We start from the raw sequence: 72,089 nt of genomic DNA, 5'->3' as shown, positions 1-72,089 counted from the left end.
AGAGTTTTTATTTTATAAATGTGGTACAGAGGTGGTTATTATTTAATAATAACTGAATGGAATAGTAATTCCAATACTATTCCACCTACAGGAGAGGCTCTGTACAATTTACGGAAGTGCTTTGACAAAAGTGGAACTGCAGTGAATTGCCACACTCAGATAGGCCACCAATAGGTGATGACACTAAGTTTAAGGTTTCCCAGAGTCGTCATAGGTTATTTCTCAAACAGGATATTTCTAGAACTTCTGTGTGGAGAATTTTACGTAAGGCCAAAGCGAAACATTACACATCTTGTCCCATTCATGGGCTATCGGAAGATGATCCTGATCGTAGACTTCAGTTTTGAGAGACAATGTTAAATGAATTAAGAGAAGGTGATAATGAATTGTCGTCTATGATAAACAATCCTGTAGCTTCAATAAAGTGTTCAGTTATTTCGGAATTCCAATTGTTTGTTTCGTATTCAGTTAGGTTCTGATGAGTAGTTACTTTTCGCCCATCCTTTATAGTTTTAAAAGCATTTATCCGAAAATTTGTGAAGTTTTTGTGCCATGCAATTGTTTTAAGAACTTTGAAAACAGCATAATGCTAGTGTACGCTCGCCACTATTAGTATTTCGTTTTTCAGTGCAGCTGTGAACATATGTTTCCAGACAATTAGAGTGTGTAAAGGGGGGGGGGGGGGGGAGGAGAGGCTTTTACTTTTAGTCGTATCCACTTCCGTCCGAAAAAGGCTTTTCCTTTTTGCAGTGTATATACGTTTCTAATCTGCTTCACGCTGGTTCCTGTCTTTTGCCAGTTCTACCCGTTGACTCACGAGCCAACCTCCAAGTTTTGATTTGCGTTGGCCTGTAAGCTTCAGTAATTCTTTCTTCTCTCCTATTTCCTGTAGAACCATCTCATTCATTTTTCTGTCAGTCCATCTAGTTTGTGTAATTATCGTCCAGAACCACATTTCCAAAGGTTCGAGGAGAGCTTTCTCCTGCTTTGTTAACGTCCAGGTTTCACTTGTGTATCTCAGGATACACTATATATGAAGGTCCTTACAAATCTTTTTTGGGGTGATATGCTTGTTCAGTAGAAGGTTCTTCTTATTTTGGAAGGAGCTCTTGGCCAGTGTTACTTGATTTCGTTGAGGCATCTGTTGTTTTCCTCCACAACGCTACCGAAATGGTGCTACTCGGTTACTTCCTCGAGTTGCTCACTTATCTAGGAGCTAAACTTGTAGAATATACTCTGAAACAATGAATACACACAATGCGCCCCATAATCAATGGCCATCTTTTAAGTAGTTTCTTTCGGTATTAGTAACAAATTCAGCCAAATAAACTGGCCTGGCGCCATCAATAGCAGTCAACATAGTATTGTACCACGAAGCGTCAAGGCGAGGCATGCGTTGGTCTTATTCGTGTCATTTGTACTCAATGTGTACGTAATAGTGCCTCGACTTTATGATTTGCTTTTATCTAAAAATTTTACTTATTATAGATATTCGTTATTATTTTCTTGTATCCGTCCATATGATCAGAATTTTATAAAAGTTATTGTCTTACAGCACATTGTATAGACCACATGTGACAGAGTGGTGTAAGCACTGTATGATGTAACAACCAGTGACCGGTTTTATGGATGTGTAATTTTTGTCATTGAGCTGTTGTTTACGCTCTACTACATTTTTTATGACTGTAAGCCTGTAAACTCGACAAATTTTCTTTTTATAGATCCGAAGATGGCAATATATACTGATGAAACTAATAATCCAGTAGCTGTGTTAACATTGCGATCTTGGGAAGTAGATTGGTTTTCAAAAGAAACTGACAGTACAAAATTATAGATCACCTCCTGCACTGAATGATCATGTCAAATTACTATAGCAATAGAAATACGTCAGTATAGAAAGAATAAAATGGTTTAACTGACGCTTTACAATATTTTCAATTTCTTCATTAATCTGCCCATGGTCTCCGGGCGCTCTTTGCTGGTCGGCCAATTGTCACATTGCCGTTATGCCCTCGACGCTCTCGACCAGGTAATATTCGCGCAAACAAAGTTTACATTCGGCGGGGTGGCTGATGGGAGCGACAGTAAATGGGAAATGCCTTTATTGTCGCTCCCATCAGCCACCGCGCCGAATGCAAACTTCGTTTGCGGGGTAACTACTCTGTTCCCAAGCGGATTGAAGTACTGCGTGGCGACCTGTAGCTTAGTATAACAACTTTTCAAACAAATTAATACGAAGATTATTTCCCACTTGCAGCTTTAATTTCATCACTCACCGAATATTGTTCCAACATCCCTTAGCATTACCAGTTTTCAGGAGGAAATAATAAGGCGCATGTATGGCCTATATCAGGGGTCTCCAAACTTTTTAGTCCGCGGGCCACATTGACTTCTCCATGAAGTCATAAGGGCCAAGATCTACCTAGTGGGATTAAAGCACCCTAGCACTCCTTGATCACCGTAATATAAGGCTAAGGGAAAGAAGAAATCGCAAAAATCTAAGGTTGTGGGAAACGAACTACGATTTTTATTTAATTACATAATTTTGATTGGTGGACGTACCTGACCGAAATTCTGGCGTATTTCATTCTGGAGAATTTCACCGACAAAAAAGTTTGTCACTGCACATTCTTCACGAAAGCGTCCTGCAAAGTTAACGAAATCTCAAAATCATTGTTAGCAACACTATTACTGCAAGACGTAACAGAGGCAGAGTATGTCAACGCATTGTTATTTCAAGCGGCGCAACAATAAGTTTACATATGTAATCTTGTAGCGAGTAGCAGAGCCAGAACATATATTTCATAGTTCTGTTGCGTGATTGTGTCTATGTTGCGAGTCTCTCACGAGTTTTTTATTGTTTTATGCGCTGTACTAGTAGGTGAGACGACGAAGTGTGGGACAATTCAAAGTTTGAATTCGAAGAGACAAGGAAAATCTGAAAATCGAAATACGTATAACACAACTTGAGTATTTTTTCACTGTATTTTTTAGTGGAACTACAGTGTAATTGTGAGTATTTAATTTAGTAATTAAAGTACCTTGAAATTCATTGCATTTTGTTTAGGCAGACTACTCCCTAGTTTTGTTAGTATTAAATAGCACAAATTTATTTTCAGGTTACAATCTTTTGTGAAGTTCTGTACAAATATGGAAAAGAAACGAAAGGCTGACAGTGAATGTAGAATTTTTAAAGACCAGTGGGGATGTCAATATTTCGTGGTGGAGTCAAGCAACAAACTAATGTGTATTATTTGCAATGAAGCAATATCAGTCTTCAAAGAATCCAATATAAAACGTCATTATGAGACTAAGCACTCTCAGAATTACTCCAAGTTTACAAGATGCGAACGATTAGAAATGTATGAGTCTTTGAAACGCCAGCTAAAATCCCAGCAGTCGCTGTTTGAGAAAGTAAATGCTGAACAACATGCAGCAACTCGCGCTAGTTTTCGTGTGGCTCATTTAGTAGCGAAACAGTGTAAGCCATTTACCGACGGTGAATTAATTAAGAACTGCACTATTGCAACAGCAGAAGAAATGTGTCCAGATAAAGTTTGGTATTTAAAGACATAAGTTTGTCGGCAAACACTGTGGCTCGAAGAATAGATGACAGTGCACAAAATATATCAGCAGAACTCCGTGACAAAAATCAAGACTTAGACTTGTTCTCTTTGGCCGTGAGTGTGTCAATAGATGTATCAGATACTGCTCAAGTACTACTTTTTATCCGAGGGATTGACAGAAATTATGAAGCGTATGAAGAGCTCCTTGATGTTCACAGTATTTGCGGGACGACCACTGGCGAAGATATTTTTAAAGGAGTTGAAAGGGCAGTTCAGAAAAACAATCTTCAGTGGAAGAAATGAAAATGTATTGATAGAGGAGATAGAGAAGATCCAACGGAGAGCAGCGCGCTTCGTTACAGGATCATTTAGTAATCGCGAAAGCGTTACGGAGATGATAGATAAACTTCAGTGGAAGACTCTGCAGGAGAGACGCTCAGTAGCTCGGTACGGGCTTTTGTTACAGTTTCGAGAACATACCTTCACCGAGGAGTCAAGCAGTATATTGCTCCCTCCTAACGTATATCTCGCGAAGAGACCATGATGATAAAATCAAAGAGATTAGAGCCCACACAGAAGCATACCGACAATCCTTCTTTCCACGAACAATACGAGACTGGAATGGAAGGGAGAACCGATAGAGGTACTCAGGGTACCCTCCGCCACACACTGTCAGGTGGCTTGCGGAGTATGGATGTAGATGTAGATGTATTACAACCGATGGTGGCAAAAACATGTGTGGGAAAAATAAAGGTGTTGTTGCTCTCCTTTGTAAGACCGTAGAAAATGACGGTGGCTCAAAACCATTAGTAGTGCATTGTATTATTCACCAACAGTCTTTTTGTGGGAAACATTTGGATATGTCAGAAGTTTTAAAGCCAGTTATTTCAGTTGTTAATTATATCAGATCCCATGCACTCAGTCATCGCCAGTTCTGCGAGTTTCTTGGAAATATTGAGGAAAGCGACTTGCCATATTATACTGGCTTCGCTGCGGTAAAGTTCTGGCCCGTTTTTTTGAACTCTGAACAATAATTGAAATTTTTTTGAACGGAAGGTAGCGCCCTCTGGCTGAGTTACGGAACGCTGAGTGGTTATGGAAGCTAACATTTTATACAGACTTAACTAAACATATGAATGACCTTAATTTAAAATTGCAGGGTGAAAACCAGCTTCTGCCTGATTTATACACGCATGTTAAGTACTTTCGACAAGAGATAGCTATGTTTCAATCTCAGCTGAACAAAGTATGCTTCACGCATTTTAATACATGCCAAACATTCAGTCAGCAAACTGAGATTCCGTTTCCTGTAACTTTCGCAATTGAAGCTTTGGGCGCTTTAAAAATTAATTTTGAATCACCTTTTTCAGATATTGGTGCAAATTCAAACGATATCAAGATATTTCGAAATCCCATTGACGTCGATATAGAAGCGTTACCCGCAGAACTTGTTTGAAATTATTGATTTGCAATGTAGCGACTTTTTTAAGGAAAAACATTCAAAGTCAACATTACTGGAAATTTATAAGTGTCTTCCATCCAAACAACTTGCAGATTTACATAAATTTGCCTGTGGCTTTTTTTCCGCTTTTGGCACTACTTATTTGTGTGAAAAACTTTCTCCAAAATGAAACATGCAAAAAGTATTTACAGATCAAAATTAAGTGATGAGCATTTGAAGTCGCTGATGATTATCTCTACCAGCGAACTTGATCCACAACTGGAGGTAATTATGAAAAGAAAGTTACAGCTGTGGTGTCACCGCCAGACACCACACTTGCTAGGTGGTAGCATAAATCGGCCGCGGTCCATTTAGTACATGTCGGACCCGCGTGTCGCCGCTGTGTGATCGCAGACCGAGCACCACCACAAGGCAGGTCTCGAGATACGGAATAGCACTCGCCCAGTTGTACGACGACTTTGCTAGCGACTACACTGACGAAGCCTTTCTCTCATTTGCCGAGAGACAGTTAGAATAGCCTTCAGCTAAGTCAATGGCTATGACCTAGCAAGGCGCCATTAACCATTTTTAAGATAGAGTCTCACTTGTATCATCAAGGAATGCTGTATTCACATGAAGGAATAAAAGTTAAGTATTAAAGCAGCTGCGTACTTTTCTTGCTACCATTCATTACGTATCTTGTTTCAGACCTCTATCTAGCCTACGTGAGATTACGCGTGCCTTTCGGCTACTTCAGTGTGGCGTAGCTGTCTTGTTACGCCACAACAACAGCTACATAAAAGTCACTAATTATCACTAAGATGTTAAACTTCTTTACATGAATACTCTAACACTGTGAGTTTTCAAGATATAAATTACAGTTATTTTTATACATCAGTTACAACTAAAATATCCAATATCATTATGTACACAGGTATTGTATTTTCTTTCAATTGCCTTTAAATAAAAATATTTTATACGATTTACTTGCTATGTGTATTTTACGACGTAATCAAAAGAAAGTGAAACCTCGCTTAAGAAGCATCTTCCATAATGATTGATTACTAAGGCTAGTCGCCGAAGTGGCGTCCATTTGAAAGACTTGCACCAGACTCGTGATCAGAATAAAATGCAAGGAAGATTTTTACTTGAAATGTTTTCACCAAATTAGTCTGTTAACCGTTCTTTTGTTCTTTTTTTTTCACTATCGCACGGAGAATGGTCTGTCTGTTTATTGTGGATAGCTACAAGTTTAACCATGACCTTCCGCTTTTTAAAGATAGAGCTCCGACAACGTCGCGGTGTACTGGTCGCGATAGGACTCGAAACTCAATTGTTGGCAGTATAGGTACCACCTCAAATATTTGGCGGGCCGGATACCGGGCCGCAGTTTGGAGACTCCTGGCCTATACCGTCAGACTGCTAAATATATTTAAGAGAATCCTTGATAGATTCACCAATTTTATACAGAATGCTAGTTGCGCCACACAGAGTACCCGCAGTTAAATTTTATGAAGATGTCGCCCACAACTCCCTCGCTCACTTAGGGAAAATTTTTTTACGCGACCTAGTAGCGAATTACAAATTGTACCGGGAAAGGGAGTAAATAACTTCACGGCTGTTTGTGACATGCCTAGCACGGAAAAGATGATAATTGTTTTGGTGTTTATGGAGAGTCAGATATCTGCCATAATACGTCTCTGTAATCAGCGAACAGATACTTCTTGTTCTCCGCACATATGTAGAGCCTGCTGGCTTTCCGTACACCCAAGCAGCCAACATAAGCAGCCAACATAGAGCAGCTTGTGAGAAAAACATGGTGTGCCCAGTTGAGTAACTGCCATTTTTAACGTTTGTCCTAGACACTTGTTTATAGTGATGCCGATAATATAACAATCCGATACACTTCCAAAGTATTCTTCGTGTGGTGAAATATTTTCATGCACACACGTTACATTGTTACAGAGTTTAGTAATGATTCTATCCAACAGGAACATTTCCACTGCCCCAAATTTACATGTGTATGTATCCCATATTGCAAAAGAGCTAAAAATTAATTTCTGCGATAGGCTTAATGCCTTCATTTAATAGTTAGCTTTCATGGCTGACGCTACCCATCCACAGGAACAGTAATCACGTTGACCATCCCACGGAAACAGTGATTTATTTTCGGAACGAGTGGCAGCCTATGTGTTAATTCAGAATGTAAGCTATCTCCATTCCAAAGTTCATCGAAATCTGTACTGGCTGTACAACGAAAGAAAATAAGCAATTTCTAGCCTAGTGTTTGCAGAGTCTAGTGAAACGCAAATTTTATAACATTTGTACGTGCGACGTCACCTACCGTCGTGTGTGTGCTTGTTACCAGCGGATACGCTCGCTTATCATTAAATAATCCAGCCTCAGTAAAAGTTTACTACGTTCTACATACAAAGGCACGATATCTCGCTCTTGTACAGCGTTTAAGTGACACCGGCGTTGTGAGTCTTCAAGCGTCTCAGAACGTATAAGATATGCCTGGCGCTCAGCGGCTAAAATGCAACGGGCTTGTATGGAAGTAACGATGAAACATTTTGAGGATAGTATAAGCATTATATTCAAAACGTTGAATCGGATTGTTTAGGATATATTAAACTACAAAGGCATTTTCAAAAATACAATTCTAATGTTAAAGAGTAAATAGCTCTTTTAAGAGTAATTATTGTTCCACATTTCGCGTTATGTTCTTCAGATCAATAAATACTTGCACTACACACTTTTAAAAGTATTCTTTGTGTTACTTCAGGGTATAAGCTAATTCCATTCCAAATTTCTTCCAAATCAGTCCAGCTGTTTTAGCGTGATGAAGCAACAAACATACTGAAACTTCCTGGCAGATTAAAACTGTGTGCCCGACCGAGACTCGATCTCAGGACTTTTGCCTTTCCCGGGCAAGTGCTCTACCACTGAGCTACCCAAGCACGACTCACGCCCCGTCCTCACAGCTTTACCTCTGCCAGTACCTCGTCTCCTACTTTCCAAACTTTACAGAAGCTCTCCTGCGAACCTTCCAGAACTAGCACTCCTGAAAGAAAGGATATTACGGAGACATGGCTTAGTCACAGCCCAGAGGATGTTTCCAGAATGTGGAGACAAACATACTGCTACACAAACTTTCGCATTTATAATGTATGTGGGATTCTCTATGTGGATGTAACGCAACCAGACGCGAGTCTCAATACCGGCACTTCCCTTGCGAATATTCGCCTCTGCCTATGCTGCTTCACACGGTTCGCTTCTTCGATCGCAACTGATTATTTACTTGGATGGAAGAACGAATCTGCCGAGAAGCTCTGTATACAACAACGCATGTTGAACGTATTATATCTAAAGGTCTGTGTCTTCACCGCCGTGTGCGGCAGCCTCCAGTGAGAGTAATCACAGGATGCCTCATACTCTGCAAGTGACATATATCCACTGTGCTGGTCGTCTTGGCGAACATCTCCATGTAGGGGGATCTCATCTCTTGGCGGCTGCTTATGGTCCCAGCTCTAAGCGAACGGCCGTTACGACCAAGCCTTTTTCGGGCCACAGCTCACGCCGTTCACGAAGAACTGCAGGACCGCCATCTGACTGCTGCAGAAGGAAATGCTGGAGGATTTTAATGAACACGACAACAAACATGGACCGCGTATCTTGCCGAGCTTTTAGCCCCTGCAACAACTGTTCTTGTTTTTCCTCTCACATTTTAGCGTGATGACCTTGTGGCGCACAAAAACACTTTCCCTTCCGCCCCCCGTCCCCTAGACACCCACCGCGCCTCCATGCCGTTCAGAGCGTTAAGGACATTGGAGGTATCACACTTTAAAACGTGCTCCCCTACATATACGAAGTCACCAACTTGCTGTATTAAAATACCCTTGTATTTTGCAACCATAACTGCCGAGCTATTTCGGCGGTGTAGCCATTTTGAAATGGTGTCCTGAAGTACATACCACGAATACAAAATACAAAAACCGTACATTGGTTGTTCATACGAAATAACGGAATGAAGACTTACGTGCTCGGTATAATACGTGAAATGCAGACACTCGGATTACAATCGAACGTGTGCCCTACGTCTCTATGTGTTTTACCATTATACTACTTGAAGAACACTTCTGCTAAAATCCAAGTATGCGCATCTGATGAGTTATTCCGCGTAAGTACCCCATTTTTTCTTTCGACTGAATAACCAGTAGTTATTTTATATTTTAATTACTTTATACTTGCAAAATATTCCACAATTACTTTAAAAAGTTTAGCTGTATGGTTCGACCCAAAGTAAAACGATATTTAATATATCCGATGGCAACCAGCTATCATTCACAAAAGCCTTCTATCTAACTTCGCATTACAAACGTGACATCTATGCCTTTAAACCTCGCCAACAGGAAGCTAGTAGTTATTGCTGAGAATATGCCACCTTGCTCTCAGTTAGGTCAATTCTTTATTAGCAAAAGTTTCGGAATTTTGGTGGGGTAGTATCGTCCGTGGGTTCCATTAGTGCAAGAGACTCTTCCGTCAAATCGGCGAGACCAGGCTTGATTTGGCGCCAAAATATCGCAGTTCAGAGTGGCGGTTGCTCGTTCAGAGAATCAGCTTCACGACGTCTAAAAACCAACTACCGTGGTTCCCATGAACGCTTATAACCTCAGTACCCCGCTACTCTGCGACGCTCATAACTTTATCAAGCTTAATTATATGACAGTAGTGACAGAAGAAGACCTAACCGCCGGAAAGCTTCTATGTGGCTTTATTTCTTTCGACGACCAGCTTAGATAGCGTTATCATATTTTGACCGCTGTAATCAAGCCGTCGTGGCTTGTTTGAGCGAGCCATTGTCACCACACATCACAAAGCAGTAATCATTGTACAAAGATTTTGTAAACGTAACTGTGTAATTAGCACACTACAAAAACGACGTGAGTAGGGTGAGTTTTACAATAAGCTAGTTTATCATAAAAATCGAGATGGATTTGTATGTCGGAGTCCGAATATGAGTGCATACGGTGTATGGCGCTACGGAGCTAGTGCCTGACGTCTTTTCGGCAGCCATGTATTTATTAGGTACGGTACGTCGAAGTTATGGAACACCGTTTGAACAAAATGTACTGTGGTGATGATTAAATCAACACACAAATAAAGTTCCTCTTTTATAAATAACCACATCAAAAAAAGTTTTGCGTCACCCCGGTTCCCAGAACGCCCGAAGATAGACGTTGACTGTGGATATTGTATCGAAGACACAGTCCCTCCGACTGTACGGAGATGTTACTAAACCAGCCCAAATGATGTAAACAACCATGCATGAGCAGCGCCTATTAGACGAAGGGGGTCCGACAGCTGATCAGTTCCACTCATTTCACCAGGAAGGAGGTACACGGCTCGTGTTGTCTGTGGTTCAACCATGCCTAGACGGTCAATACCGCGGTTGGATAGCGTCCGCATTGTTACTTTGTGCCAGAAAGAGATCTCAACAACGGGAGTGTCCAGGCGTCTCGGAGTGAACCAAAGCGATGTTGTTCGGACATGGAGGAGATACAGAGAGACAGGAACTGTCGACGACGTTCCTCGTTCAGGCCGCCCAAGGGATGAACGCTGCCTACGGATTATGGCTCGGAGGAACCCTGACAGCAACGCCACCATGTTGAATAATGCTTTTCGCGCAGCCACAAGACATAATGTTACGACTCAAACTGTGCGCAATAGGCTGCATGATGCGCAACTTCAGTCTCGACGTCCATGACGAGGTCCACTTTTGCAACCACACCATGCAGCGCGGTGCAGATGGGCCCAACAACATGCCGAATGGATCGCTCAGGATTGGCATCTTGTTCTCTTCACCGATGAGTGTCGCATATGCGTTCGATGCGTGAATGCCATCCTCCGACCGATAGTGTAATCATACCGGCAGCATACTGGCGAGACATTCGTCTTCATGGACGACAATTCGCGCCCCCATGGTGCACATCTTGAGAATGATTCAAGATAACGACATCGCTCGACTAGAGTGGCCAGCACGTTTTCCAGACATGAACCCTATCAAACATGCCTGGCATGGATTGAATAGGGTTGTTTATGGACGACGTGATCCACCACCCACTCTAAGGGATCTACGCCGAATCGCCGTTGAGGAGTGAGGCAATCTGGATCAATAGTGCCTTGATGAACTTGTGGATAGTATGCTACGACGAATACAGGCATGCATCAATGCAAGAGGAAGTGATACTGGGTATTAGAGGTACCGGTATGTACAGCAGTCTGGACCACCATCTCTGAAGGTCTCGCTGTACGGTGGTACAACATGCAATGTGTGGTTTTCATGAGCAATAAAAAGTGCGGGAATGATGTTTATGTTGATCTCTATTAATTCTCTGTACAGGTTCCGGAACTCTCGGAACCGAGGTGATGCAAAACTTTTTTTGGTGTGCGTAAATCAGTACATCGAAAACTATGATACTACATGTGATTTCATAACCTGTTTTGGATCAGGAAAGGATACAATATCTCGTTGCCTTCTACAGTCTTTGCACTTTGCATGCACACTAACAGTAGTACTGTATTACGAGACCATTTTAGAAGCATCGCCTTTCATTGGCAGCGGTTAAGGACCCACCACCCACGATTATTTAGTTACAGTAGCTCAGTCAACAGCTACTATTCTTTGGTATCCCGAAATTATTTCTCCGTAACACCAGCAACATTTGTAAGTGGAGCGCCGAATCCTACGAACAAAATCTGGTGAGTAGTTCTGCAACGTTTTATTACTATTCTGGTATAAGGACCAGCGGAAAGCGAAAAGGTGGCTGAAGCCGGAAGTAAGTTCAGCCGAAATATTAATAAAGGACCTAACCGTATTCAGAAAGGATTGATTAAATACAATTGGTAGTAGAGTGTTTATTGCTGTCAGAAATAGTTTACCTTGTAGTGAAATTGAAGTAGATAGTCCCTGTGAGTTAGTATGGGTAGAGGTTGCACGTGACAACCGGGATAAATTAATAATTGGTTCATTTTACCGATCCCCCGACGCAGATCAGTGGCAAGTACAAAACGTCGTCCGAGACCGTACTGAAAGCCTTCTCAGAAAATTCATTTATTCATTATAATAATTAGTTCAAGAGGCCAATGGTTGTGGAAACATACTTCATGTCTCAACAACAAATAATCCTGAACAAATATTTAACATCGTGACAGATACAGGGTTGCTGTGACTAGGCTGAATGCCGTAATATCCAACCCCACCAAAAATAAACTCAAAATACATCTCTTTAAAAGAGGCAGAGGGCTCCCTTCGTGGGAGTATGTGGGTGGCAACCACACGGACCCTCAGCTAAATCTGGTATTGCTTCCACTTACTTGTGTCAGACTTCTGCTTTTTTCTTTTCTGTCGGCCTCTCTTGGTCAACTCTTGCTGCTTCGACCCCGACGGTATTAGGTTGCGAGGCCCAAGGGTGTCTTTCATTTTCATTTTCTTTTCTAACACACGGCTGTTAACCGAATGGCTCCTGATATAAGGAGACCAACCTTACCTAGTACCAACGACCTGTAAGGGGCGGATGAGCGGGTAAGGAAGGGGCACCCTCTTGTCCCAGGGATGAGAAATTGTCCCTAAAGGCGGAGGAACCATTAACATGATCAGCGAGAGGAGAATGGAGAAGGCAACGGGAAACCACTGCATTAACGATCCCATACAGGATTCCCAAATAGAAATATGGCTAGGTCCAATTCAACATTTTCCGGAGTTTCAGTCCCCCCATTCGGATCTCTGGGGGGGGGGGGGGGAATGTATTGGGAAAGGCTGTAAGGAGTAAAGGAATAAAAGAACAGATGAGAATTGGAACATGGAATGTCAGAACCCTATCAAAAGCTGGAAAACTAGAAGAGGTTAAGATGTTGATGGAAAAGTCACAGCTGGACATATTAGGAATCTATGATACTAGATGGGGCGGTACCGGTGATTTTGTGTCAGGGGATTTCAGGATCATTCACAGTGGTAGTGCTCGAACAGGAAGAAATGGCGTCGCCATAATTTTGAGAAGAAAATGGAAGAACAACGTGTTGAACACATACCACTGCAGTGATAGGATAATGACCATTAAAATTAAAGCACAACCCACGGATTTTTGTGTAACTGCAGTTTACTTACCAACAACAAATAGCAAGGATGAGGAAGCAGAAGTTGTATATGAGCAAATTAATGACTTAATGAAACTGGTTAAAGAAAAGGACAATCTTATCATAATTGGTGATTTCAGTGCATCGATTGGTGAAGATAACAAAGGATTATGGAATGGCAATTCGGACTGGGAAAAATGAATGCTAGAGGAGAAAGGTTGCTAGATTTCTGTGAACAGTGTGAGATGATAGTCACCAACACGTGTTTTGAAATGCCCAAGAGAAGACGATATACATGGAAAAGTCCAGCAGATGGCAAAAGTTATCAGATACATTATATCCTAGTCAAGAAGAAATTTATGAATCAAATAAAGTCTAGCCACTCATACCTGGATATGATATAGACAGTGACCACGTTGTAGTGATAGCAGACTATAGTAGCAGATTTAAGAAATATAAAAGAACTAACCAACACAGACGGTTTGTAGAACAACTTAAGGAAAAGCAAGTAGCTGCGGACATGAAATAATTGACCGATAACTTGATAGGTAACAGGGAAGGATGGGAAGGATTCAAAGAGACCTTAAAAGTAGCTGCTAAAGAACTAGTAGGATTAAGGAAACTAGAACCAAGGAAACCATGGATGACTAAGGAAATTCTACACCTTATTGATGGTGTTGGGACAGCAACCATCCACAAATTTACTTTCAGTTCCTTTATTCAAAGGGTACCGTTACGGGTTACATTCACACTCCATTCTTATTGTTGGACGCATCTGTTGGACGATTGTTATGAAAATAAACACTCCAAACCGACATTTCACGTAAGTCACATCCAATGAAAATCTGTAACTCAACCATCTGTGCGTGGCGTGCTTATAATCATGTATTATTTATATTTTAGACAATTAATCTGTAAAAAAAATGCACCACATGTTGTACTAAAAGCATGTAAACCGCCTGAAGATGAATCATAACGATTCGAAACCGGTAACGGTACCCTTTGAATAAAGGAACTGAAAGTAAATTTGTGGCTGGTTGCTTAACAGCCACGGTCTACAACCATGTCATCATGACAAAATTGTAATACTAGACCTTATTGAAGAACGAAACAGGCTGAGGAAAAAAGATTTCGGTAAGTACAAAAGAGTAAAAAATGCAATTACACAGAAATTTGGATTTGATGCACAACAAACATAAGGAAATTTAACAAGATCTAAGTGGAGGTCAAATTGATAGAGCCTACTCTAAAAGTAATTCAATGCAGATAAAGCCAAAAACAGAAACAAATAGGGTCAAGAATAAAAACGGTGACCTACTTTTCGAACTAGAGGATGTATGCGAAAGATGGAAAGAGTATATTGAGGAACTATATGAAGGAGAAGACATTGCTAATGAGGGAGAGCAGAGTCGATATCGACATGATAGGGCCACCTATATCTAAAGAGGAATTCCACAGTGCATTGAAAGATCTAAGTAATGGCAAAGCGACAGGCACAGATAATGGCCCAGCAGGAATACTGAAGGAAATTGAAGAATAAACAAAAGAGTACTTATACAAACTTATTAAAGAGTACTACGAAGATGTAAAAGAACCACCTACAAATCTGCGTAACAGCAAAGCAGTAATAATCCCAAAAAAGGAAATGCTTTGGACTGTGAGAACTATAGAACTATCTCCTTACTATCCCACACTTCCAAAATTATGTTAAACATAATAAAAAATAGAATAAAAAAGAAAATTGAGGCAAACCTAGGAGAAGACCAATTTGGTTTCAGATCCGGAAAAGGAACTAGTGAGGCGATACTAGCTCTGAGGCTGGTATTAGAAATACAAATTGGAGTTAACAGGAATACCTGCTTGACCTTTATAGATTTCCAAAAAACAGTTGACATGGTTAATTGGAAATTGTTTTTCTGAACAATGAAGGAAATAAAATCCTGATTGGAGGGACAGAAGATTAATCTGGAACCTGTATAAAAGGCAGGAAGCAGAGATAGAAGTGATTGGTATGCAGAAGAAAGCAAAAATAAGGAGGGGGGTAAGGCAAGGATGCCCATTATCGCCATATTTATTCAACTCTTTTATTGAAAAAAAAAACATTGAAAAATTGAAAAGAATAACCAAAGGAATTAAAATTAACGGGGAACGAATACACTGTATCCGTCTTGCAGATGATATAGTAGCACTTGCAGACTCAGTAAAGGAAATGGAGTTTATGTTGCTAAAATTTGCCAAAACCCTAAGAGAATTTAATCTAAAAATAAATAAGAAGAAAACAAAAACTATGGTAGTAGGGAAAATGGTAAAGTTAATATTAAACTAGGAGATAATGTTCTAGAGCAGATTGAGAACTTCTGTTATTTGTTGAGCACAATCACTGACGACAATAAATGTATCACACATATCAAGAGAAGAGTAGCCTTGGCAAAGCAAGCTTTCCAGAATAAAAGGAATTTACTAACAGACAATTATATAAGCCTAGAAAGTAGGAAAAAGTTTGCCAAAACTTTTGTCTGGAGTGTCTTAACATACGGATGTGAAGCGTGGACTCTGGGAAAGGGAGAGAAAAAGAGACTGGAAACAATGGAAATGTGGATATGGAGAAGAATGACGAAAACAAGCTGGGTAGATAGAAAAAGTAATGAACAGGTCTTAACAGAAGTGAGTGAGAGCAGAACGCTGCTAAATTATATAGGAAGAAGGAAATCAGAAATGATAGGGCACATAATGAGACACAACCAGTTCCTAAAGAATGTATTTGAAGGAAACGTTTTAGGGAAAAAACCAAGAGGCCGGCCAAGAGCAACGTACTTTAATAACATCAAAGAAGATATGGGGATAAAATCGTATGAAGAATTGAAGAGGCTCACAATGGAGAGAGGGACGTGGCTAAATCGACAAGGCACAGCCTTTAGTTTGTGATGAGATAAAAATTTGCTTGATACCTTCCTAACAGACAGTACCCGCTCCTTCCAATCTATGTAAGCGTAGACCAGATGCGGTTTAAATTCAAAGAAATAGTGTCGACGGCAACTGAGAAATATTTACCGAAAAATTGATAAGAAATGGTACTGATCCCCCATGGTTCATAAAACAGATCAGAATACTGCAGCAGAAACAACGAAAAAAGTACGCCAAATTTAGAAGAACCTAAAACCCCCAACATTGGCGATGTTTTACAGACGCTCGGAATTTAGTGCGAACTTCAAAGCGAGACGCTTTTAATAGTTTCCACAACGACACTCTACCTCGAACTCTGGGAGTAAACCAAAGATATTCTGGTTGTAACCTCCCCCTCACTTATCGACCTTCGTGACAGTAAAAATTAAACCGCGTGTACCTAATGGAAATCTGGGGAAAGCAATCGTCACCTAAGTTAATCTGTCGGTAAAGAGGGAGGAAAGGGTTACATCTAAATGAAAGGAAAAATGCAAATGAAACTGGTGGAAATTAATTTTGAAAAAGAGTAAAGATAATAAAGAAAGTAAATGTGCGGTCGTTACGTTAACAATTAACTGGCGTTAATTAGATATTTGAGATTTCCGGAAAATTACGGTCGCCAGTCCAATGGACAACTACTATGATAACAGAAAAAGAAAGGTTATTGCACATATAATTAGCACTAAAAGCGTGGCAACTGAAGGTTGACACGTGTTGTGTGAAAACTGAATGTTTGTCAGAAGTAATAAATTTCGCTGCACTCTGACTTAATTTAGCAAAAGGATTAATAAAACCGGAAAACTGAAAGTTAATTTAGTGACTGAAATTAATAGTGAACTTTGTTTCTGAAGCACTACGAAATTCAATAAAATAAGGTTAGTCTTGGGCTACCTCAACAATCATTTCAAGAGCTACTTGAATCTACGCAATTTAGAAATAAGAGATTTAACTTTGAACTTGAATTAAATGATACTGAACAATTAACAATATTAAAATTTAGTACGTACCAAGCTGAGCTGCAGTCACAGGTAAGCTAAAATATGGTAACAAAACTCGCGCTTTTAATTTGTGCGTGTGTAATCTAAATATTCTAGCCAGCTATGAATACCTTAACTGAACTTTGAAATTAAAGCAGTGAAATCGAATGATATTACTTTAATGCCGGCGTTTGAATTTCAACGACACTTGAGTTCATTTCGGAAAAGGAAGGGACCCTGCTTGGTAATGCAATTGGGACAATGAGCAACAAAGGTTCATGTTAAGTTGCTGTATTTTAGTGATGCTAATGGAATAGTTTGAAAAGCTGAGGTCTGTCATTCAGTTCTAAAACTTCACATGCTTTCAGTCTTCCTTGTTGGTTGATGGAAGGTTTGAAGTCGTCGATCGAGGAGGTGGCGACAACCACTCATTGTCGGCCGTAGCTGTTGCCGAAGCTGGATGTTGAAGCGCCTTCTTCTCGACACGGTCACCAGGCAAAACGGGCTCTTGATGTGTGCCTGCTAATGTTTCCCGTCCGCGACACCGTGCCAGTAACTATCATAGCAAGTCGAGCGCAATTACATGCTGCCAAACCCCGGAAGCACGGCAACTCACGGGAGCGTCACTCAACACACCTGCTCCACCGCCCTACTCCAGCCAGACTCCGCTCTGCCCGCGCTCCACGCGGCAGTGTTAACACTACCAAAGATCCTAAACACTTTGGTTCTCCACACGACCTATCGATGTATCATTCGATAGCATAGTTTTCCCTAGGCAAAACCCAGCGTAAAAATACAAATAGTAATTACAAAACAAACCAATTATACATCGACATAAATGCATATATATATATATATATATATATATATATATATATATATATATATATATATATATATACAAATAGTAAAACAATTACAATATATAAAGATACAGAAATGTCATATCTTCAGGTAACAAAATAAGGAAAAAATTTATAGTACAATAGATGGAAATAGGAGGATATGCATTTCCGGCGTTACATGGTCGTAGGTAAAGTACGCCAGTGGCAAGACGCAGTCAATAGACTAAGTGCACAATATCGATGCTGATGTTACTGATGACAGTGCTTCTAAAGGAGACTTACTAAACACGGTTTTCCGAAATTCCTTCAAAAAACAAGACGAAATGAAATTTCCAGAATTCGAATAAGAACAACTGCCAACGTGTGTAACGTAGCGATCAGCTTTAAGCATATACGAAAGGAAAGGCTTCCGGTCCAGATTGCGTACCAATCAGGTCCCTTTCAAAGTATGCTGAACAATAGTTCCATGCTTAGCAATCATATACAACCGTTCACTCGTACAAAGATCCGTACCCAAGGACTGGAAAGCTGCACAAGTCACGCCGGCACCCAAGAAAGGCAATAGGAGTGATCCGCTGAATTACAGAACCATACCACTAACCTTAATTTGGAGTAGGATTGTGGAACATGTACTGTGCTCGAACATTACGAATTATCTCGAAGACAATGACTTATTGACAGATAGCCAACAAGGATTCAGAAAAAATCATTCTTGTCGAAACACAACTAGCTCTTTATTCTCACGAAATAATGTGTGCTATCGACAGGGGACGATTTCATATTTTTAGATTTCCAGAAGTCTTTTGACAGCGTTCCTCATAAGCGACTTCTAATTACATTGTGTGCCTGTGGAGTGTCGTCTCAGTTGTGTGACTGAATTCGTTACTTCTTATCAGAGAGGTCACATTTCCTAATAACTGACCGAAAATCATCGAGTACAACAGAAGCAATATCTGGCGTTCCCCAAGGAAGTGTTATAGGACTTCTTTGTTCCTGATCTACATACACGATTTAGGAGACAATCTGAGCAGCCCTCTTGAACTCTTTGCAGATGGTTTTGTCATTTACCATTGTGTAAAGGCATCAGATGATCAAACCGCATTGCAAAATAATTTACGGAAGATACCTGTATGGTGCAAAAAGTGGCAGTTGATTCTAAGTGAGGAAAAGTGTGAAGTCATTCACATGAGTACTAAAAGAAATCCACTAAATTTCGGTTACATGATAAATCACACAAATCTAAAGGCTGTAAACTCAACTAAATACTTAGGGACTACAATTGCAAATAATTTAAACTGGAACGGTCACATAGGTAATGTTGTGGGAAAAGAAAACGTGGGAAAGGAAACCTAACACTGCGATTTATTGCCAGAACACTTAAAATATGTAGCATGTCAGCTAAAGAAATTGCTTACATTACGCTTGTCCACCCTCTCCTGGAGCATTGCCGTGCGGATTGACGGATGACATCGAAAAAGTTCAAAGAAGGCTAGCCCTTTCTGTATTATCGGGAAATAAGGGAGAGAGTGCCACGGATATGATACACTAATTGCGGTGGCAGTCATTAAAAAAGTCGTTTTTCGCTGCGGCAGGAACTGTTATGAAATTTCGATCACCATGTTTCTCCTCAGAGAGTGAAAATATTTTGTTGACGCTCAGGTTCATAGAGAAAAACTATCATAATAATAAAATAAGAGAAATCGGAGCTCGCACGGAAAGATTTAAGTGTTCGTTCCTCCCGCATGCTGTTCGACAGTGGAATGGTAGAGAAGCAGCCTAAAGGTTGTTCGATGAACCCTTTGCGGGGCAGTTAATAGTGAATTGCAGAGTAATCATCTAGATGCAGGCGTAGACCTGTCTGGTGCCTCGTTACTAGGTGATAATGCACTTACGATTTATTAGGTGTTACCAAAATTACCTTTGTTTCTTGAATATGCCTTCAGAACAGTGAGAAAGTCTGCAATATCCACCCATCACAACGTGAACACAAAACACGGAGTAACACAACAACCTTCAGATAAAACACGTTCACTTTTCACTCAGTCTGTTCAGTACGTTCTGTCAGTGTACAGTACAGTATGTAACATATACAAAGCTGCTCCCTTACGCCGATACTGTTCAGAATGTCGACCAGGATAATGACGGTCGAGTTCACAGACTCTAAGAATCGCAAGAGTTTGACGCACTACTTCCTCTGCTGCGCCAATCCTAGGAATAAGGTGCTTGTGAGTATGAATTGTAGTGTCGCAAACTAGTTTCTCCTTGTGCCCTAAGAAGAGTAAATATACAGGTGTCATGTCTGGTGAACGAGGTGGCCATGGAACAAATTGGAAATTCGTGGTAAGTTCCTATGGGACCAAACTGCTGGGGTCATCGGTCCCTAGGCTTACACACTATCTAATCTAACTTATACTAACTTACGCTAAGGACAACACACACACCCTTACCCGAGGGAGGACTCAAACCTTCGATGGGGGGAGCCGCTCGAACCGTGGCAAGGCGCCTAGACCGCGCGGCTACCCCGCGCGGCGCCATGGAACAGAACCATTACGATCAGTCCCATGCTGTCCAAATTGTACAACCAGTTTGACCCCTAACATCAAGTGCAAAGTGTGCTGGGCCCTCTAGTGTTGAAACCACGTAACCTGATGAATTATCAGTGGCACATCTTCTAGGAATTGTGAGTGGACGCACTGTACATGTCATCGAGAAGTACATCAGGTTCACTCAGATAATCGTTAATAATACCAGCCCACACATTCACAGCGAAGATGTGTTGGTAACATGGACGCAACAGTACGCGTGAGTTTTCGTCATCTCATACTATTTAAAACGTGGCTTCGTCTGTAAACAACATGACGGTAGGAATACTGTGTATTGTTCCGGATATATCTATAGGAACCTATTTGCATATTGCACTCAACATGGGAAGTCTGCTTGCAACAATGACTGCACCTTCTGTGGATGATACGAGTGCAGTTTCTATTAATGTAAGATACTCAGAACCATGGCTTGGCTTCTGGTCAGGGCTCTTGCGACGCACGTTCTACTGGTTATTTGACTGTTGACGACGGCATTTTCTTCCAGTTCGGACGTTATAGCGTACCTCGCACTGCTCATATCTTCGGTTTTAACATGTAAAAGTATGGTTTCTTCTAGGTGCATATGTGCAGATGTCAGAGTACTGTGATGTTCCCGACATCACTGCCGAAGCAGCTCAGCATAGGTCATTGTGACTGTCTTCCTTTCTCTTCATTGAGCCTATACGAGAGGTGAACATCGACCGTCAGTAAACATATATCCATAGTGTTTTGTATGACTGCTAACGTACAACTATTAGTGCTAGAGAAACAAATATGATACAGAAATGAGAAGTACTTTAATCTTGTTAGCGAAGAATAATGTGGGCACCATTGTTGTGAGGAATGCTGGACCACCACTTAGGCTGAATACACAACTGCAGTCTATATGAGGGTCTCAGCTTTACTTAATTCACTACAGATATGAAAAAAAGTATTTCCTCTCGATGCAAAAAGAAACTTGTAGATTCAATAATGCTCCCCACAATTGATATGGTGATGCTGTGCTTTTGTGTGAAAACTCACGCTGGCTAGAACTGACGGTGATGGGCTGAGTGCTATTCATGTGTGTCGTTTGCTGTTTCGATCACATCGCTCTGCCTACAAACGTGACTGCGTGCCATTAAGCGAAGAGACTATCGTACCCTGTAATTTACTCTATCGTGTTCTGAATCATTGCACTCTTACAATACTATCTGAATAGTACAGAACAAGTACCCCATCCCATAAAAGTAAAATCCTCACTGTACCACAATATAACACATAAATTTTCTGAAAATCATTTCTCCTATCAAGAACCTGAATTTGAAATAATTTTACTCAATGTATCACAGAAAGAAAATTCGTTTCAAACTTCAAAAGATAACTAATGCTTCACATGCCCACCTTTTATCAAAATATACTCGTCCACAGCTTGCTCTTGTAACACCTTCTCTTTCTCCACTTTTCCCTCCTACATGTCTCACAGTCCTCTATCCTTTCTTAACAGCCATTGCCACTGTCACTATTTTCGTGTCCTCTTTATTATCCCTTCTGATTTTGATAATTCTGAGGACTGCTTCAAATTTGCTGAACTAATCAATATATTGTTAATCTTAATAAACGTTATTGTTATTACCATTATCGTCAACACCATTATAATAATAATTATTATTATTATATTCTTATTAATACCATGTGTTATCGTACGTGTATGTATTCATACGCATTAATCCTGGTCCGATGTAAGGCAGAGCTTAATAAATAAATATATGTATGATGTCTGTTGCCGGCCGGCGTGGCCGTGCGGTTCTAGGCGCTACAGCCTGGAGCCGAGCGACCGCTACGGTCGCAGGTTCGAATCCTGCCTCGGGCATGGATGTGTGTGATGTCCTTAGGTTAGTTAGGTTTAATTAGTTCTAAGTTCTAGGCGACTGATGACCTCAGAAGTTAAGTCGCATAGTGCTCAGAGCCATTTGAACCATTTTTGATGTCTGTTGTTTCGGCGATATCCGAAAAAGTAGATACTATTTCGATTCTACACCCACTATGAATCAAGACACAAAGGAATTAAACACATTAGCTATCAATGAGCTTTGATTTATATCAGTGGGGAAAGCTGAAGATTTGTACTGGACTGGGATTCGAAGTCAGGTCCCTGCTTACTAGGCAGATGCTGTGACATTGCGTCATCTGGACACAGAGGTCCCACAGCCACACAAGCACACCGCCTGTCGGACGACCCAAATTCTCAACTTATTCCACACACTACATGTTGAAACCTTCCCGTCTCCTCTATATCTCTTTTGTTACGCAACCTTCCCTTTTACAATAACCTATGAAACCTTCCCTTAGGATTTCTACCTCTTGCTTAACAACAACAAATGAAATCTTCCCTTTGAAATAAATTCTCTTTCTCAATCTTCACATACAAATTTAAATCCTGCTTATTAAAAGTGCTTCTCTGATTATTTCGACGAAACATAGAATGTGTCGTCGTCGTGGCCCTCAGTCGTTACCTGTATAAGAGAACAAGTTGTGATGAATTGGAAGAAATGCATTGAGGAGATATAAGAAAAGGGTTTGGCCAAAAAAAGTATTTTGAAAGAGGATATGAACCAAAAAAGTAGGGTTTAGGGACAACAGGTTTAGGCAGTATTTTCTTGGAAATAAATGATGAGGTAAGATAATGGAAAATAAATAATGAGGTAAGAAATGTGTGGACATATAAATACAGAAAGCATGCTTGGATAGAATTTTTTGGGTGGAAACAAATGTTGAAATAAGAGGAAAGATATATGGAATGAAGTTTTGGGCTGGACTGAAGTACCAAATGTCACACTGAAAACAAACCCTGTCCTGTATTTTTGTGTTATTACACTATGTGAATTTGTGTTTTTTCTTTCTTAGCTAATAAGAGTTATGTTGTAGAATTTTTCTGATAATACACTCCTGGAAATTGAAATAAGAACACAGTGAATTCATTGTCCCAGGAAGGGGAAACTTTATTGACACATTCCTGGGGTCAGATACATCACATGATCACACTGACAGAACCACAGGCACATAGACACAGGCAACAGAGCATGCACAATGTCGGTACTAGTACAGTGTATATCCACCTTTCGCAGCAATGCAGGCTGCTATTCTCCCATGGAGACGATCGTAGAGATGCTGGATGTAGTCCTGTGGAACGGCTTGCCATGCCATTTCCACCTGGCGCCTCAGTTGGACCAGCGTTCGTGTTGGACGTGCAGACCGCGTGAGACGACGCTTCATCCAGTCCCAAACATGCTCAATGGGGGACAGATCCGGAGATCTTGCTGGCCAGGGTAGTTGACTTACACCTTCTAGAGAACGTTGGGTGGCACGGGATACATGCGGACGTACATTGTCCTGTTGGAACAGCAAGTTCCCTTGCCGGTCTAGGAATGGTAGAACGATGGGTTCGATGACGGTTTGGATGTACCGTGCACTATTCAGTGTCCCCTCGACGATCACCAGTGGTGTACGGCCAGTGTAGGAGATCGCTCCCCACACCATGATGCCGGGTGTTGGCCCTGTGTGCCTCGGTCGTATGCAGTCCTGATTGTGGCGCTCACCTGCACGGCGCCAAACACGCATACGACCATCATTGGCACCAAGGCAGAAGCGACTCTCATCGCTGAAGACGACACGTCTCCATTCGTCCCTCCATTCACGCCTGTCGCGACACCACTGGAGGCGGGCTGCACGATGTTGGGGCGTGAGCGGAAGACGGCCTAACGGTGGGCGGGACCGTAGCCCAGCTTCATGGAGACGGTTGCGAATGGTCCTCGCCGATAGCCCAGGAGCAACAGTGTCCCTAATTTGCTGGGAAGTGGCGGTGCGGTCCCCTACGGCACTGCGTAGGATCCTACGGTCTTGGCGTGCATCCGTGCGTCGCTGCGGTCCGGTCCCAGGTCGACGGGCACGTGCACCTTCCGCCGACCACTGGCGACAACATCGATGTACTGTGGAGACCTCACGCCCCACGTGTTGAGCAATTCGGCGGTACGTCCACCCGGCCTCCCGCATGCCCACTATACGCCCTCGCTCAAAGTCCGTCAACTGCACATACGGTTCACGTCCACGCTGTCGCGGCATGCTACCAGTGTTAAAGACTGCGATGGAGCTCCGTATGCCACGGCAAACTGGCTGACACTGACGGCGGCGGTGCACAAATGCTGCGCAGCTAGCGCCATTCGACGGCCAACACCGCGGTTCCTGGTGTGTCCGCTGTGCCGTGCGTGTGATCATTGCTTGTACAGCCCTCTCGCAGTGTGCGGAGCAAGTATGGTGGGTCTGACACACCGGTGTCAATGTGTTCTTTATTCCATTTCCAGGAGTGTATGTTATTTTCTTTGTAAAGATGTTTAGACATTATTTATTCTGTTCTGTTTTAATGCTCATGTGTGAAGTTGATGTTTCGAAAGTTATTCTGATCTTTTATGTATGTACTCATGTCATAATTCCTGTAACACTGATGTATATGTTATTTCGATTCTTTTGTAAAGCCTGTACTACAAATGTTATCTGTATTGTTTTGTACCCTTGTAATTGTATTCTTATTTTATAAAATTGTAATTGACACCAGTTCATCATATTATTAACTCGTAAGTTCCATTTTACTGCACACGTTTCTGTTGGTCATAGTATATGGGCAATATGTGAGAAGTAGGACTGTTAGTGTTTGCACGTGTGTTAGTAATTCAGCAAGGGACTGAATAACAGCGTTGCTGGTTCTAAGGACAATTCCAAAAACTTTGTGAGTGCACAAGTGGTGGTTATGGACTTGCTATATTATCCGCAAGACTTTTCAATGGTGATTGTGCTCCTGCACAGTCACAACAGATGGCTGCTGGCAATCTCTACAAGGACTACAGTGGGTCTGCATCTTTGATGACCCACCAATACCATTATTTCTACAAGGACTGCAGTAGGTCTGCACCTCTGGTGGCCCACCAATACCGTAATCTCTAACAAGACTACAGTGGGTCTGCTCTGTGATGACCTACCTACCAAGATTCTTCAAAACTTCGACTGACTCTGCGGTAGGTTTGTTCTGTTGTGGCCCATTACCTGTCAGCATGTCAAGAGTCAGCACAGTCTTTCCGTTGGAAGGACAAGTCTACCTCTTCAAGACTGCAGGGAAATCCACTACTTCCGTGTGCATTGTCTTTTACTGCTCAGACTTTGAGAAAACAAACTGCAGTTTTACTGTTATGAATGATCAGGACTGTCTTTATGGACTGTGAGAAAATTTTAGCTTTTGACCAACATTGTATCAATAAGTGTGTGCATTTGATATCTTTGTTATTGTAATTATGAAAAATTTTATCAAATCATTATTGGCCACTGCCCAAAACAATTTGTAAATTTTTTTGTGGGGGGCATGGGGGCTATGTAAGTAGGCTGTTTAGGTTCTTATATTGGTAATGCCGCCGCCACGTAGGGCTCTGTATGAAAATCACTGGCTGTGCTGTGTGCAGTCAATGGCTGGTTGGCATTGTTGTAATACTCGCCATTGTAGTGTTGGGCAGCTGGATGTTAACAGCGCGTAGCGTTGCGCAGTTGGAGGTGAGCCGCCAGCAGTGGTGGATGTCGGGAGAGAAATGGCGGAGTTTTGAAATTTGTAAGACTGGATGGCATGAACTGCTATGTAGATTATGATTTTTGAATACTATTAAGGTAAATACATTGTTTGTTCTCTATTAAAATCTTTCATTTGCTAACTATGCCTATCAGTAGTTAGTGCCTTCCGTAGTTTGAACCTTTTATTTAGCTGGCAGTAGTGGCGCTCGCTGTATTGCAGTAGTTCGAGTAACGAAGATTTTTTGAGGTAAGTGATTTGTGAAAGGTATAGGTTAATGTTAGTCAGGGCCATTGTTTTGTAGGGATTATTGAAAGTCAGATTCCGTTGCGCTAAAAAATATTGTGTGTCTGTTTAAGCACAGTCTTGTTTAATTTTTCTAAGGGGACGTTTCACCTCCAATAACCTAAAACTGTTCCTTACCTTATTTACTGTTACTGGATGCCATCTGACTGCTACATCGAACTGCGACATGAATATACTTACTCTGTTTTAGTATACTCTATTAGCTGCTGGTGGGCTTTCATAATAAGTGGCTGTATTTATTACCAAAGCTGACGCTATTCTTTAATAGCAAAGCTGACGTTATTCTTTAATTAATATGACTGAAGTTACGCAATTCATAGTTACACTTTTTCTTGACAACAACAAAATTTTGCAAAGTTTTACGTTGATGGTTTTTGGGATGGATTATAATCAGTAATGCAACATTGCTGGCAAAAATTAATTATATTCTGAAAACGCTCCTAATATTTACTCTTGGTAATGAAATGATTTTACAAACATTCAAATGGGACTTACTTTTGACAATAATCTTACAACTAGCATTGCGCAAACATACCTTATGTAGTCTTGAGTTTCTCAAAGAAAATAATTCAATAATATTAGTTCCTCTTATGATAATAGTTAGTTGACGTCTCTGTACATCCGTTTATAATCTCTTGTAAATCATAGCTGGTGGCTGGCAGGCACACTACTCCTCTCAACCTCTCGCTTCAGACCTGCTACCGACTCGCTTCACATCTCGCGTATTACTGACTTCCTATGAACGCTAAAGTGCGGTCTCTCCTGCCAACAATGCTTTCTGGTGCAGACAATCCCTGCTACCATTACAAAATGTATCAATGCGCGGTCTGTCCCGCTCTTTTCCTAAAATGTATGCATACGCGGTCTCTCCCGCCCTTTTTAAAATTATATCAATTTGTGGTCTCTCTTGTCAACAATACTTTGGTGCAGACATTCCCTGCTACCACAATTATTTCCAACATGACAATTACTCATACTTAATCCTATTAATAAAATATAAAAATCTTTCATAAATTGTGATTTGACAGTAGAAATATACACCTCTTACATCCTCACTCATCATTTATCCACGTCGGGTTAATAAGAGTGCTGAGGCGTACATGCTCCATGTTTCCCTGGGCTCGGCTAAAGCGCTGGAGAGGGATTCCGGCAGAAGGGTTTGCCAAGTCGCCACACTGCTACAGCGGCGCCCCCTGCTGGGAGCCGTACTGCGGCAGAACGCGCCCTTCGGTCAGCGAGTGATGAGCTGGCGCGCCTTTCCTTTGTCCAGCTTCCTCCTCGGCCACTCGCTGCACCAGGCGCCGCGTCAGGCTCGACTTCCCACCACCCCCTCCCAATTCTCCCCGACGGACAAGGCCTATGAAGCCGTCTTCCGTTTCGCATTGAGAAGTTCTTTTCACGTCCGTGCCTCGGGGCTTTGGTAGCGTCGAGCAAAGACCCCTTCGCGTTCGTGACCAGAATCATTCCATTAGTGTGTCGCTTCCTTTCTGACTTCTATATTTATGAGCGCTCACCCTCCAATATTGTTTGAATGACTGTACAAAACGCATACACAAAATTTTGTTTGGGATCGAAGCACTGCCGACTTGAGTGCGAGCTTGCATGAGGAACGTAATCATTCACATTGTACGCAGATGTTTCGCTGACGTCACCTTAATTTCTCAGTACGCGCACATCCAATGCAATCAGCTGTTTACTTGTTACCAGTTGCGTCGCACGTATTTTATAGTCGCTAACTGTGATATCACAGCCGGCCGGGGTGGCTGAGCAGTTCTAGGTGCTACAGTCTGGAACCGCGCGGCCGCTACAGTCGCAGGTTCGAATCCTGCCTTGGGCATGGATGTGTGTGATGTCCTTAGGTTAGTTAGGTTTAAGTAGTTCTAAGTTCTAGGGGACTGATGAACTCAGATTTTAAGTCCCATACTGCTCAGAGCCATCTGAACCATTTTTGAACATCTGAGGGAAAACTTGCAAAGTACCTATGTCCGTAATTTTCACACTGGCAAAAAGGTTGAGGGTTTGATTTTTAATGAATCTGAAATTAAGGAGATGTTAGACTTTAAAATGATTACCATGAACTCACGGAGCTCTGCGCAATACTTTTGCGAGGAGACTTTCGAAAAAAACTGAAAATATACACTCCTGGAGCAACACATCAAGCAAGATGCTTGACAAGCATCATTATTTTCATGCCTATCGACGCGCAGGTCACCGAAGTGGCGTCAAGTCGATAGAATTGCACCCGGCGACCGGTCTACCCGACGGGAGGGCCTAGTCAGACGACATTTACATTTACATTTGCTGAGATCACACCTTAAAATATACATTGATAATAAAAACGCTTTGAAAGCTGTTTCTCTTTCCATTGCAAGCATTTGTCAAACCATGCTTTCAGTACAACGGGGCTCTAAAAGCTACTTCTCTGAATCCCTGCTTCTTAAAAGACCTGAAATCATATGAAAGCAGAGATTCAAAGATTTCAAAAGCAGCTATAAGGAAATTTAGTCATCATCCGTGGTACATATCACAACAGTTGTCTCTCTTACCGCTCTTTTACGATGAGGTAGACGTACAAATAGAAATGTTTAATTCTGATTACATTTTACTATCGGTTTCAATTCGTCAGTTTACATCTCCTAATTCAATCTCATCTTCATTTCGGAGGAAACATTAGCCGACTATGTCAAGCAAATGCACACATCTCTTCTCGTGCCTGAAGATTTGGGCACTAGTTCTATTCAAGAATGCCCTTCGACATAGACGAGCAGCAGTTTATATTTAGACGTAAATGAGTTAAAAACTGTTAACGACAGTGCTGAAAGGTGTGTTACAAAGACGCAAGATTTTCACGGTCTGCATCTCGTGGTCGTGCGGTAGCGTTCTCGCTTCCCACGCACGGGTTCCCGGGTTCGATTCCCGGCGGGGTCAGGGATTTTCTCTGCCTCGTGATGGCTGGGTGTTGTGTGCTGTCCTTAGGTTAGTTAGGTTTAAGTAGTTCTAAGTTCTAGGGGACTTATGACCACAGCAGTTGAGTCGCATAGTGCTCAGAGCCATTTGAACCATTTTCACGGACTATTGACCGTAGAAGAGGAGCGAAAGAACCTTCTTTTGCGTTGTGTTCAAGAAATGAGCGCAAATTGCAAGAAAGAAACAATGAAGGAAATATCCTCAAGAATACTAAATGCATCAAAAAAAGCTATTAAGTTTTTATTTTAAGCAGCAGTCAGTAAGTTTTACACTGACTAAAAATTACACAACTTAAAATTCCCAATATTAAAATTTGCCGCCCTAGTCAGCACGGCCGATTGTCATCCTAATGATATAAAATTCTTTTGCAGAGTAAATGTAACCAAATAGAAAGCATTTAATGGGTGACCGTAAAATTTTTCAGAAAATAATTTTTCGGGGCGAAATAAGGGACACCGTAAGACCCGCGTTCGTGGGGCGAATTACGCGACTTACTTTTGCAGAAATTTACTCGGAAACGTTGGTTGGCGACCCGGGTTAATTCTCTGCAGTGATACAATATGAAATCAGTGTAAATACATTGAGGTGACAAAAGTACAGGGCTATTACAAATGATTGAAGCGATTTCATAAATTCACTGTAGCTCCATTCATTGACATATGGTCACGACACACTACAGATACGTAGAAAAAACTCATAAAGATTTGTTCGGCTGAAGCCGCACTTCAGGTTTCTGCCGCCAGAGCGCTCGAGAGCGCAGTGAGACAAAATGGCGACAGGAGCCGAGAAAGCGTATGTCGTGCTTGAAATGCACTCACATCAGTCAGTCATAACAGTGCAACGACACTTCAGGACGAAGTTCAACAAAGATCCACCAACTGCTAACTCCATTCGGCGATGGTATGCGCAGTTTAAAGCTTCTGGATGCCTCTGTAAGGGGAAATCAACGGGTCGGCCTGCAGTGAGCGAAGAAACGGTTGAACGCATGCGGGCAAGTTTCACGCGTAGCCCGCGGAAGTCGACGAATAAAGCAAGCAGGGAGCTAAACGTACCACAGCCGACGGTTTGGAAAATCTTACGGAAAAGGCTAAAGCAGAAGCCTTACCGTTTACAATTGCTACAAGCCCTGGCACCCGATGACAAAGTCAAACGCTTTGAATTTTCGGCGCGGTTGCAACAGCTCATGGAAGAGGATGCGTTCAGTGCGAAACTTGTTTTCAGTGATGAAGCAACATTTTTTCTTAATGGTGAAGTGAACAGACACAATGTGCGAATCTGGGCGGTAGAGAATCCTCACGCATTCGTGCAGCAAATTCGCAATTCACCAAAAGTTAACGTGTTTTGTGCAATCTCACGGTTTAAAGTTTACGGCCCCTTTTTCTTCTGTGAAAAAAACGTTACAAGACACGTGTATCTGGACATGCTGGAAAATTGGCTCATGCCACAACTGGAGACCGACAGCGCCGACTTCATCTTTCAACAGGATGGTGCTCCACCGCACTTCCATCATGATGTTCGGCATTTCTTCAACAGGTGATTGGAAAACCGATGGATCGGTCATGGTGGAGATCACGATCAGCAATTCTTGTCATGGCCTCCACGCTCTCCCGACTTAACCCCATGCGATTTGTTCCTGTGGGGTTATGTGAAAGATTCAGTGTTTAAACCTCCTCTACCAAGAAACGTGCCAGAACTGCGAGCTCGCATCAACGATGCTTTCGAACTCATTGATGGGGACATGCTGCGCCGAGTGTGGGAGGAACTTGATTATCGGCTTGATGTCTGCTGAATCACTAAAGGGGCACATATCGAACATTTGTGAATGCCTAAAAAAACTTTTTGAGTTTTTGTGTGTGTGTTCAAAGCATTGTGAAAATATATCAAATAATAAAGTTATTGTAGAGCTGTGAAATCGCTTCAATCATTTGTAGTAACCCTGTATGAGATAGCATGTGCACCTATACAGATGGCGGTAGTATCGCATACACAAGGTATAAAAGGGTAGTACAATAACGGAGCTGTCATTCATAATTAGGTGATCCACGTGAAAAATGTCCGATGTGATTATGGCCGCACGACGGAAATTAGCAGACTCTGAACGTGGAATGGTAGTTGGAGCTAGACGCATGGGACATTCCATTTCCGAAATCGTTAGGGAATTCGATACTCCAAGATATACACTGTCAAGAGCGTGCCGAGAATACCAAATTTCTGGTATTACTCCTCAGCAATGGCAACGCAATTAGCGACGGGCTTCACTTAACGATCGAGAGCAGAGCGTTTAGGTAGAGTTACCAGTGCTGGCAGACAAGCAATACTGAGTGAAATAACAGCAGAAGTCAATGTGCGACAAACGTATCTGTTAGGAGAGGGTGGCGAAACGTGGCGTTAATGGGGTGTGGCAGCAGACGAACGACATGAGCGCCTTTGCTAACAGAACGACACTACCTGCAGCGCCTGTCCTGGGCTCGTGACCATATCATTTGGACCCTAGACGGCTGCCTCGTGAGAAGAGTCCCGATTTCACCTGGCAAGAGGTGATGGTAGGGTTTGAGTTTGGCGTAGACTCCACGAAGCCATGGATCTAAGTTGTCAACATTGCAGTGTGCAAGCTGTATTGGCTCCATAATAGTGTGGGCGTTGTTAACATTGAATGGACTGGGTTCTCTGCTGCAACTGAAACGATCATTAACTGGAAATTATTATTTTCGGCTACTTGAAGACCATTTTCAGAAACTGATGGACGTCATGTCCCCAAGCAACGATGGAATTTTTATGGATGCCAATGCGCCATTGTGGACATTTCGAGCGAATTATTTCGTCACCCGTATCACCCAACTTGAATCCCAGCGGACATTTATGGGACATAATCGAGAGGTCAGTTGGTGCACGAAATCCTGCACTGGCAAAAATTTTGCAATTATGGACGGCTATAGAGCCAGCATGCCTCAATATTTCTTGTCGTGTCCCGAGAGGGAGTGAGATTGACACGATTTGTATTCAGGGGTCTTACCTCATTCAATCTTCTCGAAGAGTAGAAGTAGGCGTGGGCACCTTCTGCGACTCTGACAGCTAGAAGGAGCAAGGTAATGCTAAGGTGCAGGATACGGAACTCGGTGAGCAGTGGTTACTGCTGCAGAGTAGAATTCATAAGATCCCTTATAGTTTGACAACTGAGAATACCTATTGGCACTATCTTGCACTACTTTCTGTTAGTTGAACCTCTTAGTTCGGAATCTATCTCCCTGGTTGTTGTGGAGCCGAGGCTAGCGAATCGTAGTAAGTGCCCCACGTCTGCAGTATAATGGCACAGGTTCCGTGTCGGTATGCTCAGCAGATCTCGACTGACTATAGGGTTCTGTTAGATCTTCTGGAAGATCTGCAGCGGATAGGCACTTGGTGCAGGGAGTGGCAACTGACCCTTAACGTAGACAAATGTAATGTATTGCGAATACATAGAAAGAAGGATCCTTTATTGTATGATTATATGATAGCGGAACAAACACTGGTAGCAGTTACTTCTGTAAAATATCTGGGAGTATGCGTGCGGAACGATTTGAAGTGGAATGATCATATAAAATTAATTGTTGGTAAGGCGGGTACCAGGTTGAGATTCATTGGGAGAGTGCTTAGAAAATGTAGTCCATCAACAAAGGAGGTGGCTTACAAAACACTCGTTCGACCTATACTTGAGTATTGCTCATCAGTGTGGGATCTGTACCAGATCGGTCTGACGGAGGAGATAGAGAAGATCCAAAGAAGAGCGGCGCGTTTCGTCACAGGGTTATTTGGTAACCGTGATAGCGTTACGGAGATGTTTAATAAACTCAAGTGGCAGACTTTGCAAGAGAGGCGCTCTGCATCGCGGTGTAGCTTGCTCGCCAGGTTTCGAGAGGGTGCGTTTCTGGATGAGGTATCGAATATATTGCTTCCCCCTACTTATACCTCCCGAGGAGACCACGAATGTAAAATTAGAGAGATTAGAGCGCGCACGGAGGCTTTCAGACAGTCGTTCTTCCCGCGAACCATACGCGACTGGAACAGGAAAGGGAGGTAATGACAGTGGCACGTAAAGTGCCCTCCGCCACACACCGTTGGGTGGCTTGCGGAGTATAAATGTAGATGTAGATGTAGATGTAGATGTAGACACCCTATTTATACTACCTTTGTGCATCACGGAAAGCTTCTAGAAGTTTCTATACCTCATCCCTAGAGGCTGACCACGTACTTGTTATATTTCCATCATCATGTCATGTGAGAAAGCTACTTTTATCCCTGTTATGCGCCCGGCTACAGCGTCCGACTGGTCACGTACCGCTATTTGTCTCCTGGCGCCGCTCCGTCGGCGCTGGCGCGTATCATCGACGAATACTGTCGCACTGCTTCCGTCCTGGAGCTTACGCCTAGCTGCCTTTTCGACTGAATAAGTCCTAATACGTTTAATTTGTACTCTCCGCTGATTGAGGTTCGCAACATTCTGCAGTGGACTTCCAATGACTTACTGAGTCCATGCCACGTCGAGCTGCTGTACTACACCGTGCAAATTGAGGTCCGCCACGATATTCGGAGGTAATTCCTTCACTTTCGTCACCTCAGTATAATTTTTGCCAGTCTCGTACTGACCCACTAGCAAGGCAAAGCTCCGCCTGACGACGCTGACTGGCCAGTGGGAACCGACCGCCGTGTCATCCTCAGTCGCTGGTGTCACTGCATGTGGTACGGAGAGGCTGGTGCGAGCACATCGCTCTCCCGGCAGGTGCCGTCTTTCTTGACATTGGAGCCTCTACTCCTCACTAGGTATCTTCTCAAGGCTGGGTACACCCCGTTCCAGTCCTCCCTCCGAGGAAAAATCCCTGGCAGTACCCGGAATTGAAACCGGGTCCTCCACGTACCGGCCACACATGCCGGCCACTGTGCTACGGAGGCCGTCTTGACCCACTAGACAGAATTACAGACGTCACCACTACGCACCACTCACAACTGTCCAGAGTTACAATCGCAAGAAGACCCACTAAAAAATACGGTTACACCCTTTCGTTGTAAACAGTGATAATCTTCGCCGAGAACACGTCACGTTGCACGTCGAGGTAGCACTACGAAGGGAGCTGTTGGCTTTCAAAGGTAAACAGTTTGCAAAGGTATGTTATAAGTACATTCCTCTTCAAGTCCCCGTGTCGTCTGCAACATTCATTTCCGACCACTGCATCCACACTTGAGTATGATCAGTGTAGCATCCTCTGGCGTCGTCTAGCACCACGCCGCAAGAGTGCGTTAGCTGTCTCGGCTACGAAAGCTGATCGTGCACCGATATTCTGCTCGAAATTAATTCGGAATTGTCAGCTATGAAGGAATCATTATGCTGCAGTTTGCCGTCTTGTGGTACTTCCGTTGCGCACTGAGTTTTCATTTGTGTTCATTTATTATAGTGGCGGGGTTAATATTTTATCGGTTATTACTGTGTTGTCTTGTGTGTCACATGATATGAACAGTATCAGAAGCAAGCCCGCCAAATACTATTCGGTGAAAAGTTCGGTGTCGCTTTCTTGACCAGAGGATTCAAAAAATGATCAAATGTGTGTAAAATCTTATGGGAGTTAATTGCTAAGGTCATCAGTCCCTAAGCTTACACACTACTTAACCTAACTTTTCCTAAGGACAAACACACACACCCATGCCCGAGGGAGGACTCGAACCTCCGCCGGGACCAGCCGCACAGTCCTTGACTGCAGCGCCCAGACCGCTCGGCTAATCCCGCGCGGCTGACCAGAGGATTGCCGTACTAGATCAGTCGAGAGAAATGATGCGCGCGTTACGTGCTTACTCTGTCAACAATTGTACTCGATAATGCCCCAAATTTATGTTGTTATTGGCGAGACGGCTACCATGGCAAATGAAGGAAATGATTAGCTCCAGTGACGAAACGTCGAAGTGAGTGATAAGCTTAAAAAGGTGAAGCTTACCGATCAAATGAGTCGAATATCGCTCCATAACGCACGGTACCCCACACACAAAATCGACGACGTGGTGTAAACAGGCGGGCACACAGCCATTAGGCTGTCACCTCGTCATTGCCACTTGAAGCTAAGAGAACTGGGACGGACCGAAATTAAAGGTTACATTTCCAGCAATAATAAAAGCAAATTACGCTGCATGCAATCCAGCCACTCAACGAACGAAGCTGAAGACTGGAAGAAAGCCGCCAAACATACGCAGCACGTCGTGGAAAAAACGTGGGCGAATGAAAACGTTTCTTTAAAAAAATTCGTTCTAGGGAATGATCGTTGTTGTTGTTGTGGTCTTCAGTCCTGAGACTGGTTTGATGCAGCTCTCCATGCTACTCTATCATGTGCAAGCTTCTTCATCTCCCAGTACCTACTGCAACCTACATCCTTCTGAATCTGCTTAGTGTATTGATCTCTTGGTCTCCCTCTACGATTTTTACCCTCCACGCTGCCCTCCAATGCTAAATTTGTGATCCCTTGATGCCTCAAAACATGTCCTACCAACCGATCCCTTCTTCTAGTCAAGTTGTGCCACAACCTTCTCTTTTCCCCAATCCTATTCAGTACCTCCTCATTAGTTACGTGATCTACCCACCTTATCTTCAGCATTCTTCTTTAGCACCACATTTCGAAAGCTTCTATTCTCTTCTTGTCCAAACTAGTTATCGTCCATGTTTCACTTCCATACATGGCTACACTCCATACAAAAATACTTTCAGAAACGACTTCCTGACACTTAAATCTATACTCGATGTTAACAAATTTCTCTTCTTCAGAAACGATTTCCTTGCCATTGCCAGTCTACATTTTATATCCTCTCTACTTCGACCATCATCAGTTATTTTACTCCCTAAATAGCAAAACTTGTTTACTACTGTGTCTCTTTTCCTAATCTAATTCCCTCAGCATCACCAAATTTAATTTGACTACATTCCATTATCCTCGTTTTGCTTTTGTTGATGTTCATCTTATATCCTCCTTTCAAGACACTGTCCATTCCGTTCAACTGCTCTTCCAAGTCTTTTGCTGTCTCTGATAGAATTACAATGTCATCGGCAAACCTCAAAGTTTTCACTTCTTCTCCATGAATTTTAATACCTACTCCGAATTTTTCTTTTGTTTCCTTTACTGCTTGCTCAATATACAGATTGAATAACATCGGGGACAGGCTACAGCCCTGTCTCACTCCTTTCCCAACCACTGCTTCCCTTTCATGCCCCTCGACTCTTATAACTGCCATCTGGTATTAAAAAACGACACTCAGGCACCTGTGATAGCGGTGACAGTAATGTCAGTAGAGTTTTTGCATTACCATGAGAAAAAGTACACACAGAGCTGATTGTTCGGTGTGCGTCTCGAAATTTGATAAGCAAAATTATATTGTCGTAAGTTTGGATTACTAATAAGAAGACTGTTTTGAGCGTCTGAGTCGGACTTCGAATTTCTTTTAAGAAACTCAGTATTAGTAGCACAATACCTATCCCTTTGTCTGTTTGCATCACACTGAGGTGACAAAAGTCATGGGTTAGCGATATGCACGTACACAGATGGCGGTAGCATCACGTATACGAGGTAGAGAAAGGACTTTGGCGGAACCGTCATTTGTACTCAAGTGATTCATGCGTAAAGGTTTCCATTGTGATTGTCGCCGTACGACGGGAATTAACAGACTTCGAACGTGGAATAGTAGTTGGCGCTACTCGCATGGGACATTCCATTTTGTAAATCGTTAGGTAATTCGAGATTCCGAGATGCAGTGACAAGAGTGTGCCGAGAATACCAATTTTCGGGTATTACCACTCACCACCGACAATGCAGTGCCCTACTACCTTCACGTAACGTCGGGGAGAAGTGGCGTTTGCATTAAGTTGTTAGTGCAAACGGACTAGCAACAAAATGGGTGAAACAACCACAGAAATCAATATGGGACGTATAAAGAACGTATCCATTATGACAGTGCTGCGAAGTTTGGCGTTAATGGGCAAATGGGAGCAGACACCCGACACGAGTGCCTTCCCTAACTGCGCGACATCGTCTGCAGCGCCTCTCTTGGGCTGGTGACCGTATCGGTTGGACCCTGGACGACTCGAAAACAGTAGCCTGTTCCGATGAGTCCCCATTTGAGTTGGTAAGAGCTGATCGTAGGCTTCGAGTGTGCCGCAGACTCGACGAAATCATGGACCCATGTTGTCAACAAGCCACTGTGCAAGCTGGTAGGGGCTCTTTAATGGTGTGGACCGTGTTTACATGGAACGAACAGGGTCCTCTGGTCCAACTGAACCGATCATTGCCATTTTGGCTACCCACATCGCCTGACACGCAAACATCTAAAATTTATGGGGCATTATCGAGAGGTCAGTTCGTGTACAAAATCCTGCACCGGCAACAATTCCTCAGTTATGGGCGGCTATTGAGACAGCTCGACTCAGTAGCTATCCAGGGGACTTCCAACGACTTGTTGATTCCATGCCACGCCGAGGTGCTGTACTACACCGGGCAGAAGGTGATTCGACACGATATTAGGAGGTATCCCATGACTTTTGTCACCTCAGTGTAAACCCAGCGGTGTGTTTATAGGAATGAAACCAAATAGGCGACCGCTGAGTTTTCCACGCTCGAGAGTGCAGCATCGTAATGAGGTGCACTCTTTTTTATTTATTTATTTATTTATTTTGTTCACCCCGCTAGGTGCGGGGTCAGGGTGAGACCGAAGGGGCCCGGATTCGATTCCGTGCCGCGTCGGGGATTTTATCCGCCAGGGATTGGGTGTTCTGTTGTCTTTGTATTCCTACAGTCATAACTGACACGAATATCGCGTACATGGCGTCACATGATAAGTCTAAACCTATGTAACTTCGTACCAGGTTGTGGCTTGGCCCTAAAGAATGTTCTGAGTTGACGAAATACCCTGTCGTTCTTTATGTTGTTGAGATGGCTGTACAGGCGCGTCCTGGAAGCCAGTTTAAAAAAAAAATCGGTGTTCTTGGAGCAGACAAAAGTATGGTATGTTCGTAAGATTTCGTTGACGTAAGATGCTCACCTAAGATCCGTAAATCGAAAAATCACATCTTCGTAAACTTACCGCATATCGGCAAAATTGTTTACTTCAATGTTTGTAATTATTATTGTTCTGGCGAACGACGGATGCAAATATGTAAAACTCCATCTCTGACAATATTAGTATTCTGAGTGTGAATATAAAAAAAGAAAAAAATTACTCTTCCTATAAATCATGGAAAATGAGATTCTCTTGTATCTGTCTGCTGCTATAAAAATATTGTTTAACATCTACTAACATTTTAGTTTAATTAGTGAACAAATTTTTAAGATGATTGAGAGATAGACGTTATTATTTCTTTGGGAAGTTAGCCACTGATTCTGCTGTGGCGTGCATGGCCCTGCACGCAACAGACAGCTTACCTCGTCTTGCCGCTGCAGTTGCGCGAATAATCTGCATCCAGCAACATGCTGAAGTAATTGTAAAGAGCTACTGCGATTTATGCGACTGCAATGCATTGTCACAGCTACTGGTACAATTACTGCAATCTTTTTTATATAGAAACTGAACGCTCAGGAGTTGTTTGGTCAATAAGCCTTAAGCGGTGTAAAAAAATGAGAGAAACCACTAAAAACTTCTAATTTACTATATTCTGAAAACTGACGATTTAAACACTGATGAACATTACTCGGGCCTATCCTTTTCTTATACAGTTTGATTAGCAACAACTTTAATTATTCCACAATATCTGTAATCAGTCATCACGATCTGGTCACAATAAAGATACGAATATCACTCTCAATGTATGCGTACACAAATGTGACCAAGTCCCTCCAGTGCGCAAGCAAACAACGACTATGTGCAGCAAAAAGGTAGGTCAACAAAAATCGTCAGTTAATACAAAAAAATATGGTTCAAATGGCTCTAAGCACTATGGGACTTACCATCTGAGGTCATCAGTCCCCTGGGCTTAGAACTACTCAAACCTAACTAACCTGCCCGAGGCAGGATTCGAACTTGCGGCCGTAGCAGCAACGCGGTTCCGGACTGAAGCGCCTAGAACCGCTCGGCCACAGAGGCCTGTTCAGTTAATACCATAGCCTCCTCCGGCGCTACTGGCACGGTTGCGGTCCGCTGCGCCTTTATATGCCGCGCGTCTTTTCTCCACCGCAGGCTGCGTCCGACAGCTCTCAACAACTGTTCGCCCGCTACCAATCGCGACATTAATATCTCACATTCAGAGTCTGCGTATGCACGCCACAGCAGAATCAGTGGCTAACTTTCCAAAGAAATATCAACGTCTGTCTTTCAATCATCTTAAAAATTTGTTCACTAATTAAACTAAAATGAAAACATAATGCAGCTCTTCCAGAATACCACCAGCTCCATCTTTGTTTATCTAACAGTTTGCGACCTTGGGCGAATTGAATGGCTTGTGAGGTTACGCGTATTTTCAGTGTGGGATGCGGCAGCTCCGCCTTACGCCTCCACCTTTTCCTACCGAAATGTGAATCCCAAAGTCAATCTGAAAAGACTGCCGTTCCTCCTACTTCTACACTACTGGCCATTAAAATTGCTGTACCACGAAGATGACGAGCTACAGACGCGAAATTTAACCGACAGGAAGAAGATGCTGTGATATGCAAATGATTAGCTTTTCAGAGCATTCACACAAGGTTGGCGCCGGTGGCGACACCTACAACGTGCTGACATGAGGAAAGTTTCCAACAGATTTCTTATACACAAACAGCAGTTGACCGGCGTTGCCTGGTGAAACGTTCTTGTGATGCCTCGTGTAAGGAGGAGAAATACGTACCGTCACGATTCCGACTTTGATAAAGGTCGGATTGTAGCCTATCACGATTGCGGTTTATCGTATCGCGACATTGCTGTTCGCGTTGGTCGAGATACAATGACTGTTGGCAGAATATGGAATCGGTGGGTTCAGGAGGGTAATACGGAACGCCTTGCTGGATCCCAACGACCTCGTATCACTAGCAGTCGAGATGACAGGCATCTTATCCGCATGGCTGTAACGGATCGTGCAGCCACGTCTCGATCCATGAGCCAACAGATGGGGACGTTTGCAAGACAACAACCATCTGCACGAACAGTTAGACGACGTTTGCAGCGGCATGGACTATCAGCTCGGAGATCGTGGCTGGGGTTACCCTTGACGCTGCATCACAGACGCCTGCGATGGTGTACTCAACGACGAACCTGAGTGCACGAATGGCAAAACGTCATTTTTTCGGATGAATCAAGGTTCTGTTTACAGCATCATGATGGTCGCATCCGTGTTTGGCGACATCGCGGTGAACGCACATTGGAAGCGTGTATTCGTCATCACTATACTGGCGTATCACCCGGCGTGATGGTATGGGGTGCCATTGGTTACACGTCTCGGTGACCTCTTGTTCGCGTTGACGGCACTTTGAACAGTGGACGTTACATTTCAGATGTGTTACTACCCGTGGCTCTACCCTTCATGCGATCCCTGCGAAACCCTACATTTCAGCAGGATAATGCACGACCGCATGTTGCAGGTGCTGTACGGGCCTTTATGAGTACAGAAAATGTTCGACTGCTGCCCCGACCAGCACATTCTCCAGATCTCTCACCAACTGAAAACGTCTGGTCAATGGTGGCCGAGCAACTGGCTCATCACAATACGCCAGTCACTACTCTTGATGAACTGTGGTATCGTGTTGAAGCTGCATGGGCAGCTGTACCTGTACACGCCATCCGAGCTCTGTTTGACTCAATGCCCAGGCGTATCAAGGCCGTTATTACGGCCAGAGGTCGTTGTTCTGGTTACTGATTTCTCAGGATCTATGCACCCAAATTGCGTGAAATTCTTATCACATGTTATTTCTAGCATAATATATTTCTCCAATGAATATCCGTCTATCACATGCATTTCTTCTTGGTGTAGCAATTTTAATGGCCAGCAGTGTATTTTCGAAGGCGTCCCACTCTAAGTATGTGGATCCCTGTTATTCCTCTGTTCACTCTCGGACTAAATGACGGTCCTCTGGAGTGTGCGGCTACGAGATTACGGAGAGTGTGAGACACAATTCTGGGGACTGCTGGCGACGTAAGCAGCCGTTCTGCAGAGCCGCCGCCACGACACGAGGCTGCGCAGTGCGCGGCGCGGCCGGCTCCCCACGCTCCACCTGTTGGCGCCGCCGCGTCGTGGAACCTGTTCTTCCAGAGTGAGGTGTCCCGCCATTTATCTTCGCTGCGTTTAAGCTTACACAGCCCCGTCTCTTCACTTCATTATTGGCGTCGGAAGGGCCTGCAAGAACATTCCCAGCGCCTTCAAACACCTGCCGCTTAAGCACACGCCTAGTGGTGCCAGAAACTTACGACGTCGTCTGTTTTTAAGTATCAAGTCACAAATATTGGGGAAAATGAGTAATCTTACAGTCAACAGTGTTCATCTTCTAATTGCATCGGGTATCACTTAATCTACTGCCGTTACCTAAGTTTAGACTGTGCGCACGATGTAGTCCTAACTACCGCTGACTAGCGTCACTTTCCTTTCTCTTAATCTTGTAATTGCACGTGCATAGCGTGCAATGAGCAGCGTTCTAAAGCTTACGCCAGATAATGAGCTACAACGATGTGCTGGCGCACGCCTTCGCCACCATACCTGTCGGCACTAGGAAACATTGTATAGCAGACACTGAACGAGGCGCGCCTATGGCAAGAGAAGACCAAGACACGGCCCCAGGCTACGCGCCGTTACGCCCCATGGGCAGCATGCATAACAGGCCGCCGCCGCCAACCGAGCTGCCTCACTCTCTCAATCTCCGTAGCTCAGTACGTCACATCGGGACTCTGATCGCACTGCACCTCAGTACGTCACACTGTGCTCTAGTCTTCCGCAGTGATAGCCGTCGCCTCGCACTTTAGCTAGCTGTGAGATAACGTTAGTCATTGTACACAGTTGCGATACGCACACGGACAAGATGCATTGGATATCATTCAAGTTAAGTGCTCAATTGGTTCCTCTAATGAAGTATATTTCAGCCACGTGAGAATTCTGTGTTGTAGTGAGAGGAAACGGTCATGTACCTATGATACCACTCTATTCTCATCCAGCCAGGAACCACAAAACATTACAGGTGGGCACAGCCACAACAAATGGTACACAGACATACGCGAGAAAAATTATCGAATACATCTACAGCCACATCCACATCTAAGTGATGCTCTGCAAGCCATCTAATGGTGTGTGGTGGAGGGTACTTCTGGTACCACTGACAGATCCCCTCCATCCTGTTCCATTCGCGAATGGCGCGAGGGAAGAATCACTGTCAGTAGCCCTCTGCATTGGCTCTGATCTGTCGAAATTTGCCGCCTGGTCGTTACTGGAAACGTACGTGGGAGAAAGAAATATGCTGTCCGACTCTTCCTGGAAAGTTCTCTCTCGAAGTTTCAGTAGTAGACTTCTAACTAATGCGAAACACCTCAAACACCTCAAACCACTGGAGTTTGTTGAGAACCTCGGTAATGCCCTCGTGTCGACCAGACGATCCCGTACCGAAACCCGCCGCTCTTAGTTGGATCTTCTCTATCTCTTCTATCAGTCTTACCTGGTAAGCAGCCCATATTGATCAACAGCATTCGAGAATCGGTCGAACAAACGCCTTATAAGTCATTTGCTTAGTGGATGAGTTACATTTCCTTCAGATTCTTCCTATGAATCCCAGCTCGGAGTCTGCTTTATGTGGTCAGTCTACTTACGGTCGTTTTGGATAGCTACTCCTAAATACTTTACGGCAGATGCTGTTTCCAACAGTATCTCATCAATTCTGCAGTTGCACCTTCTGGCTTTCTTTCACAATATATGCGGAATATGTTACATTTATTTACCGTCACTGTCAGCTGGAGGAGCCTGCGCCATTCATTAATTCTCTGCAGGCCATACTGCAAATCGATACTGTCTTCCGGCGTTGCTACTTTGGTATAGACAACCACATCACATGTAAACAGTCTTAAAGCGCGTTCGACACTTTCTACTTGATAACTGATATACATTGTGAACAATAACTGTTCTATCACGCTTACTCTGGGTACTCCGGAAATGAGATTTACGTCTGTGGATTGTGTTCCGATAACAGCGACGTTTGAATTGTATCTGCAAGGAAGTCTCGAATCGAGTCGCAAATCTGAACCGATACTCGATGAGCTCGACTTATTTCACTAAACGGCAATGCGGGAGGGTTCAAACGCCTTCCTGAAGTCAAGTAACATGGCGTCAAATCAATGTTGATGTTTATACAGGATCTACATCTACATCTACGTGATTACTCTGCTATTCACTATAAAGTTCCTGGCAGAGGGTTCAATGAACCACCTTCAAGCTATCTCTCTACCGTTCCGCTCTCGAACGGCACGCGGTAAAACGAGCACGTAAATTTTTCTGTGCGAGCCCTGATTTCTCTTATTTTATCACGATGATCATTTCTCCCTATTTAGGTGGGTGCCAACAGAATGTTTTCGCAATCGGAGGAGAAAACTGGTGATTGAAGTCTCATGAGAGGATCCCGTCGCAACGAGAAACGCCTTTGTTTTAATGATTGCCACTCCATTTCACGTATCATGTCTGTGACACTATCTCCCCTATTTCGCTATAATACAAAACGAGCTGCCCTTCTTTGTACTTTTTCGATGTCATCAATCAGTCCCACCTGATGCGGATCCCACGCCGCGCAGCAGTACTCCAGAATAGGGCGCACAAGCGTGGTGTAAGCAGTCTCTTTAGTACACCTGTTGCACCTTCTAAGTGTTCTGCCAATGAATCGCAGTCTTTGGTTTGCTCTATCCACAATATTATCTATGTGATCGTTCCAATTTAGGTTATTTGTAATTGTAATCCCTAAGCATTTAGCTGAATTCACAGCCCTCAGATTTGTGTGACTTACCGCGTAATCGAAATTTAGCTGATTTCTTTTAGTACTCATGTGAATAACTTCACACTTTTCCTTATCCAGTGTCAATTGCCACTTTTCGTACCATGCAGTTATCTTATCTAAATCATTTTGCAAGTCGTTTTGATCATCTGATGACTTTACAAGACGATAAAAATCAGATTGTCTCCTACGTCGTTAATATAGATCAGGAAGAATAGAGGGCTTATAACACTACCTTGGGGAACGCCGGATATTACTTCTGTTTTACTCGATGACTTTCCGTCTACTACTAGGAACTGTGACCTTTCTGACAGGAAATCACGAATCCAGTCGCACAACTGAGGCGATACTCCGCACGCACGCAGTTTGGTTAGAAGACGCTTGTGAGGAACGGTGTCGAAAGTCTTCTGGAATTCTAAAAATATGGAATCAATTTGACATCCCCTGTCGACAGCACTGATTAGTTCATGAGTATAAAGAGCTAGTTGTGTTTCACATGAACGATATTTTCTGAAACCGTGCTGTGTGCCAATAAACCGTTTTCTTCGAGGTACTTCATAATGTTCGAATACAGTATATGTTCCAAAACCGTACTGCAAATCGACGTTAGTGATATAGGCCTGTAAATCAGTCGATTTCCCCTACTTCCCTTTTTGGGTATTGGTGTGACTTGAGCAATTTTCCAGTCTTTCGGTACGGATCTTTCGTTTTCCAAAAACGTCGTAATTCTTGAGCACAAAAACAAGTTCCATAGTTCTACAATAGACTGCCGTCAGCGAAATGTGTTTCGAAGAAGAATTCTGCCTTGAGCAACCACAGACAGCTTCTTCCTTCAGTGAAGTTTCATTATCGTCAATGGCTTTCCTTTATCTTCCGTCAAAAAACATTGAAATTTGCATGATAAAGCGGGGGTCGGGGGGGAGGGGGGCAAGATCAAAGTGGCTCCACGTTACACTGGTCGTGATATTTGAAACTACCCGAGTGTTGTTACTTCTAAACGCCAGGGCGACCCTCGAGTGGGGTCGCGTGATGTAACGTGATTTCGAGCAGCGATTTAGTGATGAGTGCTGCGTTGTCAGTATTCAGTTCGAAGCTTGTTGTGAATACAGTCCTGTCGTATGCTTTCTGCAATCGAACAAAAAGTGTTTATCGTTGAAACTTTTTATGATGTAAATCGTTTGCGTTGATTCAGTCCCTAAAGCCGAGAGTAAAGAAAGTATGATCGCCGGAAAATATTGAACGTGTTTACGAAGGTGTGGTTACCATGGAACTCAACTAGCCGTCTATCCTCCCAACTAAACATTAAACAAATGGTTCAAATGGCTCTGAGCACTGTGTGACTTAACATCTGAGGTCATCAGTCCCCTAGAACTTGGAACTACTTAAACCTAACTAACTTTAAGGACATCACACACAGCCATGCCCGAGGCAGGATTCGAACCTGCGACCGCAGCGGTCGCGCGGTTCCAGACTGAAGCGTCTAGAATCGCTCGGCCACAACGACCGGCAAACATTAAACGAACATCATGCCAGAACATGTTGCAACCGTCACATGTGCTAGTATTCAAAATAAAAGTGATACAAGCACGATACTTACGGTTTACCGAACGAGGTGGCGCAGTGGTTAGACACTGGACTCGCATTCGGGAGGACGACGGTTCAATCCCGCGTCCCGCCATCCTGATTTGGGTTTTCCATGATTTCCCTAAATCGCTCCAGGCAAATGCCGGGAAGGTTCCTTTCAAAGGACACGGCCGACTTCCTTCCCCGTCCTTCCCTAATCCGATGAGACCGATGACCTCGCTGTCTACTCTCCTTCCCCCAAAAACCACCACCACTTACGGTTTACGCACAATGAAAACACTATTGCGAGTGGTTTCTGACGCCTGTCAGTGACGGTTATGTGGATCCAAATCTTTTCCTGCAATTCAGACGAAGCGTAGTCTCACCTTAGTGGGCACCTGAACTCTCAAAACACACGTTGTTAGTGAACAGACAACCCCAGGGAACCCTTTCAGGTACGAGTACCTCTGTATGATTTTAAAGTGGGCGTTTGGTATGCAGTTTCAGGCCAACGGATTGTAGGCACCACTTTCTTTAACACCATGAGGTCTCAAGTGTAGGTAACAGGATTGTTGCCACCATTCATAGCACAGTTAACGGAGGACGTACGAGAGACGAGAGTGTGTTTTTCCAGTAAGATGGTGCTACGGCGCATACTTCTCGGTTTTCAGTCACATGTGTCCATGAAGCTTTCGAAGAAGTACGTACAGTCACCGCAAATTTATGGCCTCCAAGATCGCCCGATCCGTCTACCTGTGATTTTTATTTATGGATTAATTTAAAGGGAAAAGTCTACAGCAACAACACGCATACAATTGAAGAACTGAAAACAAACGTTCGCAATGCGATTGCGGAAGTCTACATCTACATATATACTCCGCTAGCCACCAAGCGGTGTGTGACGGAGGGCACAATTCGCGCCAAAGTCATATTCCCCCCCTCTGTGCCACTCGCGGATCGCGCGAGGGAAAACGATTGTCTGAACGCCTCAGTACGAGCTCTCATTTCCCCTATCTTAGAATGGTGATCATTGCGCGATTTGAAATTTGGTGGTAATAATATATGCTCTACATCCTCGGTGAAGATCGGATATCGGAATTTACTGAGCAGCCCTTCTGTTTAGCGCACCGTCTATCTGCAAGTGTATCCCACTTCAAACTTTCTATGAGATTTGTAACGCTCTCGCGATGGCTAAATGAACCAGTCACGAATTTTTCCGCTCTTCTTTGGACCTTCTCAATCTCTTGAATCAGACCCAACTGGTAAGGGTCCCATACTGACAAACAATACTCCAAGACTGGACGAACTAACGTATTGTAAGCTACTCGTATTTCCTTTGTTGAAGGACCGCATCGCTTTAGGATTCTACCAAGAAACCGCAAACTAGAGTTCGCTATACCCGTTACTTGTGTAATCTGATCATTCCATTTGAGATCATTTCGAATAGTCACACCCACATACTTGACGGACGTTACCGCTTCCAAAGACTGGGCATTTATTTTGTACTCGTACCTTAATGGGGATTTTCGCCTTGTTATACGCAGTAGGTTACACTTACTAATATTGAGAGATTACTGCCAGTCATTACACCACTCATTTATTTTCTGCAAATCCTCATTGATTTGTTCACAACTTTCATGTGGTACTACATTCCTGTAGACTACAGCATCATCGGCAAACAGTCTAATGCCGCTATCAATACCAGAAGCCAGATCGTTTATGTAAATCGTAAAAAGCAGAGGATCTATTACGCTGCCCTGGGGCACACCTGAAGTTACGGTTGTTTCTGTTGAAGTCACCCTGTTCAGGACGACATACTGCTTGATCCCTGTCTGTTAGAAAACTTTCTATCCAACCGCATATGTCATCGGATAGACCATAATCGCGCACTTTTTGTGGCAAGCGACAGTGCGGAACTGAGTCGAACGCCTTTCGAAAGTCGAGAAACATGGCATCAACTTGGGCGCCGGTATGTAGAGCCTGTTGTATATCATACACAAAGAGGGCCAGCTGTGTCTCGCATGACCGCTGTTTCCTAAAACCTTGCTGGTCTCTCCAGATGAGCTTGTCAGAGTCTAGAAAGGTCATTATGTCTGAACACAAAATATGTTCCATGATTCTACAACAAATCGATGTCAGTGAAATTGGCCGGTAATTATGTGTATCCGATTTTCTACCCTTTTTATAGATTGCTATGACCTGGGCCTTCTTCCACTCCCGTGGAACTTCCCGCCATTCCTATGATCTCCGATAGATGACGGATAAGAATGGTGCTATATTTGTAGCATAATCAACATAAAATCTTACGGGGATACCGTCTGGGCCAGATGCCTTCCTGACGTCTAAGGATCTTAACTGTTTTACAATCCCAAATACACTAAACACTATGTCAGCCATCCTTTCGTTTGTTCGACAATTGAAAGGGGGAATGGTGCTGCTGTCCTCTATCGTAAAGGAGTTTTTGAAAGTTAGGTTTAGAATTTCGGCCTTCTGTTTATCATCATCAGTTACATTACCCGTACTGTCAGCAAGAGAAGGCATTGAATTATTTGTAGCGTTCATAGATTTTACGTACGACCAAATTTTTTTGGGGTTATTTTTAGTATCTGCAGATAAAAAAATTGCTTTCAAATTTGTTAAAAGAATCTCTCATTGTCCTCCTGACAGCTGATTTCATTTCGCATAATTTCTGTTTGTCAGCGGGGCAGTGAGTACGTTTAAAACGACTGTGCAAAATTCTCTGCTTTCTCAGCAACTTCCTAATATGTTTGTTGTACCAAGATGGATCCTTTCCCTCCCCTATACTTTTGCTAGGCACATACTTCTCTAGCACATTGTGGACAATACCTTTCAATTCCGACGAAAGATGCTCAATATCTTTGTGTCTCGCAGTGAATGGTTGGAGCTGACTATGAAGATATTCATTAATGACACCAAACTAACTGGAAAAGTTTCCAGAAACATGTTAAAAAGTGCTGAGTTGTGTATCGAAGTTTATGGAGGACATTTTCAGCACCTCCTATGAACTATTGAGATACTGAATGTCCAGTACATTGTTTTTCACAGTAATAATCTAGTATTCTGTATCCTATATTTACAATGTACGAGTTGATTGTATGTTTTTTGTAAGATATTGGTCATCTTTTATTCTGGCCAGACTGTACTTACAGCTTAACACTGTGGCCAATATATTCATAACATTTTGACAAAATATACCCCTTATAGCACATATTGGTTCTCGTATAGAAGTTACACGAAGTAATGTTACAGTATGTCGTCACATACTGCATGCTTTTCTAATTTTGTCATATACTTCATTTATCAGTTGTACCTGCTCGCACAATGTAATGCACAGCGCACTGGCTCATGAGACAGGAATGTGTGCGACATACGGATTGAATTCACTCGACGCATTAACGTCCGTAGTTCGCGCAAGAGCCAACTTGAGAGATGTTTTAACGCCTTTTGCGACGCTCGTTTAGGCAAATGCCGGGTTGTTTCCCAGTTTCCTCCTCAGATAACACAATACACGAACAGGTAAAATACGATCACACGCAGAACAAGGTTTACAAAATTTACAGACACGTGGAGCACACGACTTCCCTCCATCAGGTAACTGTCGGCTGTAGCAACAGGAATGGCTCCCAGCTGTAAAGTTAAATAAAATAAAATTTGCCATATCTTGAGTACAGTGGAGACCATAAATAACAAAGAAGGAGGGAGTCTCATTGATCGAATGTACGTTAATTGACTTTAATGTTTAAACATTTCGAAGCAGTACACTTGTCTGTGTGATAAGTGTTTCATTCCGTATTTTCGTCTATATATATGATAAAATCCCCCTGCCACGTATTTCTGTCTGCATGTGAAGGCTAATCCCAGGAACTACTGCAGAGATTTTGATATGGTTTTCACTAATAATGGACTGATCCACGAGGAAAGTTTATGTGTAAAATCTGTTACTGCTAAGCTCACAGAGCATAGAAGTAAACGGAGTCGCCCTCCGGACGCGCGAGGAGTGTTAGTTATTAATTCTTCTCTCGTTCGCATAGCATACACCACTGATTGCGAGGAAATACACTCCTGGAAATGGAAAAAAGAACACATTGACACCGGTGTGTCAGACCCACCATACTTGCTCCGGACACTGCGAGAGGGCTGTACAAGCAATGATCACACGCACGGCACAGCGGACACACCAGGAACCGCGGTGTTGGCCGTCGAATGGCGCTAGCTGCGCAGCATTTGTGCACCGCCGCCGTCAGTGTCAGCCAGTTTGCCGTGGCATACGGAGCTCCATCGCAGTCTTTAACACTGGTAGCATGCCGCGACAGCGTGGACGTGAACCGTATGTGCAGTTGACAGACTTTGAGCGAGGGCGTATAGGGGGCATGCGGGAGTCCGGGTGGACGTACCGCCGAATTGCTCAACACGTGGGGCGTGAGGTCTCCACAGTATATCGATGTTGTCGCAAGTGGTCGGCGGAAGGTGCACGTGCCCGTCGACCTGGGACCGGACCGCAGCGACGCACGGATGCACGCCAAGACCGTAGGATCCTACACACTGCCGTAGGGGACCGCACCGCCACTTCCCAGCAAATTAGGGACACTGATGCTCCTGGGGTATCGGCGAGGACCATTCGCAACCGTCTCCATGAAGCTGGGCTACGGTCCCGCACACCGTTACGCCGTCTTCCGCTCACGCCCCAACATCATGCAGCCCGCCTCCAGTGGTGTCGCGACAGGCGTGAATGGAGGGACGAATGGAGACGTGTCGTCTTCAGCGATGAGAGTCGCTTCTGTCTTGGTGCCAATGATGGTCGTATGCGTGTTTGGCGCTGTGCAGGTGAGCGCCACAATCAGGACTGCATACGACCGAGGCACACAGGGCCAACACCCGGCATCATGGTGTGGGGAGCGATCTCCTACACTGGCCGTACACCACTGGTGATCGTCGAGGGGACACTGAATAGTGCACGGTACATCCAAACCGTCATCGAACCCATCGTTCTACCATTCCTAGACCGGCAAGGGAACTTGCTGTTCCAACAGGACAATGGACGTCCGCATGTATCCCGTGCCACCCAACGTGCTCTAGAAGGTGTAAGTCAACTACCCTGGCCAGCAAGATCTCCGGATCTGTCCCCCATTGAGCATGTTTGGGACTGGATGAAGCGTCGTCTCACGCGGTCTGCACGTCCAGCACGAACGCTGGTCCAACTGAGGCGCCAGGTGGAAATGGCATGGCAAGCCGTTCCACAGGACTACATCCAGCATCTCTACGATCGTCTCCATGGGAGAATAGCAGCCTGCATTGCTGCGAATGGGTGATATACACTGTACTAGTGCCGAGATTGTGCATGCTCTGTTGCCTGTGTCTATGTGCCTGTGGTTCTGTCAGTGTGATCATGTGATGTATCTGACCCCAGGAATGTGTCAATAAAGTTTCCCCTTCCTGGGACAATGAATTCACGGTGTTCTTATTTCAATTTCCAGGAGTGTATAAAGAATATGTTAGAAGACTGATTCGTTTGTTTCCAAGATTAGCAGCTACACAAAGAGCCAAAGTGGCTGAAATGGTTTGAGCTTCTCAGTAACACCTTTTCTCACTTCAATTCCTCATCAGCTTGCACACAAAAATCACTCACGTGTGCTACATCAATTGTTGATTTGATTATTTGTAGCGCTAAACTGAATATACTGTGTTTCCACAAAAGTATGGGCGAGTTCATTTTCAGAAAACCACTTAATAATTCTTTCAAAAACATCATTAACAATTGCTTCTGTTGCTTTCTCTCGAGTGGGATTTATTATAACAGTAGTATCGTCTGGAAAAAGTTCCAGTTCTGCTATTTTCATATATGTACCTATAAGAAATAGGACTTGACAAAAAGTTGAACCCTGCGGTACTCCCTTTGTGATTTCTCCCCAGTCAGTAAAATTTGCTCCTCCTCCAAAATTATTTGAATTACTCTGCACAGATTTTTGCATTTTGTTTGTGAAGTTTGATTCAGATCTGTTACTTGTAAAACCATCAGTTCCATAAGACTGAAGTTTTTCAAGAAAGTAACATGATCTATGCAATGGAAAGCCTTGGAAAGATAAATTCGGATTGGCGCAGGCTTTTTTCGCAAGGTAGTTGTCACTGCATGTGTCCACATCCGAGGACGCCTCTACCTGTTTGGCATACATGGCGTCAGCGACTAATCACGGCTGTAAACAGAGCTCTTCAGAAGGGTAAGAGGGCGTGCTACTTCACTGTGCCAGCGTCTAGGTGTCTGTGCTATTCTCGAGACGGTCGAGTGGTGCCGAGATGGCGGCGTAGCCCCACAGCTGCCGTGTTTCTCCTGAGATCGCCGCTTTGTTCTTCAGGACACGCGCGACTGCGTCTCCGCACTCTTCCGATAGCCGGCCGTGAAAGCCGCTTCAGGGAAGGCGCCTCGCATGAGCGCCCCTCTTCTCGCCACATCCGTTTACGTTGGTGGACAGGCCATCCAGCGTCTTCATTGAAGAGGAGAAGCTATGACTCGAGAATGGCGCGCAGTTTCCCTCTGCCACGACGATTACCAGCACAGCTCCAAGACTCCAAATGGTGATTAACATTGCTCTTTGTGTCCGCCCCCGGTAGCTGAGTGGTCAGCGTGACAGAATGTCAATCCTAAGAGCCCGGGTTCGATTCCTGGCTGGGTCGGAGATTTTCAGGGACTGGGTGTTGTGTTTTCCTAATCATCATCATTCATCCCCATCGACGCGCAAGTCACCGGAGTGGCGCCAGGTCGAAAGGCTTGCACCAGGCGAAAGGTCTACCCGACGGGAGGCCAAAGTCACACGACATTATTATTATTCCTCTTTGCACCCTTTATTTCAATATCTAGAGATATTCTGAACGACAACTGTCCACTGCACTGGCTGTCGGCTCTCGGATTAAAATGGCCTCTCATTTTGAAATCTAAAGCCCGTTTTATACTAGCGACTTTCCGGCCAAAATCGATTAGTTGTAGGTGCGCGTGCTTGTAAATCAGCCGCCAACAATGTCGCGAGTGAGTCACTGATGTCAGAGACCAATTGACTGTGCCGAGTGTCGATTTAAGGAATCTTGAATACGCTGCAGACTGCGCGTTCGCGGAAACAGGGGGCTCTATCGTTGTCTGCTAACACAGAAAGTTAACCTGCTCTCGCCGAGCTCTCTCCTTTTATAGTAAAGTACTTTGTTCTTTTGTATCTTCTTAATTTTTACTTCGTTGCTTGCTTTGCTTTCGTGACACACTGTAGAGGTCGCACGACGGCCTGGTATTTTTCCCGCCACTGTTCTCCCACAACAGAGACAAACTAGTTGAAAGCAGAAGGGTATTTACATTTTACAATATCTGGACAAAGGAAAAACCTTCACTACATGAAAATAATGAAGTTAACAGACAAAAATTTGTAATGAAAAATTGAGATATGTTTAACGAGAAAAATGGATCAACGAAGAAAAATATTTGTCGATGTTACCTTCCATTTGCAAACAAGATAAAATACAAAGAGGGTCAAGTAAAAAGGCGCTGTTTACTGCCTTCTAAACATGTGTTGATGAACATACAGGGCGTCCAAGAATAGATGGTCAATATTCAAGGATATGACGGGAATGATCATTGGAAACAAAAACGTCTCTACAGTGCATACCTTGAGAGCTATGGGCACTTCTTCAGCAGAAGAGACGTACGACGGTCACTCCAAAAGAAATGCACACTATTTTTTTTTTAAATCCATCTTTTAGTCTACATGTTTGAAAGTTTTACAGTGTGTAGATACATCCTTTAGGAACAATATTTTCATTTCTCCACATAATTTACATCCCTCTCAACTGCCTTACGCCATCTTGGAACCAGCGCCTGTATACCTGCACGGTAAAATTATGGACCAACCTGTTGGAGCCACTGTTTGGCAGCGAGCACAAGGGAGTCATCTTCAAACCTTGTTCCACGAAGAAGGTCTTTCAGTTTCTCAAAGAGATGATAGTCACATGGAGCCAGGTCAGGACTGTAAGGCGGGTGTTTCAGTGTTGTCCATCCGAGTTTTGTGATCGCTTCCATGGTTTTTTGACTGACATGTGGCCGTGCATTGTCCTGCAACAGCAAACCATCCTGCTTTACCGCTGTGGTCGAGTACGACTCAGTTGTCAGTCGAGCTTGAAGTTTCTTCGGTGTTGTCACATATGCATCAGAATTTATGGTGGTTCCACTTGGCATGATGTCCACAAGCAAGAATCCTTCGGAATCGAAAAACACCGTAGCCGTAACTTTTCCAGCAGAAGATGTGGTTTTGAATTTTTTCTCCTTGGGTGAATCTGCATGATGCCACTCCACTGATTGCCTCTTCGACTCTGGTGAAAAATGATGGAGCCATGTTTCATCACCTGTCACAATTCTTCTAAGAAATTCATCTCAACCATTCTCGTATTGTTCCAAAAGTTCGCTGCAAACTGTTTTTCTTGTTTCTTTGTGAGCCACTGTCAACATCCTGGGAACCCACCTGGCACAAACCTTTTTTTATCGCCAACACTTTCAATATTCTGCAAACACTTCCTTCCCCTATCCCAACGTAGCGTGACAATTCGTTCACTGTGATGCGTCTGTCAGCAGTCACCAATTCGTTAACTCTCTGCACATTGTCTGGAGTGTGTGCTGCTGCGAGGACAATCCTCTCAATATTGCCGTACCCGCTTTCATCACATAACCTGCTTGCCCACCGACTAACTGTACTGCGATCGACAGCAGCATCTCCATACACCTTTTTCAACCTCTTGTGGATGTTTCCCACTGTCTCGTTTTCACAGCACAGGAATTCTATGACAGCACGTTGCTTCTGACGAACGTCAAGTGTAGCAGCCATCTTGAAGACATGCTGTGACTGCGCCACTCACGGGAACAGGTTGAACTAAGTTTGAAAACAAGTGGGAAGGATGTATCTACACAATGTAAAACTTTCACAATTGCAGAATGAAAACTGTGTTTTTACAAAAATAGTGTGCATTTCTTTTGGAGTGACACCCGTATTTCACAGTATCGAAGATGAGCAAGTGCTCAGCACTTAAGATATGGTTTTAGAGTCCATTTTTACTAAACGTTTTTTCTTCGAATGATCATTCCTGTGATATCCCTTAAATTGACCGTTCCTCCTGGGACACGCTGTACTCATATATTCTCTCGAGCACGTAAATGTAGATATTTTGAAAGATTTAGACGACACTTTGCCTGTTCTTCCGTTCTCATCGCAGGAGTGTAAAGAATTCAACATATGACTTTTGTCAAGAATGTCCACTGAGTTCGTTTTATCCATTATGGATATGGAACACTCTGATTGTAAAAAAAAGAAGTTTATCAGCAATGACTACAAAAAGTCTCCTTTTGTGCCGGGAGAAATTTTTTATTTTACCATTACAGCTTTCGAGTCGTCTAGCGACTAATCATCCGATAGTGTACGGTTATTAATATTAATATCTAGCATTGTGGAGATCGATGTGAGGCTGTAGCGAGACGAAAAGTTCAGTGCTAAGTTGTTCGGTTGTTTCGATTTTTTCTGTGTCTTCACAGCCCTCACAATACCACAAACATATTAATTAAGAACTGTATACTACCTGATGATGAGTATCTAGACAACTCGACAGTGATAATGGTAAAAATAATTCTACCTACACAAAAGGCAACTGATTTCAATCGTTTCTGATAAACTTTGCGACTGTGAATTTTGCTTTGGTCATTAATAAACTCTATAATTACTGCTTGTTCCAACAATCAATGTGTTAAATCCAGCCTAGTCGTCAAATATGGGGAGTCTAGGAAACCTACTTTCTTGGATCGCTAGGAAGCATTCAAACAAATCGTATTAATGAGTTTTATTACGAAAGGAGTCCATCCGCTTAGATGGGTGGTAACGTGCTCGCCTCTCATGCAAGCGGGCCCGGGTTCGATTACCGGCCGGGTTGAAAGTTTTCTCCACTCAGGGACTAGGTGTTGTGCTGTCTTCATCATGATTTCATCCTTATCACCGGCGCGCAAGTCGCCCAATGTGGCGTCGAATGAAATAAGACTTGCACTTGGCGAGCGAAGCTCCCTGAATGGGGCCTCCCGGCCAATGATGCCATATGCTCATTCCCATTTTTATTACAAAAGGAAAAGATTACTGTGGTGTCACCGCCAGACACCACACTTGCTAGGTGGTAGCTTTAAATCGGCCGCGGTCCATTAGTACATGTCGGACCCGCGTGTCGCCACTGTCAGTGATCGCAGAACGAGCGCCACCACACGGCAGGTCTCGAGAGACTTACTAGCACTCGCCCCAGTTGTACGGAGGACTTAGCTAGCGATGCAACACTGACGAAGCCTCGCTCATTTGCAGAGCAGATAGTTAGAATAGCCTTCAGCTAAGTCAATGGCTACGACCTGGCAAGGCGCCATAGCAATTGATAGTTATCGTATGACGCATGTCTCATCAAGAACGATGTACACAAATGATGGATTAAAGTTAAGTATTGCAGCAGCTACGTACTTTTCTTTATAGCATTCATTACGTATCCTGTTTCAGACCTCACGCCACCCTGCGTGAGCTTATAGCGTGCATTTCGGCCTTCTCTAGCTATATAACAATTACGATACTTAATTTTGACTATTACAAAGAAGTGTCGCAAGCGAAAGGCGATATGCAAAATAAGCAATGTTCTTCAGTATAAACAATCCTAAGTCGCTGTTACACAAGTGCCTAATCTTGAAGCTACTCTTCAACTGGGCCGCGACCAACAGGGCGCGGCGCTTACGTCCTCTTCGCATAGGGGCCACGGCTGTCGTGTTGTCTTGCTGGAGAGGGGTCGGTCAGGCTGTGATTGGCCGACGTCTTCTCACAGCCACCCCTTCTCTATCGTTTCCGACTGGTGTGCCGGCGCTAGACTTTACGCTGCAACACAATGCATTTAGATATTTTCGCAAAATGGGTGGCCCTCATAAACTCACTTTCGCCGTTCAGGTGCCACATTTCACAACAGATAGCAGTCGCAATATCCGCAGTTTTGGAGTAGATGTGTAAAAGAAAACGACCACTCGTGACAGACGAGACTCTATACAGGAATAAATCGCCAGTATCGCCGCAATAGTCTCGCTTCTCAGGAGTAGACAATAAAGGCAAGGAAGTCGCTAGTGAAAAGTAGTTTTACAACAAAATGTGGTGACTGTAGTTTGTTTGGTGTTGTAGTAGACACTCGACTGCAGGATTCTGATCGAATGCCACGTTTAGCAATTACTTTTCGTTTTATTGCGTTTATTTGTTTAATATACAGGAAACCTAAAATTAACTGAATCGTTCACAGTTCTTAATAAGACTTTTTCGACTCTCAGCATATGGTTTCCTTAAATGACCATCAGCCTTCTGGGATTCTATGAGGCGATTGATAAATCCTTCACTATTTGTCACCTCCTCCCAGACAGGTAGGTCGACATGGCCTAGTCCCTAGCGAGCTCTCTGTCCCGATCAGGCCAGGTTTTTTGCATCATCCGTTTCTTCTCGGCCCATAAGTTTTGCAAAGGGGTGACTCTGGTGCAGAAGGAAGCCGTACTTAACAGAAACGTCATTCTGTTCTGTAAGCTAGTCCTGCATCATACCTAGAAAACTGGCACATAAAAGAAGTTAGAAGTAGAAGCGCAGATATTGCTAATGATGAGCGAGAACGAGGTACTGAAGAACATTTCATCAGTATTTACTTCGTTTGCAGGCTAATAATTAAATATACCTGTTATGTATCGCGGTTCAAATGGCTCTGAGGACTATGGTACTTAACATCTGAGGTCATCAGTCCCCTGGACTTAGAACTATTTAAACCTAACTAACCTAAGGACCTCACACACATCCATGCCCGAGGCAGGATTCGAACCTGCGAGCGTAGCGGTCGCGCGGTTCCAGACTGAAGCGTCTAGAACCGCTCGGCCACACCAGCCGGCTACGTATCATGGGTAGTATGTTCTTAGGTTGGTTAGTTCCTCCAAGTATACAAAGTACTAGCAAGCTATTAATGTTTATTTTCCCTTGGGCAGTAGGTCACGTACTGAATTGAAGATGTGCCGGTACAAAACAGTTTGGCTACGCTGACACGCATAGTCCAATTAGTAGCGTGGTTACGGCCATGCAAAAAACATCAGGTAATAAGTTATGTCATGTATTTGTAAGAAGACAGATGCAGAGAAAACACAATTAACACACTGAAATGGGAACACATTAAGCTACCAATGATCACAATATCTCTACCTCTACCCCTAACAGTTTGTATATTGTAGACTGTTCTGCCGGCCGGGGTGGCCGAGCGGTTCTAGGCGCTACAGTCTGGAACCGCGCGACCGCTACGGTCGCAGGTTCGAATCCTGCCTCGAGGATGCATGTGTGTGATGTCCTTAGTTAAGTGTAAGTAGTTCTAAGTACTAGGGGACTGATGACCTCAGAAGTTAAGTCCCATAATGCTCAGAGCTATTTGAACCATTTTTGAGACTGTTCCTACCACAACTCGATATCTCTCAGGATGTAGTTGTTGTACTGAGGGATCATAACATTATCCATAATATTAGTATACATAAAGTCAACTATCTATCCGACGGAGCATCTCAAGTCCACAGGAACACGTGCAGCCCCAAACGGCACATGGTCACTGCGATGATGTACACTGATGGCTTAAAACATTGTGACCAACGATCACTGAGAGACTGAATGCTGCCTGGTGCCGCTTCGGCGACGTGAGGCAGTACGGAAAGTAATAAGCGGAGCAGAAGAGACGAATGGGGAGTTATTCCAAGGTCGAAATAGGCTGAAAAAAAGAAATCCAGTGATATAAATGACTCGCAGAAAGTTGTAGATGATCTATCGCTGAAGTGGACGTGGGACTGCGGCTGGTCATAAACTTGTTGAAAAAAGGATTAGCAACACCCGTAGTTTCTGTAAAATATATTAATTGCGCGAGCAGTTTCTGCACTAAATTATCACCATCTTCAGATCCCTGCGCAAACTGAACGGTTATATACAATCCTCTGTGCATTAGGAAAGGTAACATGTGTATTCACTGGTCTCATGGATTTCTATTTACACGATATGTGCACTCCAGCCATCTAACAACATTCATTTTGCACTAAAGATGACACTAAAGTAGTGTCGAAAACAGGTCGCGTAATTAATATACAGGGTGGTCCAGTGATCGTGACCGGGCCAAATATCTCACGATATAAGCGTCAAACGGAAAAACTACAAAGAACGAAACTTGTCTAGCTTGAAGGGGGAAACCAGATCGTGTTATGTTTGGCCCGCTAGATGGCTCTGCCATAGGTCAAACGGATATCAACTGCGTTTTTTAAAATAGGAACCTCCATTTTTTATTACATATTCGTGCAGTACGTAAGGAAATATGGATGTTTTAGTTGGACCACTTTTTTCGCTTTGTGATAGATGGCGCTGTAATAGTCACAAACATATGGGTCACAATTTTAGACGAACAGTTGGGAACAGGTAGGTTTCTTAAATTAAAATACAGAACGTAGGTACGTTTGAACGTTTTATTTCGGTTGTTCCAATGTGATACATGTACCTTTGTGAACTTATTATTTCTGAGAGCCCATGCTGTTACAGCGTGAGTATCTGTAAATACCACATTAATGCAATAAATGCATCAAAATTATGTCCGTCAACCTCAATGCATCTGGCAATACATTCCTCCCAACAGCGAGTAGTTCGCCTTCCGTAATGTTCGCACATGCTTTGACAATGCGCTGACGCATGTTGTCAGGCGTTGTCGGTGGATCACGATAGCAAATATCCTTCAACTTTCCCTACAGAAAGAAACCCGGGGACGTCAGATCCGATGAAAGTGCGGGCCATGGTATGGTGCTTCGACGACCAATCCACATGTCATGAAATATGCTGCTCAATACCGCTTCAACCGCACGCGAGCTATGTGCCGGATATCCATCACGTTGGAAGTACATCGCCATTCTGTCATGCAGTGAAACATCTTGTAGTAACATCGGTAGAACATTACGTAAGAAATCAGTATACATTGCACAATTTAGATTGCCATCGATAAAATGGGGCCAATTATCCTGCCTCTTATAATGTCGCACCATACATTAACCCGCCAAGGTCGCTGATGTTCCACTTGTCGCAACCATCGTGGATTTTCCGTTGCCCAATAGTGCATATTATGCCGGTTTACATTACCACTGTTGGTGAATGACGCTTCGTCGCTAAATAGAACGCGTGCAAAAAATGGCTCTGAGCACTATGGGACACAACTTCTGAGGTCATTAGTCCCCTAGAACTTAGAACTACTTAAACCTAACTAACCTAAGGACATCACACACATCCATGCCCGAGGCAGGATTCGAACCTGCGACCGTAGCGGCCGTGCGGTTCCAGACTGCAGCGCCAGAACCGCACGGCCACTTCGGCCGGCAGAACGCGTGCAAAAAATGTGTCACCGTCTCGTAATTTCTCTTGTGCCCGGTAGTAGAACTGTACACGACGTTCAAAGTCGTCGCCATGCAGTTCTTGATGCATAGAAATATGGTACGGGTGCAACCGATGATGTAGCATTCTCAACACCGACGTTTTTGAGATTCCCGATTCTCGTGGAATTTGTCTGCTGCTGATGTGCGGATTAGCCGCGACAGCAGCTAAAACACCTACTTGGGCGTCATCATTTGTTGCAGGTCGTGGTTGACGTTTCACATGTGGCTGAACATTTCCTGTTTCCTTAAACAAAGTAACTATCCGGCGAATGGTCCGGACGCTTAGATGATGTCGTTCAGGATACCGAGCAGCATACATAGCACTTGCCCGTTGGGTATTTTGATCACAATAACCATACATCAACACGATATCGAACTTTTCGGCAATTGGTAAACGATCCATTTTAACACGGGTAATGTATCACGAAGCAAATACCGTCCGCACTGGAGAAATGTTATGTGATACCACGTACTTATACGTTTGTGACTATTACAGCGCCATCTGTCACAAAGCAAAAGAAGTGGTCCATTTAAAACATTCATATTTCTTTATTTACTACACGAATATGTAATAATAAATGGGGGTTCCTATTTTTAAAAAACGCAGTTGATATCCGTTTGACCTATGGCAGCGCCATCTAACGGGCCAACCATAGCGCCATCTGGTTTTATATACCTGAACTGCGCCCTCTCTTCAAGGTCAATCCCTCCAACACCCAGGCGATCATTGTAGGCAAAACCACTCCTTCCTTCCGCCTCCTTGATTTCTATCTCACCATCTATGGCCGTCCTATCACCCTCATTCCCACCCTTAAGTACCTTGGCGTCATCCTCTATCGTCGACTCTCCTGGACCCCCCATCTCCGGACAATCCAAGCCAGGGCACACTTCCGACTCCGTCTCCTCGAGCTCCTTTCCGGCCGTACGTGGGGTCTGGACCCCTCCACCGTACTCCACACCTGTAAATCCCTCATCCGCCCTATCGGTTGTTATGCCCATCTGGCCTGGATCTCTGCCCCCCCCTACCTTTTATAAATCCCTTCAAATCCTTGAACGCCATGCTCTCCGCCTCACCTATCGCATCCGTCTCCCCTCCCCCACGCGGATCCAGTATGATCTCATTCCGTTCCCCCACCTCCTTTTCCTTGAAAGGATACGGATCCTGTACACCTCCCGCAAACTCGATCCTCCTCACCCGCTTGTCTTGCCCATCCTCTTCCGCCCCTGCCCGCTGCCGCGCCTGTATTCCCACATCCCACCTGGTCTCCATCTCTCCATCCTCCTTACCCTCTCCCAAGGTGGCTTCCGCCAGCTCCCCCTCCCTGAGGATGCCCTCCTCCCCTCCATCTACCCGTCCTACCAACTTTGATCCTCCCTCCCTGTTTTTGCTCCTTTGAGTACCCTCCCCCCCTTCTCTCCCTCTTCCCTCCCTCCCCCATTTCTCCCCACTACTCCTCCGGGCTTCCCCTCCCCTGTCCCTCCCCTCTTCCCCCCATCTCCTCAGCCATTGGCATCTTTGTTCTCCCCTCTCCCCCACCTCACCCTTCTTCCCCTCTTGGCAGGTCCCTGGACTCGCACACGCTCAGTGGACATTCGCGCGCCGGAGATCATCGCCATCAGTGTCTTGTGTGTGCCGTCGTGTTAAGTGTTCAGTGTTCACCGTCACATACCTGTGCCATCGCCATCTTCAGTGTTAGTGCATCGTGACAACAGTTTGTAGTGTGGATTATCGTCGAGTGTGAACGGCTCCGTGTTTGTCTTTATGTGTCTACTGTTTTATTACCCACCGTTATGTCACATCTGTGTATTCTTTCTGTTGTTTATTTATCTACTCTATGGCTGAAGAGCGGCGTAACGTGCTGCTGACAGCCTGCCTGTTTGTACGGGTTTGAAAATAACAATAAAGGAAAACAAAAAAAGAACCCTCTCTTTCCATTTCTGCCTTCAAAATGACAGGACCTTCACTTGTGGAAAAATCGACAGTTGTCGAAGTTTCCAGTGCCACATCGAAATATGTCGCTAGAAACTGCTCAGTTTCCTAATTCTCAGATCGGAGAATGGTAGAGACATACACCACGAACAGAACTTTATCCTGCAAAACGTTGTCGTTTTCAAACTAATCTCAGAGCTGATGATTGCTGTATGTTTATGTTAGCTGTTCATTTTGCAAAGTTTATTACTGTCTGTATTTCGATGCATCCTATGATCTGATGGTAAATTAAACAGCAACGTATGATGCAGAGGAAACCTTGGTCGTGGCAGGCGTGAAGACTCCGCTTCCTATTAAGAGAGATAAGTGTGTGTTTGAAATGGCTGCGTAAGTATTGTATGCGTGATGTAATCAAGTAAGTTCAGCCGGTGTTATTAGACATCACTGAGTTTCAATTCACACTATTTTTGAAAAGGTTAAACTAAAACGTCATATTCAGCAGTGTTAAGACTGAAGTGATTTGTGGTAGAAACGTAATGACACAGTTAACTTACACAAAAAAGATAATATTTATTGTAATTAATAAGAGAACGACTATTTTTCACTTAGATATCGTAGATATTTTGAATAATAATGTTTTCATTCCATCGCTCTTCTCTGATTTAAGCTGACAATATTACATAATCCAGTACAATAATGATTTGAAGCAACTTCGTTAATGTAAGCATGAAATTTTTTGTGATCAGAAATCAAGAATAAAAAAATAATAGCCGCTGCATGGTTTGTGGTATGATGCTTAACAGGTTTGCTAGGTTTGAATTACTGTGACAGTTTGCAGCAATTCTAGTGTGCGAGACTTCAGCTCTCTCGGTGGTAGGCAACCCAGCGAACACTTGAGTAGTGCTGGCTGCCGCCTGAGCTTGCGCTTCTTCGCTCTGCGACGGAGCGAGGCGAGTGTTGTACTTTAGTAGACGTGTAGGAGCATAGTCGATGTCTCACATTGCGCTAATTGGAGATGACCTAAATAGTTCTCAAAAGAACGGAATGAAGTGTGTAGAGATAGCAATCGATGTAATATTCCGTTTGGGAACAGATATTTGAAAATAAAATTCTCTTTGCACTTATGTACATCTACGTCTACATGACTGCTGTGCAGTTGACAATTAGTGTTTCGCAGAGGATCCATAGAAACATTCTGAGAATATTTCTCAACCATTCCACTCTCGCACAACACAGAGGAAAAACGAACACCTAAATATTTTCGCGCGACATATGATTTCTCCTATTTTTTTACGATGATCATTTGTATCTACGTAGGTTGGAGTTATCAAAACAGTTTCACATTCGGAGGAGAGAGCTGGTGACTGACATTTCGTGAACAGATTTCTCCGTAATGGAAGACGCCTTTGTTTTAATAACTGTCATCCCAACTCGCTAATCAGATCCGTTACACTCTGTTCCCCCATACCACGATAATATAAAATGAACTGCCATTCTGAGTACTTTTTGTCGTTCATCAATCTTATCTGGTAGGGATTCCATTCTCCGCAGCTTTACTCCATAAGAGAATGGACAAGCGGAGTGTGAACAGTCTTTTTAATAGATTTGTTGCATCATATACGTGTTTCTGTATGATGATTCCAATGTAAGTGGTTCGTAATTGTAACCGTAAGGTATTCAGTTGAATAGGCAAGCTTTAAATTTGTCTGATTTGACGGATTTCTTCGTACTCATGTACAGTACCCAACAATTTTTATTGTTTAGAGTCAATTACCACTTTTCGAACCATAGAGATATGAGTTCTGCTTCACTAGAGGGCTTTCCGTCGACACTGTCTTAATGAGACCAGCACTTTCTTCGGCACTGATGGACGTACGAAACGCTTTCCGTCACATAAAGTACAAAACATGTTTTCAGTTTTGAACACGATAGGTGTACGTAATGAACATCAGTTGTAAACGCTCAGTAACAACATTAAAAGCGTCTGCAAAGAAATTACTAATGTCGTAATTCGCCTTAGGAGTTATTAAATCCAGTAACTAAAAATCCTCTGAGGAACGTTCGTTGTATGGGCTCTCGTTGCTCAGCTTCTTGATGGCGCCACACAAGTAAATTTGGAGGATGCCAGATTATCCTCTTCAACGTAGCTCTAACTGCCCTTTGAAATGTCTGAACATTTTAACGGTTTAGTTACATACTTTCTTTTATTCCCAGCTAGAACATTAAAGTAAAATGTGAACTGTTTCTGAGAGATGGGAGAAGGGAAAATATCCTTTTATGAATAACTAGCCAAACGGGATCTGTTAGATGATCAGTTTGGCTTTATGAGAGGTAGAGGCACAAGTGATGAAATTCTGACGTTGTGGTTGATAATGAAAGCAAGACTGAAGAAGAATTAAGACACGTTCATAGGATTTGTCGACGTGGAAAAAGAGCTCGACAATGTAAAATGTTGCAAGATTTTTGAAATCCCGAGAAAAATGTGGGTAAGCTGTAAGGAAAGAAGGGTAATATACAATATGTACAAGAAGCAAGAGGGAACTATAAGACCGAGAATGAAGTGCTCGGATTAAAAATGGTGTAAGACAAGGTTGTAGCCTTTCATCCCTACTGTTCAATCTATACAGCGAAGAAATAATAATGGAAATAAAAGAAAGGTTCGAGAGTGGAATTAAAATTCAAGATGAAACGGCATCAATGACAAGATTCGCTGATGACTTTGCTATCTCAGTGAAAGTGAAGAAGAATTACAAGATCTGCTGAATGGAATGAGCAGTCTACTGAGTACAGAATATGGATTGAGAGCAAATCGAGAAAAACAAAACGAAAGCAATGAGTAGTGGCAGAAATGAGAACATCGAGAAACTTCACATTAAGATTGATGGTCACGAAGTAGATGAAGTTATGGAATTCGACGAACGGAGCAAGGAGGAAGTGGCAGAAAGGGCATTCCTGACCGAGAGAAGCCTACTAGTATCCAACGTAGGCTTTAACCTGACGAAGAAATCCCTGAGAATGTACGTTTGGAGCACAGCTTTGTGTGCTAGTGAGACATGGACTATGGGAAAACCGGAACAGAAGAGAATAGAAGAATTTGAGATGTGGTGGTGCAGAAGAATCTTAAAAATTAGGTAGACTGCCAAGGTAAGGATTGAGGAGGATCTCTGCAGAATCGGCGAAATACATGGAAAACAGTGACAAGAAGATGATAGAACATCTGTAAAGGCATCAGGGAATAACATCTATAGTACTAGAGGGAGCTGCAGAGGGTAAAAACTGTAGGGGAAGACAGAGTCTGGGATGCATCCAGCAAATAATTGGGCATGTAGGTTACAACTGTTACTCTGAGATGAAAAGGTTGACACAGGAGAGGAATTCGTGGCCGGCCGCATCAAACTAGTCAGAAGACTGAAGACTCAAGGAAATGAAGTGAAACTGGCAATGCTTTGCAATTGTTAAATATGTATAGTAATTGACTATACGTTCTAATCTCCTTCTTCCCTTCTCTCTCCCCATCTACTCGTTCCCCTCTCTCTCTGTCCAACTCTTCCTGGGCGGCGAGGGACTCACCGAGCGCACGCCTTTGAGTACGTGTATGTCAGTACTACCATAAGAACCTCCAGGTGTGCAGCGAGGTGTTTGATTATGATCCGTCGATCATCTCGAATGACAGTGTTCGCACGTTACAACACTGCAGGAATCACGTCTACGGCCGGCCGGCACGCGAGAGATGAAACAAGTTTGCGTGAGCTTGTTCCGGTGATGATCGACGCCTAGCCCAAAGACTCGCAGTGATTCTGTTCACTGCCACGTCCGACAGAAATCCTGCGAGCGCCTGTGAATATCTGTCATACTCTGGTTTTCCGGCAAAAGAAACTCAGTGACATCTCTCTGCTTTGAACGCACCTTCGTTGTAGACACCATTTTGAAAGATATGTACAGCATCGCCCACTACTGAAATTTCATGAAACTGTAGGGGCTGAAGCGAGAGTACTCCACGGTATCCCACAACAAATTCCGCAATTTTCAGCTTGAAGCGATCGAGAAAAAAATGTTGCAATACTTATTGAATGCCCTTGTACATAACACAATGCCTCCCCAAATTTTCGCATGAGTGTTTTTCAAATGCCATATATATTGAGAGCCTGTCAGATATTGTAAACTTTTTACCGAATGTTCAAACCAGGTTCTGTACGAGTTCCATACCCAGCTGTATACCATCTTTTCAAATTATGGATCCCTGGGCAACGCAATCTGAAGCGGAAAAATAGTCGCTTAATGACCTCAAGCGCAACAGGAGTTTTGTGAAACATTTCCAATATTTCTAACATTCCTAATGTTTAATTGAAACACACTGCCTCAACAAAGACTAACGTGTAATGAATGTTGCCTTATAGGCTCTCTCGGTGGTGGAGAAATACGCTGGCCACATATTGTAGATATCACTTTGAAAATTAGTAATCAATGAGTTTTGGTGGATTTTAAATCGAACTACTGCTCCAAGCTTCATCTCTGCAAATCCGTCACGTCACCTTACCTGATAAATGAAAAATGCTGAGAGAGATAGCTGGTGCAAACATTGCAAAATGAGTAGGTGGCTTCGTTCCAAAACAACTAACACAGGAAAACGGTACTATTTTCGATAAGACCACCTAGTATTAGTGTCAATGAACGAGGGCGAGTGGACGAAGGAAACCCTCAAATGCAAGAACGTGAGATATGAATGTTATAATGTTCGAAATAATACTGGATAAATCGTAGCCACACATGAACAATATAAATAAACAAATTCGCACATCATAGAGTCACTTGAATGTTCAAATGTGTGTGAATTCCTATGGGACCAAACTGCCGAGCTCATGGGTCCCTAGACTTACACACTACTTAATCTAACTTATGCTACGGACAATACACACACCCATGCCCGAGGAGGACTCGAACCTCCGGCGGGAAGGGCCGCGCAATCAGTGACATGGCGCCTCTAACAACACGTCAACTCCGCGCGGCTTACAGTCAGTTAATGGAATCAATAATGGAGGTTGCAAAATGTTTCCTTTTATTATGAGAGAGAGAGAGAGAGAGAGAGAGAGACAGACATTGCAAAGCTACTTACATCGATGGCCTTGCCACGGTTCGCGCGGCTCCCCCCCCCCCCCCCCCCCCCCCCCGCCCCCCACCACCACCACCGTCGGAGGTTCGAGTCCTCCCATGGACTTGGGTGTGTGTGTTCTCCTTAGCGTAAGTTAGTTTAAGTTAGATTAAGTAGTGTCTAAGCGTAGGGACCGATGACCTCAGCAGTGTGGTCCTACAGAACTTACCAGAAATTTCCAAAATTACATACATAGATGGAATAATTATGAATGTGCACGTAGATTCGAATGGGTCACAAAAGAAAGTTGAAATCCTCTTGCAAACTGAGCAAAGACTCAGCACAAGAAGCAATCCTGAATAAACATGACTTGAAAATGTAATTGAAATGCAAGAAACGTACGTGGAACACGGATGAAATGCATGGCTGAAGTCTACAGCTGGCAGCAGTCTCACCCATTTGTTTCAAACACTCTGTTGAAACACCGAAACTGCAAAGAGTTTCCTTACGAGACCAATGCAGGAACCAGAATTGAGCGTAAAACTTCATCTTTCAGAGCGTTTCAGTACAACAAAATTTTGATGGGCTGCGCTCTCATTAGCTCGCGCCGATCAAAGTTCCTGAAGTGTCTAAGGTAAGATCACCGAACAAAAAATTAGTGTCCCCCGGGGCACACGCACAGCTGAATCGTTAAGCCTTTACAGATGGCGCTTCGATCAAATCACGTGCTCAATCGCGCACGCACTGCCTCTACGTGAGCATAAGGTAACAGTGATCTATCAGACATCTGATTTTAAGCGGTCGTTGTACGTAAACAGATGTAGATGTAAAGATGTGACGAAGTGGCGAGTAGGGGCAGTTGTGTTTGGCCTTGCCCATGACCACACAGTGTGTGAGGTTGCTGGATTTGTTGGTGTTTTGCGGTGGACTGTCCAACGTGTCTGCAAGCGTTGGTGCAACACATGTGGCCACGAAACACCACTTCAAAATTATGATCAGGAAAACATCCTGACTGAGAGGGACCAGACAACGTTTAACGGGTTAGGAATCAAAATCGCTTCAAAACCCGACCGGAAATGCCCCAGGTAGTGAATGAGGGCCCATCCCAACCTGGTAGTGACAGAACATTGCGATGGGAACTGCATGCAATGAACATTGGGAATCGGTCATCTTGTAAGAGGCCATTGCTCACAATTGCAGATGAAGCTGTTCGTCTTCATTGGGCTAGAAATCATCGAACGTGGACAGTAGCTGACGGTTGAACGCAATGTGGTCTGACCAATCACGTTTTCCCTGTATTCAGATAACGAACGTTGTCGAGTGCGCCGAAGACTAATGAAGAATTGCACCCTGAATGTGCGTAAGGCTAGTTTCAAGCTGGAGGTGCCTTTGTTATGGTTCAAATGGTTCAAAGCATTATGGGACTTAACATCTGAGGTCATCAGTCCCCTAGATTTAGAACTACTTAAACCCAACTAACCTAAGGACATCACACACATCCATGGTCTAGGCAGGATTCTATCCTGGGACCGTAGCAACTGTGCGGTTCCGGATGAAGCGCCTAGAACCGCTCGGCCACAACGCCCGGCTGCCTCTGTTATGTTTTGGATTGTTTCTTCTTATCATGTATTGGGTCTGCTCACTGAGGTGACCACTGAAAAGAATCAGCACGTATATTTAAGCATTCTGAATTAGCAGCTGTTGCTTTTCTGCCTCTGCATGATGAGTAAGCTATTGATACCCCTATTTTTCAATACGACAGCACCAAAGTTAATCAGATTGGAAGAATACGTGACCGGTTTTCTTAACACCCATCACCCTATTACATCTCCATTGGTCTGTAAAATCACCTGACTTGAAGCCTCATAGGAAATCTGTGGGACATGTTGTAACAGTGGGTAAAACGCCGACGTCATCATAAGCGAAATATGAATCACACTCCACAACAGACCTCAGAACCGAGGCCTGGATCCTTGTTTGTTCTTCATGCCACATGCCAGTCCAGGACGCCGGTCGCTCAACTTCGATTGCGTGCTGACAAGTAATGCCTCCTAATTTTTATTCTGTTGTCAATATCAGTTGAGGCATTACAAATGTTCAAATGGCCTTGAGCACTATGGGACTTAACATCTGAGGTCATCAGTCCCCTAGAACTTGGAACTACTTAAACCTAACTAACCTAAGGACATCACACACATCCATGCCCGAGGCAGGATTCGAACCTGCGACCGTAGCAGTCCCGCGGTTCCGGACTACAGCGCCTAGAACCGCACGGCCACCCCGGCCGGCTGAGGCATTACATGTCATGCACATTTCTCGGTTGACTTTGCTGCTTGCAACCTTCTGTCGCTACAGGGCTTCAAATTGTAGCGTATAACATGGTGGTGTTTAATATAACTCTGTCGGTGCGCGAGAAACAACGTGCTGAAACCAAGTCTCGAATGCGAAGACTTCGTCCACACGTGGAGCACCCTGTCCTTCAGTATGACAGTGCTAGGGCACACACAAGCGTTGCGGCATCTGCAACAGTCCGACGCCTTGGTTTCGCTGTCATCGATCAACCTCCATACAGTCCTCACTTGGCCCCATCCGATTTTTATCTGTTTCTAAAACTTAAAGAATACCTTCGAGAACCTCGGTTTGATATCGATGAAGCGGTGCAAGCAGAAGTGTGGTTGTGGCTCCGTCAACCAAGTCAAACATCGTACAGTGGTGATAGCAACAAACTGGTCTGTTGTTGGGAGGAATGTGCTCGTCACCAGGATGACTGGGTTGAGAAATGAATATGTAGACACGAAGAATAAAAATGTAGAATGTCAATAACGTTTGTTTTATTTAAAAAGCTTTAAGAGTTATCACACAAAAAATTCGGAGGCAGTACTTTTCAGCACGCCTTCGTACGAAGGCGGGTTACGTTTAACAAACTTTTGAATCGAAACTACTTCATGATTTTATTTTTGGATTATAAAAGATGTGTTCCTTGTACTGAGTCCTTTGTACTATCACCCGATCAGCTATTTATCCTTACTGCTATGTACCCTCAACAGAAGAAAAGCTCTCTGAATAAATTGCCTACAACCCTCAATAGAGTCTTAACCAATGACTGTCCTAATAAATTTAATACACGCAATATTTACGGGATCACATCACATGCCGTTAGACTATCAGCCCACTTCACTCCTGCGCAAAATGGTTAGGTCGTACTAATACATTCATCCACATCAGCCACGAGAGATACGCCATATTGAACCAGAGATACAGAAAAGAAGACGCACCACGAAGGAGTTATCCGAATGTGACGGAAATCGATAGATGTGACGTACATCTACAGACAAACAAATGATTGCTGTTTCAGAAAAATTTGATTACTTATTCAAGAAAAAAACTTCGCAAATAGAGTAAGCCAATAACGCATTGATCCAACTCTGACCTCTATGCAAGCAGTTATTCGGCCTGGCATTGATTCATAGAGTCATTGGATGTCCTCCTGAGGGATATCGTGCCACATTCTGTCCAATTAGTGCGTTAGATGGTAAAAACCCCGAGCTGATTGGAGGGCCCTGGCCATGATGCTGCAAACGGTCTCAACTGGAGAGAGATCCGGCGACCTTACTGGCCAAGATGGGGTTTGGCAGGCAAGAAGACAAGCAGCAGAAACTCTCGCCGTGCGCCAATGGGATTTATCTTGCTGAAACGTAAATGGCTTGCCACGAAGGGCACCAAAATGGAGCGTAAAATATCGCCAGCATACCGCTATGCTGTAATAGTGCCGCGGATGACAACCAAAGGCGTCCTGCTATGAAATGAAATGACTTCCCAGACCATCACTCCTGGTTGTCGACCTGTATGTGGGGCGTTTGTCAGGTTGATACCGCCCGGGGCGTCCCCAGCTACGTCTTTGCTGGTCATTGAGGCTCAGCTCGGAGGGGGAGTCATCGCTGTAGACAACTTTACTCCAGTCATTAAGATTCCAGGCCAACTGACATAATTTTGGCGTTATGGACAGAGCCCTCGAACCATCTCGGGATTTTGGCAATCTGTCGTGCCAATTGGACAAAATGTGGCACGAAATGACTCAGGACATACAACAACTCCGTCAATCAAGGGCAAGCCGAGTAACTGCCTACATAAGGGCCAGAGGGGCACCAATATGTTACTGCCTTGCTCAGTTTGCGAAGTTGTTTGTCTTGAATAAAAATGGTTCAAATGGCTCTGAGAACTATGGGACTTAACATCTGAGGTCATCAGTCCCCTAGAACTTAGAACTACTTAAACCTAACTAACCTAAGGATATCACACACATCCATGCCCGAGGCAGGATTCGAACCTGCGACCGTAGCAGCCGCGCGGTTCCGGCATGAAGCGGCTGGAACCGCTCGGCCACAACGGCCGGCTGTCTTGAGTAAACCATCCAATTTTTATGAAGTTGTAATCATTTGTTTGTATGTGCATGCACATCATATCTGCCGATGTCCATTCCATTCGGATAATTTCTTCGCGGCGCGTCGCTTTTTTTATGAAGAGTGTACAACAGACGAAAAGCCATTCTCATTTATAAAATGTTATATCAAGACACTTCAGAGTTAATGTTATTGACTAGAAAATCGTTTCATTTAAGAATTAACAGTATGTTTTCATCGTAAATAAAAGAACAGTAGGATCTACAAATAATCGCTGAACACACACACACACACACACACACACACACACTTGTCACTGCAGCC

The sequence above is a fragment of the Schistocerca serialis genome, chromosome 6, assembly GCF_023864345.2.
Source record: "Schistocerca serialis cubense isolate TAMUIC-IGC-003099 chromosome 6, iqSchSeri2.2, whole genome shotgun sequence".
Classification (NCBI taxonomy): Eukaryota; Metazoa; Arthropoda; class Insecta; order Orthoptera; family Acrididae; genus Schistocerca; species Schistocerca serialis.
This window is presented reverse-complemented; position numbering follows the sequence as displayed.